The 65996-nt window shown below is 45.6% G+C and overlaps 3 protein-coding genes across 3 annotated transcripts; all 3 read right to left on the reverse strand.

Moving 5' to 3' along the window:
• Window positions 1-5700: 5700 nt before the first annotated feature.
• On the reverse strand, window positions 5701-12823 carry LOC121157601 (pepsin-3). Its single transcript, XM_040981893.1, has 9 exons — window positions 12768-12823; window positions 12205-12364; window positions 10740-10857; window positions 10150-10268; window positions 9283-9482; window positions 7571-7687; window positions 6932-7076; window positions 6729-6827; window positions 5701-5850 (listed from the first exon to the last, which is right to left on the reverse strand). The coding sequence occupies exons 1-9, from the start codon at window positions 12821-12823 to the stop codon at window positions 5701-5703; spliced, it is 1164 nt and encodes a 387-aa protein (XP_040837827.1).
• A 15958-nt stretch (window positions 12824-28781) lies between these two features.
• LOC121157602 (pepsin II-4-like) lies at window positions 28782-35734 on the reverse strand. The gene is made up of 9 exons (XM_040981894.1): window positions 35679-35734; window positions 35117-35276; window positions 33647-33764; window positions 32776-32894; window positions 31921-32120; window positions 30650-30766; window positions 29991-30135; window positions 29792-29890; window positions 28782-28931 (listed from the first exon to the last, which is right to left on the reverse strand). Exons 1-9 carry the CDS (start codon window positions 35732-35734, stop codon window positions 28782-28784), a joined length of 1164 nt encoding a protein of 387 aa, XP_040837828.1.
• A 17736-nt stretch (window positions 35735-53470) lies between these two features.
• Window positions 53471-60843, reverse strand: LOC121157574 (pepsin-3-like). The gene is made up of 10 exons (XM_040981858.1): window positions 60788-60843; window positions 60225-60384; window positions 58746-58863; window positions 58156-58274; window positions 57396-57489; window positions 56609-56612; window positions 55355-55471; window positions 54712-54856; window positions 54509-54607; window positions 53471-53620 (listed from the first exon to the last, which is right to left on the reverse strand). The coding sequence occupies exons 1-10, from the start codon at window positions 60841-60843 to the stop codon at window positions 53471-53473; spliced, it is 1062 nt and encodes a 353-aa protein (XP_040837792.1).
• Between the last annotated feature and the right edge of the window lie 5153 nt (window positions 60844-65996).

Here is a 65996-nt window from a genome sequence, read left to right on the forward strand (position 1 = left end):
CAGTCCACATTTGTGCCTAGGGAGATTGCAGCCATATCCAGACCAGAACGCAGCCCCAACTCCCAGCCCCAGCACGGACCCATGGGAATCCCAACCCAGCAAGAGTGTACTCTCACAGCTCCCCAACAGTCTATTCCCAACCCCAGATTGTGCGCATGTGAGTGGGTGCTCTGACCCAGTTGGCATAGCCCCTCACCTGTCTCAGCCTTTGATTCGATGCTGTGGCCTAGTATCCCTGCCTCATGAAGACCAGTTGGAGTAAGAGCCTAGGTCAGAATGACATGTGCTCCATGCTGATTTCTTTTCTTTTTTTGTGAGTTGAAGTTTGCTTGTCCCTGTGCAGTCCGCCCCCTTTAGTTGCAGTTTGGCCCACCACACATTTACTTTTAGATGCATCTTCAGGTGGTGCTGCCTTGACCTGCCCAGATTGCCATTCGTTCCTTTACCCATGAGTCATGGCAGGTTTCATGGTTACTCGTAGATTAGCCCATCACCACTTCAGCTTGCGAGCTAACCTGCGGGACTTGTATTTCCACAGGGTTGGGTTCACACTTGCCCCACAGAGATTACCCCCAGACCAACTTTTCTTGCTTGTTGGTTAGTGTCTTGATCCTGCCAAATGTGACCAATCCACTATTCCACCACCCAGTCAAGTACCGGCACCTAGTCCTGCCAGACAGACCCCCATCCATACCTTTGGTGTGGACTGGTGCATGGCAGTCAGTGATGTTCTATGCTAACAGCCCATCTCTGGATTCCTAATTTACATAGTGAATCAGTCTGGATGAAATAGATCTTATGGACACTCCCCTCCAAACCATCAGGTCTCAGTTCCCATGCCTGCCTGAAATTTTCATGACCCTGTTACTGTGAATCACCCAGAATTCATCTCTCACCTGCACTAAAACTGGCCATATTCATGGGTGTCCCTAAGCCTCAATTTCATATCCTGAAAACTCCAGAGCTCGCCACTTAGTGTACTGACCACCCAAAGACAAGCACTCATTCACTGCCTTCTGGCAGTTGCTTTGGCCTGAGTTCCCAGCCTTTGATCAAGCCTGGTAGGGGCATCCCCGACAGTCGCCACACTGCAGGGAGCTGCAAGTCGCCCCCAACCCCAAGGCCCGGACCTTTCCAGACTTGGCCTGCTGCAATGTTTAGCAGCAGGGTGGAGCTAGCTGTTTAATTTTAGCATTAATTCATTCTTTCTTTTTTTTTTTTTTGAACTTAGGATGAGAGAGAGGTAGAAAGTGAGAGCATCAAGTTACTGGTTCACTGATCACCATGACCACCCTGACCACCATGACCTAAATTGTTCTAGATCAAGCCAGGAGCAAAGAAGGCCATCTGCATTTCCCTAGTTGGGAACAGGAGCCTGGGTGCTTGTGTTATCTTTCACTGATTTGGCACACACATTAGATGTTATCAAATCACAAGTGCAGAATTGGGGACTTGAGTCTGTGCTCTGATGGGAGACACCAGTTTGATAGGCTATGGGTTTAGGTGCTGTGGCACAATGCAGGCTCATAAGCTCTTCTTGAAGCAGAACATGCAGTCAGGAAGTCATGTGTGTGCTTGATGTGCTTTCACAAACTGAGCATATGTATTTGTATACGTCAGATTTCCTTGATTTTCACAAAATACATGAGGCTCTTGGTGTTCTAAAGGAATAGATTTAGTTTGGTGCTAGAGATTCACAAGAAAGATCAAGTAGGCCCACTTTTCTGAGGCGTTGTAATGTTTATCAATAACTTACATGGAGACTCTGAGTCCCATACTCTGGGCTTACCCTTGCGTATCCACAGCTGTTGAGGATATTAGGAGAGTGTGTCTGTTCTGTTTGTGTGTTTTGCACATAAATAGAAATTAATTATGTGTAACACTATTACACTTTTTCAGAAACACTAATATCCTCATATTTATTCAGTTAAAACATTGACCTACTGAATAGAACAGTGAGTTGTGCTGCTTTTTTGTTTTTTATTTATTATTTTTACTACAATTTTACGATACAGTTCCATAGGCCTGTGATTTTCCCTCATCCCTGCCCCTATTGCCCTTCCTCCAAGTTCCCCTATATCATTGCTCAAGTATAGTTATTCATACACAGTCATATTTCCATTACTGTGGGCATGGAATCCAGGATCCTATTGTCAAGATATGTTCAACGATTTCACTGGGAGTCCATCTCTGATCTGAAAGTAGAGATGCATACTGCACTGTATCCTCACACTTGGATATGTTAGTCTGCCTTGCACAGTTAATATACATGTCCTTAAATGAAAAGCCACAAAAATAATGAACAGGAAAAAAATGGAAATTTACTGGGCCCATTGTGATAGTGTAGCGGTGGGGGTGCTGGTTCTAATCCCGGCAACCTCGCTTCCCATCCAGCTTTCTGTCTGTGGCCTGGGAAAGTAGTCAAGGACAGCCCAAGACTTTACGACCCTGCACCCACATGGAAAACCCATAAGAGGCTCTTGTCTTCAGATTGACTCAGCTCCAGTCGTTGCGTCCACTTGGGGAGTGAACTATCGGACGGAAGATCTTCCTTTCTCTCTCTCCTCTCTGTATATCCACCTTTCCAATATAAAATAAATAAATCTTTAAAAAAATGGAAATTTACAATGCCATGAAGTTAAATAATACTGAATGATTGGTGTATAGCTGCAGAAGAGACAAAGAAAATCAAGAACCTTGTTGAAGAAAATGATGTTACTGTCTGACCTATGAGTTAATGAAGAATTTAATGAGAAAAAACTGTTTTGAATCAATAAAAACAAAAACATTCAAACCCATGAGATGTAGTTTCCACTGATCTTTATTGGAGAGATGTGTCTTCTCTAGGCACCAGATAGATGTTTTTAAGAAGATTAATTTTTTTATTGGAAAGTCAGATATACATAGAGGAGAAGAGACACAGAGGAATATCTTCCGTCCACTGATTCACTCCCCAGGCAGCCACAACGGCTGGAGCTGTGCCAGTCTGAAGTCAGCAGCCCAGAGCCTCTTCTGAGTCTCCCATGTGGATGCAGGAACTCAAGGCTTTGTGCCATCCTCAACTGCTTTCCCAGGCAGCAAGCAGGGAGTTGGATGGGAAGCAGGACCACCGGAATTAAAACTGGTGCTTGTACGTGATCCTGGCACATGCAAGGTGAGGACTTTTGCTGCTAGGCTACCAGGCTGGGCCCGGGTTCTGCTTTTTAAATCCAGTTTACTGATTTATGACACTTGATTCATGGGGTTTCAGCCTTTTACAGTAAGGGGATCCCTGCAACTGAACTGCTGATCTCAGAACCCAAACCCTGAAGAGAAGTGCAGGTTCCATGATCTGACCATGGAGTGCAAGTGTCAAAGCTGAGTCTCCTGAGTCTCAGATGGAACAGTAGACAGCAAATCTAAGTGCACATGGAAGATATGGCAGTCTATTGGAACCTGTAGAAGACAAATGGTACCACAAGAGGACAGAGGACAGAACAAATTCATGTGTCCCAGCCATGAGTTGGCAGTGAAGATCTGGGCTGATGGAGACTCTAAGGTAGACTGTGTCAGCCAGTGGATTCTGGGGAGATTTCATCATGCTTGGAATGGTAATATTGGCAGCAATTCAGAACTGTTGGACTACCAAACCACTTGAGCAGGACCCTCAGAGCATGCCCCATGTTGGGGACCAGATCTAGAAAAAAAAAATAATGAAGAAACAATGGTCTTACCCACTTTTCTGTAGCCCTTGTCCCTTTGTGCACAAATCAACTCCATAAGTATTATCATAATAAAATAATTAAAAGGAAACAAAAATAAAAATGTACTTGCTGTGCTTTTCCACTAGCTTTTAGTGCTCTTCAAAACACTTTCTTCTGGTTGAATTTTTCACTCACTCATAGATCGTACAATAGCATCATTTTCTTCAAGGTGGTCTTTGTCTTCCCTTAGTCTTTTTCAGTAATACTTTAATCATTCAATAGCATGTTATTTAACTTCATGGTGTTGTTAATTTCTTTTTTCTTCCTGTTGTTGATTTTGTTTTTGTGGTGAATAATTGAAGGGGATGTATAGTAGCTGTGTAATGGAGACTCATATCTAGTTGCATGGCATTGTAAATTTCTATTTTTTTTCCCCTTGCTGAATTTTTTTTTAAAGATTTATTTATATTATTTTTTCATTGGAAAGGCGGATATACAGAGAGGAGAGACAGAGAGGAAGATCTTCCGTCCGATGATTCACTCCCCAAGTGAGCACAACGGCCGATACTATGCCGATCCGAAGCCAGGAGCTTCTTCCGGGTCCCCCACGCGGTTGCACGGTCCCAAAGCTTTGGTCCGTCCTCAACTGCTTTCCCGGGCCACAGGCAGGGAGCTGGAAGGGAAGCGGGGCTGCCGGGATAGAACCGGCGCCCATATGGGATCCTGGGCATGCAAGGTGAGGACCCTAACCACTGCGCCACCGCGCCAGGCCCCCGTTGCTGAATTTTTATTGTGGTTTTCATTTAAGGGGATGTGCAGTTAATGTGAAATGGAGACTATCATATGCATATGTGAGGATACAATGTAGTGTGCATCTCTACTTACAAACTAAAGCTGGACTCCCAATGATACTTGTTACTATATGACAAGAGGATGCTGGATTCTGTGCCCTTGTCCATGCCCACAGTAATGGAAATATGACTGTGTCTGAATAACTATACAATAGTAATGATATAGGGGAACAGGGTGGAGGGGGGAATTGGGAAGGGGATAAGGGAAATTCTTGGGGTCTATGGAATTGTATCATAAAATGATGAGATAATAATAAGAAGAAATAAAAGATTAAAAAAAGCAATAGCCTTTTCCTTATTAGGCCACCTTTTGAAAACCAATTGTGCAGAGACGAAAATAGAAGCTTAATTAGTTAGTTTTGTGTGGGAAACCTGGAATAAACCCCATTTCTCACCTTCTAATTTTTGATCATTCACTCAAAATTATGTTGTTTGATTTTTGTTTTGTTTTTTTCCCTCTGCCTTCATGTAGGACACCTAAGGCATAATGTAGAGGACTTAGCTAATTATTGCTGTCATGTATTTCTTAGGTGGTTTGAAACATGTGTCTTCCTAATAAGAGCTTCCTTTAGGAAGAATATATTAATTGAAATAGAATCTCAGTTATTCACAGGTCTGCAGGGTGTGCATGTGTGTGTGTGTGTGTGTGTGTGCAAAGAGAAGTGTTTTTGTGAGATATAATTCCTATGCCATACAGTTTTCATTTGGAATATGATTGTGTGGTGTTGAGCCTGCTGACAGAATTTGCAGTGTGTCTCCAATTGCTTTCCACCTAGCATCAGTTCAGTGCTTGAATGTACCTGATGATGTCTGTTTCCCACTCAGGCTTCAGTGCTCTGTCTGTCCCTCTGACTCCTTCTGCAATCATTTGTGCCCGTTTAGGAAATGTCAGTATTTTGGATGCAGTGTGAGCAGGTGTGTGTGTTTCTTCCTGTTTCCCTGGTGTTCAGACAGCAGCAGTAGCAGGAGATGTACCATTGAGGAAATGCAGACACACACATTTTCATCAGCTGTTTTTATTCTATGTCATGGGCACGATTGGGAAGAGGGCAAGGTATCTACTTCTATGCAGGTATCTACTTCTATTGCAAGGGACAACAACCAGGAAGGGTCACTCCATCTAAGGGGATGCAAATATTTCAGGAATCATTTCCAAAGCTTCAGGCTTAAGCCACGGCAGCGAAGCCAAGCTGGTTGTTGGCACGGTCAAAGACGGTGAAGTACTGGCGGATGAAGACATCACCCAGGATCCAGAGCTCACCAGTGGAGGTGTCGAGGTCCATGCCCTCAAAGCCACTCATGCAGGCACCATCCTCCTGGAGAAGAGAAGGGCATGGAGACCAGAGTGAGGGTTAGTGCACTCAATGATAACCATTACAGGTTCCTTATTCTGACTGCAAGTAGCATGCAAAGATTTTCCTTTCTCAGTGCTGTGGCACTAGCTGGTCTGGGTCAGCCTGCAACTCAGCAGCTGCACACAGTTTCTGGGCAGTATATGCTATTATTGGAAGCTAGTGCAACTGTACTTTGAGCACCATGTCTCAGGACATGTGAGGTTTTGGGAGAGAGATTTGGAATCCTCCAAAATGCAGCCCTTCTCATTAATCTCACCATGACCATTGGCACAGTAGGTGGACATGGGGTGCTTTCCTTCTCTGGACAATGGGGCTTGGCCTTGGATACAGGCTAAACGCCTTTGAGAAGATGACTAGGCCTGCACTGAGCAAGGTCAGCACGGTGAGTAACTAATTTTGTACATGGCTTTTCAGTAAGAAGCAAGGTGTTTGCCGTGGGTCATTGGACTAAAGGTATGGCCAGACTCACCATGACCCCTTAACAATACAAAAAGTGGGATGAGCTGAGCCTCTAGTGTTAGCCTAGGACTAGAAGCTGAGAAAGTGTGCACCCTGGTGAGAAGTGATGTGTGTGACACTGAGACTCAGGGTTCAGACGACTGAGTCTGAAAGGACCATGACCTCTTTTTGTGCCAGCATGTGATGCCTCACTTTTCCCTTAAGGGCAGTTCTCATTCACACATTGCTTCTGAAGAAACTCTTTTCCTCTGTAAGCTGTGCAGGAGAGGTGTGAGTTGAATGCCTGGCTAAAGCGAAGAGAAGTGTGCTTTCTATACAAGGTCGATGTGTGACCACGGTGTATATCGGCATGTCATACGATTGTCAGAGTTTTCCCTTACCTCCAGAATGTAGGCACTGGCAGGTACAGGGTACTGGACTCCATTGATGGTGAAGACAATGTTGGGCAGGGAGTACATGTATGAGCAGCTGACAACCATCTGGAAGGTGTGAATAAGAGAGTTTAGAGTGTGAGTGGTTCATTGCTTGTGCATGTTCCTCCCCATACCTGTGGCTAGAAGAGAGCCGTTGTGGTTGGACTTGCCTCTCCATCTGAGTTCTCAGAAGCTCCAATGTAGCTCTGGATGTTGGAAATGGCACTGGTGGGTCCAGCCAACAGAGAGGTGCCGGTGTCCACGATGGCCTGGCAGCCATCTGCACAAGCAATGGTCTCTCCATCCATGGTGATGCTGAGGGTGAGATGCAAGGTTGGTTCCGATGAGTCCCCGGGTTTACCCCTAAGCCGCTTATGGGGCAGAACATCTGGGATGTCAGGCTTCGACATTGGCAAAGAAGTCTTGTTCTGAGTGATTTCTAATCCTAGACTGCCAGTAGCCATCTTCCTACTGAGGCATGCTCTGATCCCTTCCAGACTGCCATTATCGTGAGAGGTATAGACAGGTAGGATTGCTATGCCACCGCTAGTAGGCTGTAATCTGACCATGCTTCTTGAGCCATTTGGAACTGGCTGTCCTGTTCTTAGTAAGGATCTCAGCTCCTGGAAATCCTTCTCTGTGCTTTTCTTCCCATGAGCTCAGTTTCTTGGGATTTTGCTGGCTTGTCTAGTTTGCAGATTTATCCTGTGCAGGCTGCTCCAGGCAGATCAGGGTAGCCGACCAAGTACAAGTGCATCAAGCAGTCATAAGGGTTCCCAGCAGGGTGTCCTGCAGCAGCATGGTCTCACCTGTCCACGGTGATCTGCCAATAGCCCTCATAGGAAACAGGCACCCAGTTCAGGCTTCCGGTGTAGTAAGAAGAATCGATGCCACCAAACATGACCACGCTGCCACTCTCGTCATCGCTGTGGGAAGTGTAGGGGCGGGGAGAGAGACAGGCATTCTTTCATTCATGCTTTGCATAACTGCTGTGTACAGCCCAGGATCCCATTGACGAGCTGCATTTGAGAGCTAGGACTGCATTGAATGTGTGACTCCCATGGGTGCCTCTCCTGTGACAGCACATCCACACAAATTGGTGCATAGGCTTTTGACTTTCCACTGCTGTCTCAGAGCAGTAAAGCCACTAGCTCAGGTTCATACAGTTGTGTAGTTGTAGCAGGGTGTGGCCTACAAATATGTGTTCCCAAGTGTATCCTTTGTATCCTAATGGTGACTGTAGTGTTGTTTGGGACCACAAGAAATGTGGAATTGGGCTGGTACGTCCCTAAGTAGTTGATGGTGGAGATGCTCTTCCTCAGCCAGAGCTTCTGTTGGCTGTGTCTGGAGATCATGTTGATTATTGTGATCAGATGGGGGTCAGAAGTCACTATCGTGATCCACTGGGACAGGGTCAAGAATCTACCATAGAGGTTTGGTATTTGGAATAGTTTGAACAGCAGGCAAATATCTGTCCCAGACTGTCTGTTGTGCCAATATCTAGTACTTTGTTCTAGGTGTGTTAATATAGTGGCTCACAGGCGATACTTAAGTTCTCTCATGAAAGCATGTTATGTTTCAGAGTCTCCTGAAGATTGACTAGGCAAGAGCCACCTTGATAAAAGCCCCCATAGAGGGGTTCTTTGTTACTGGCTTTTGCAATGTAGTTGTTCAAGATGTATGAGAGTGCTTCCAAAAATGCCGTAGAAATAATACAATTGAAGGAAATCATATTGACGCCTATTTTGGAGTCTGTGCATACAATCAATTTCTAGAATGTTCATGGAACATACATAGTATTAGACAAATTACCTGTGCATTTAAAATATCTGCATGAATGTAAGCTAACATTTAATTTTTGCATAATGTGAATGACAGATTAAGGCATTCATGAATCTTCCATCGACTGGGTGGCTCACGCTGCGGCAAGGGTCACAGAACTTAGTCTGGATGTTCCTAGTTGGTGAGGTTACTTCACTGCTTCCTTGCTCCTTCGTAGTGTTGTAGTCTGATGGAGATGAATCCAATAGAGAGGAGTAGGAAGCAGGCAGGGACTAGGTATGGGAAGCAGGCATCCCACACTGTGACCTAACCCATGAACTGAACACCTAGTCTCTAAATGTGTTTCTCCTTTCACATTCCAGAAGCATTTGAAAGGCCCGACCTGTGTTCCAATCTTGTTATTTCACTGTGTTTGTTGTTAGTGTTGAGCCTGCTTTAGGAGGGTTCACTTAAGTAGACATTTCTGATGTAAAGATGAAGCAACTGGGCCCAGGGAGCAAATGGCTAATGATGTTATATAGCAGTGCATGAAGATTGTTTGTAGGGAGGCAGAGAGAAGGAACAAGCATGAGGTTCATGGGGCAGTATTACTGCCCATTTGTGCTGTTGTGGGCTTCAAGGTGACTTTAAATTGCTCAATCTTTGCAACTCATCTGCTGCCCTTCTGGGCCTAGATAATCTTTGCTTGGCTAGGTGGCAATGGTCCATGTGGGAGAAGACCCAGGGCTAGCTGACTTACGAGCTCAGGTAGACGGAGAAGAGGTCCTGGGACACCAGGCCCTCATTCCACATGTTGTCAAAGACGGGTGTGGCATCGGAGGCAGAAATGCTGGGGTAGGCCAGACCCAGGATGCCATCAAAGGGAGCATAGTAGAGGAAGGAGCCGGGCTCAGACTCGCTCAGGCCAAAGATCTGGTTGGTATCTTCGATGCCTCCAACCTGTGTAGGAGAGGAAAGGGTGACAGAGATAATGTCCTCCATGAGCACATGTTCCTGGGAGTACTAGTGGACTCCAGCCCTGAACCCAGAACTATGAGGCTAAATTTCTTAGAGAACTCCCATTCCAGGGCAACAGAGTGTAAGACCTGGAGAGGGCCTGTCTCCTGGAATGCTTGTGGCCTTCTACTGGATAGGATCTTGGTGACTGATGTCTCAGAGGCCACAGGCTGCAACTCATTGTGAGAGGCTGACATAGAATGCCTAGTCAAGGTGCACTTGGGTTTTGGTTGGTCACCCTACTGCACGTTTGGGCCAAGGAGAGCTGCCATAGGCTCAGGAGTGTGTATGGCTCATGTGACTGGAACAGGAGGGAGGGGGGGAGGAGATACTACAAGACAATTGAGAATTGTGTCTCTTTTCTGTACTTTCTCTTTGAAATTTAGCACTTTGATTGGCTGAGCCCTCCAGGAACCATCCCTATGCATATTAGGCTCAGTTGATGAGTGTATGTGACAGCTCTGCCACATAACTCCCTGTGCCAGCCATCTTGTTGCCTGGATGGTCTCCAAGACACTACTTCTCTTTGGGGGGCCATTGAGTGTGGTCACCAAGTCCCTGGAGGCTCCATGGCTGGCAGTGTAAGGAGGCAGAGCCCCCAGGTGCTCACATTCACAGTGTCGTATCCCAGGATGCCAGTCATGCTGCCAGTGCCATAGGTGATGGAGATTGTCTCGCTAGTGGCCTCGAAGGTGGAGGAGTCATCAGGATTGAACTGGTTATGCACACCTGCAAAGGCAAGGAGTGTCATCAGGAACCTCAAATGGCAACAAGACTCATGCGTTTCTGGAATGGATTTCTTGTGTTGGTTGAGACTATGGAAGAGAAAGTTGAGCTTTGCCTAGGATGACCTGTAAGATGACCTTTGAATGCCAAGAGACCCACAGGTTCTAATCCCTTCTCCTTGGCAGTCAGTATTGTTCCACTGTTTGAGGTTGATTGCTGACTCCAGTCCTTCCAAGGGCCCCAAGCAAGCACTGAGTGTATCAGCCTTGCTATCCATATTGCTTGGGCTTCCTTCTGAGCTTAGGCTCCAGTGTGGCTGACCCCCTGGAGCCCTCAGCAGAACTTTGTATTAGACCCCATAGGGCTTCTCATCCATGAGTCCCTATGACCACTTCCAATCACCCCTCTCCACAGGAGCACCTATTTCCCCTTGCTTTCTGAAGTGAATGTGTTGGGGGAATGGTAGACACTCACTGCAGGCAGCACTGGAGCAGTAGGTGGAGGGCACCCAGAGGTTGGAGGAGCCAGTGTCAAAGATGACGGTGAAGTCCTGAGCGGGGGTTCCAATGCTGATGGTGCCAAAGTATTCGGTCTGCAGGAACCAGGATGACACAGCTCAAAGACTAGGAGTGTTCCAGGTCGAAACTCACATAGTGACCACTTCTCATCCTAGTGTTTTTCTTACGGAGAAGACCCTCCATCTCATCTCCCCATCTTAGCACACTCCTTCAAAGTCCAGCCCTGGTCTCTTCTGCTCCTTGAAGTCTTAGTTTGTTTTGTCTTCTGTTATAAGCTGCATTCATCTCACATGCTTTCTAAATTTGTTGTTCTCTCTGGAACATAAGCCTCTAGTCTTTGGTTGGCTCCATGTACTGTCACTTAATAGATCTTTAAAAATAAATGTTCAGTGATTAAATAGGCTTATGTTTCTGAGCTCTCCTAGGTGCCAGCTCTGCCTGTGCTGAACAATGTGCTGAACAGGATCCCTGCAGTTCCTGACTTGCAGTCACCTATGGATTGTGGCTCTGAGTGGCTCTGTTGTTTGTAGCACAACAGTAAGGCTCACAGAATGTGAATGCATTTTTGAGGTTCAGCAGGCCTGGACCCTGAACATTTTGTGCAATGGGTCTGGTGGATCTCAGAGGCCTAGCCCTTGAACACAGGGAAAGGGGCTTACTGCCCTCAGCCTTGCCCTATTCTCCAAGAAAACACAAGGGTTGTATTGCTGGGCTGAACATGCCATTGGTTCCCGCAAAGAAGAGGCAAAAAGCTTTTGAGAGTTAAGTCTGATCATGTGATCCCAGTGACTCAGAGACATCTATTGCAGTTAGGATCCAGTTCATTTCAGTTCATGGCCTTTCTATTATCTGCCCTCCCAGCCACGGTCCCTCGGGCTCAATAGCACAACCACCCTTCCCTCCATTTTTGTCTCACACTGCTCTACTCCTTTCTCAACTATGCTGGGCTCCTTCTGGCCACAGGTTGAGCATGAGCCCTCATCCTCTCTGGAATTCCCTCCATTCTCTTTGGAATCCCAGTTGCTCCTACATTGCTACAGGTCGCCTTGCAACTCCTCCAGGAACCACTCACTGAGACAGAGGACTCTCAGTTAATGGCCTCAAGCCTGTCATTGTTCTCACTGACTGGTAAGGCTAAATCAAGATCATCTTTCTTTCTCTTGGGAACTGTGGTTTTATTCAGTCTATCCAACATAATTCCTGACTGAATACATAAGGGAATACTCAGAATAAAAAAGCATTGAAATAATAAACAGATAAAAGCACAACACATGAGAGGGCAAATGGTGATTGTGGTTCTCTCAACCATGGGCTTCTGAGATCCAAGCTTCTATCTCTGGCTGTCAGCCACATTCCCCAACACCATGTCTCCTGCTAGCTCAGTCCTTGTGATTCCCCCTTCAAGCTGCTCAAGCACTCACATCCAGGTAGTTCTCCAGACTCTCGGTAGAACCAGAGGCAAAGACATCTTTAGGGAAGTACTTGGAGGCCCGGTTGAGAGTGTGAGTCTTCAGGTAGTCCTTCAGCAAGCCCTTCTCAATCAGGTTCTTCCTCAAGGACTTCTTTTTGACCAGGGGTACCCTGGGAGAGAATGGTGGCACATGCATGGTTAGGAGAGAAGGAATCGTTGGTCCAGACTGCAAGTTGAGATTGAAAGACAAGACAACTTGTTCATGAGTGAAAGAAGGTGTTGCAGAGATGTTGCCATCAGTAAGTCAAAATGCACAGAGGGATGTGTGGAGTCATCTAGCGATGGGGCTGACCCAAAACTCTGGTAGATCTCATAGCTTGGTCTGTAAAGCATGTCTGTAATGTGGTCACAGACATGAATTGGAGAAAAGGACCATGAAGGAAGACTCCATATGGGGAAAAGGTGGAAAGAATGGGAGGAAGGAAATAGGTGTTACATGGGGGTGGGCAAGACAGTAGAAGCTGGAAAATCCCCCTTGGAGCCACTCTTCCCTTTGGCAAAAGCCAGACTCACTTGTGCACGATGCACTCAGAGAGTGCCAGCAGACTGAGCAGCAGCAGCCACTTCATGGTTCTTGCTGACTCCCAGGTCAGTGGGGAAAGCAGGACAAGTGGAAGGTGTCTAGCAACAGGTAAGAGCCGCTACTTAAATAGCGGCCCCTTGCTGACTCTAATAACCCTTATCGGTGTGTAAAGTCCACCTGCTATCACACTTACCAGAAAATGTTCTGATAAGCTGACCTGTGCCCCGAGTCATGTTCTGAGATATTGCCTATTCAGAATCATACAGCTGGAAGTCTGTTCCAAAACAAGATACCATTGAGTGGTGGGTTTGTCTTATGGAATGAGAATGGGCTGTGTACAACTTTCCGATTTACTCAAATGTGAAAATTGATGACGAGAGCTCAGAGTGCAACACTGACATGATGCTGGAGGATTAATGGCATTCTAAGAGCCGATGTGTTACTTAAAGGGGCAGTATTGCTGAATATTCAACCAAAGTTCATGTGGGCAGTGTGTGATTTGGGGATGAAAACACACTTTCCTATGCAGATCACGTCCATTATGTGTGAGATTATGGTATCTATGTATATGTGTGTGTGTGTGTGGAAATATTTATTTATTTACTTAAAAAGAGTTATTGGTTTTTTATCGCAAAGTCAGATATACGGAGGGAGGCAAGACAGACAGAAGGATCTTCTGTCCAATGATTAAAACCACAAGTGACAGCAACGGCCGAACTGCGCTGATCTGAAGCAGGGAGCAAGATGCACTTCGGGATCTCCCACGCAGGTGCAAGGTAACAAGACTTTGTTTGGTTGTTCTCAACTATTTTATCAGGCCACAAGCATGGAGCTGGAAGGGGAAGTGGGAACTCCAGGATTAGAACCGGCAACCATATGGGGTCCTTGTGTGTTCAAGCTGAGGACTTTAGCCACTAGGCCAACAAGCTGGGCCCAACATTTACTTTCTAAGCTTGGTTCCTGGCTCATCCTTCCTTTTATGAGGCACAGATTTAGAATTTTTCTTCTCTGGAGTTTGATAGAACTCATCCCCATGCCTTTTGTGAGCCCTGTGATTTTCCCATAGTGGACTGTAAGATCCTCCTTACCTCAGAGGGCTTCTGCATCAACCACAGGAAGAAGACCCTTGGAATAATCAAAGCTGGAACCTCAGCCATGTAAGGGCAATTATGCCGATGAAGTTCCCAGAACCTCCCTACAGGTGCTGTCTGCTGGGCTTCTTGAGAGCAGATCCTCTGGTTTCTGGGAGTATAAACAGAAAGTTGTTTATATGCTTGGAGAGGGCTCCCTGGTTGGCACAATGGAGGAGATGGCCTGAAACCCTTCCAGCCCTTGCTATTGCATCTTCTCATCTTGTCATCTCTTTCCATCTTTTGAAAAGTGCTGTAAAGTGTATTTCCCTGAGTCTCATGATCCACTAAGTACATTTAGCACACTAAAGCATGGGGTGTGAGAATGCAAATGTGTAGCCTATTAGTCTTGCCTCTGGCTCTGTAGTGAGCCAAGGCTGGCGATGAGTCCTCCTTCCGGGCTGCTGTGATCTCCTTGGATAGATATGGTTTGAACTGAATTTGGTTAAATGGGCTGTTGCTTAGTTGGTGTTGATTCTGCAGAACTGGTAGGTGTGAGTGTGCAGAATTTCCCTACACCTCATGCACCAGCTGTGAGCTGTGTAGGGAGGGATGTGTAGAAAAAACCAAGACTGAGATCTCACATGCTCTGTGCTGATGTTTTCTCCACAGGTTAGGAAATGTCCCTGACTCAAGAGGACATGTGGTTGTTGAGAGAAAGCGTCAGAACATAGGCTGAAGTCAGTAGATATTTTGATTGGCCTCATGGTTATCTCTGGTGTGTCAGCCTTCCACAGGGCCATGGTTTTAACAACACTGAACCAGGGATCCAAGGGAACTGACCTGACATAGACCACTAAAGGAAGTTTGCTGCATGAACCCAGTTGGGGTAGCTGAAGGCATCTGACAAGGTAGAGTAGAATGAATTGAATGGCATGGCATTGTATTGCACAGCTGTCTGCCTATGTATTAGGGCAAAGGTATGCCAAAATATCAGGTTTGTGATGGCTCTCCATGAATGTGGAGACGTGCATGAAAGTGGAAAATGGAACATGAATGTGCATAGGCCATGCAACATGCGTCATTCAGACAGACTTTAGGTGAAGACATTGTGTTTCGTTTACCCAAAAGCTGAGGGAGCAGGCATGACATCTGGCTGGACAACAAAACCATCCTTTACTCATTGTTGTAGAGCAGCACCTGGTGGTAGTGTCCTACTGGAGGCTGCTGTTTGGAAAGTGATGATGGCTGGCATAAGATAAAAATTTATTTGAAAAATGGGGCATGCTGCCTGGGGATGAGTTTTGTGCGTCTCCTCCAGCTGTGTTAGGGGAAGACATTGAGTCTGACTTTGGGATGTTCCTCTATAGTATGTTGTAGAACAGACTTTAGTGCAATCTTCTCTTCAGGTGAATTCACCTGGATCTGTGCCCTGGGAGCCTGGGACTTTCCTGATTTCCTCAGAGGGTGCAATACATGCTATAGCCCCTGGTGGGACATGATTTAATTGTGGTGGTAATCTCATGTTCAGCCTAGACTATGGCTTAGGACACCATGTTGAGGACCCCTGTCTGTAGCCTGTGGTGGGTCCTTGATGAAATCTGCCAGTGTGATTGACTGTGCCTGTGTGTGAGGGATTTGAAATGATATTGACTCTAAAATTCCTCTTGTGTCTGAGAAGATGTGAGTAAAAGGAATGGAGACGAAGGTCCCAGTTATTGCAAACGTTTTTGTCCAGGGTCAGGTTATTCCAGGAGTTCAAAAATGCGATAGAAGCAGGGAGTTTGTTTCCCTATAGCTGGCTGTGGGACTGTTTAGAATTCACTGGACAATCTTTTGCCTCCAGGAGATGCAATGGGAGGAATAGGGAAGTCTCTTGCCTTGACCCCTTGGTGGTCGTTTGGCTAACACTAAAGGCAGCTGTTGGAATGTGAAGGATAGTTAATTCTTCGCACCTAAAAGATTTGAGACCCAGAGGAAGTTGGATGTGCTTAGGGACAGAGCTGAGGGAGCAGGACAGACTATCTCTAGCATGGTGCTGCTGTGATTAGGATGTTCGTTTGCATGTGACAAGTCCTACCATAGGCGCATGGGTTAAAGGGTCAGTCCCCAGGGTGCTGCAGTTGAGAGTGTTGAGGCTTACTGGGATGTCCTTGTAGTCCTGGGTTCACACTCAGGGGAGGACATTCTCATGTCCTTGTTGTTGTGGGCTTGAGTCTGGAGCCTGGAATCTGACTCTCTGAGTGTTTTCGTCATGTGTATATTTTCCATTTATCTCTCTTATGCTCCACTGATCTCACCAGAAAACAGTCCTGTGCACTGGCATTTGGATTTTCATATATCACACGTGAGCTAAGTAAATATCTTTTCCTCAAAAGTGGATTGAAATGTTCTTTAAGACCCAACTGCTTTCTAATAGAGCCCCTTGTTGTAGTTGAGCATGAATATTCATGCATCTGTTTAATTCACTTAGTTTGATATGGTTAGGGCCTGGAATTTACATTTTAAAAAAATTATTTTATTTTGGTAATCATTACATAGTTGATAAGGGCCCAAAAGAGTCAAGGGTTACAGGAAAGTGGGTAAGACCATTGTTTCCACATTAATATTATTTTTTTATTCTGTATCCATTATAAGGGAAGAGATAAAGGACAAAACTCTACCCAGCCTCTCACTCAACACCGGTTCCCGCCATGGAGCGTGCTGAGGGTCTTGCTCATGCAGTTTTTTTTTTTTGTTCCTTTTTGTTCCCAGTGTTTATTTATTTATTTATTTTTTATTATGTAGTACAGTTTTATAGGCACTGGGGATTCCCCCCACCCCTCCCATACCCCTCCCCCCATGGTGGATTCCTCCACCTTGTTGCATAACCATAGTTCAAGTTCAGTTGAGATTCATTGCTTGCAAACACTTGCCTAGCATAAAGTTCAGCGTCTTATTGTCCAGATAAGTTCAGTGGCCTCTTGGGGAGACCTTCTATGGTCTGAAGATAGGTCTAACAGAGTAAAGATCCGGTCAGTTAAAAGCCCCAACAAGGCCTCAGTATCAATATACAACATTATGGAATTAATTGACATAATATTGGGTAAACAATATGTTAAAAATAATGCAAGTTCCATTCTTCGAAACATCTGGGTTGAGACAGTATCAATGACAGGTTCAAAAAATAACAAACAACCATACAAAAATTACAGATTAAATCAAGGCAAACATGTGGTATCTAATCTTTTGGGATTCACTCATTTCCCTTAGCATTATAGTTTCCAGTTGTGCCCATTTAGCCACAAAGAACTGCATTTTGTTTTTTTTAATAGCTGAGTAGTATTCCATGGAGTAGATGAACCAAAGCTTTCTTATCCAATCTTCTGCTGATGGGCATTTCGGTTGCTTCCATGTTTTTGCAATTACTGATTGTGCTGCAATGAACATAGGGATGCATGTTGGTTTGTCGTAAAACAGGTGTTTTGGATATATTCCTAGGAGTGCTATTGCTGGGTCATATGGTATGCAGATTTTGAGTTGTTTGAGTGTTCTCCAGACTGATTTCCATAGAGGCTGTACCAATTTGCAGCTCCACCAGCAGTGGAGTAGGGTTCCCTTTTCCCCGCATCCTCGCCAGCAAGCGTCGTTGGTGTTCTTGTTTATGTGGGCCAATCTTGCTGGTGTTAGGTGGTACCTCATCGATGTTTTAATTTGGATTTCCCTTATTGCTAGGGAGCTGGAACATTTTTTCATATGTTTGTTTGCCATTTGGACTTGTTCCTTTGTGAAATGTTTGCCCATTTCCCGTGCCCATTTCTTGAGTGGCTTGTTTGTTTTGGTTTTTTGGTTGTTTTGAAGTTCTTTGTATATCCTGGAAATTAGCCCCCTATCGCCTATATCGTGTGCAAAGATCTTCTCCCACTCTGTGGGTTGCTTTTTTACTTTGTTGATTGTTTCCCTTGCTGTACAGAAGCTTCTTAGTTTGATGAGGTCCCATTTGTTTATTCTGTTCTCAACTGCTATTGCTTTTGGTGTCCTTCTTAGAAAGTCGGAACCTACTCCTAGGTCTTGCAGGGTATTTCCTACATTTTCCTGCAAGAGTTTGAAGGTTTCTGGATGTAGGTTTAGGTCTTTTATCCATGTAGATTGGATCTTGGTGTATGGTGATAGATGTGGGTCTATCTTTTTGTTTCTACAGGCTATCAGCCAGTTGTCCCAACAACATTTACTAAAGAGGCCTTCCCACTTGCTTGAGTTGTCATTGGTCTTTTTGTCAAGGATTAATTGGCTGTATTTGTGTGGGTTCCCTTTTGGTGCTTCTATTCTATTCCATTGATCTTCCTTTCTGTCTTTGTGCCAGTACCAGGCTGTTTTGATAACCACTGCTCTATAGTATGTCCAGAGGTCCGGGATTGTGATTCCCCCTGCTAACTTCTTATTTTTCAGGATGGTTCTAGCTATTCGTGGTTTTTTGTGTTTCCAGATGAACTTTTGAATCATTGTATCCAGTTCCGTGAAGAATGTTTTGGGCAATTTGATTGGAATTGCATTGAAAATGTCTATTGCTTGTGGTAGTATAGACATTTTAATGATATTGATTTTGCCTATCCAGGAGCACGGGATGTTATTCCATCTTTTGAGGTTTTGTTCAATTTCCTTTTTAAATAGTTTGTAGTTTTCTTCGAATAGGTCTCCTACGCTTTTGGTTAAATTTATTCCCAAATACTTCATACTTCTCTCAGCTATTTTGAATGGTATCCTGTTGGTTAGATCTTCTTCCATCTTGGTGTTATTTGCGTACACTATGGCTGTTGATTTTCGTTCGTTAATTTTGTACCCTGCCACTCTGCCAAACTCTCGTATAAGTTCTAGCAGTTTCTGTATTGAGTCCCCTGGTTTTTCTATGTATAGGATTATGTCATCTGCATATAGTGAAAGCTTGACTTCTTCGTTTCCTATACGTATGCCTTTGATTTCTTTTTCTTGTCTTATGGCCTCTGCAAGTACCTCTAGGACTATGTTGAATAGCAGTGGTGATAGCGGGCACCCTTGTCTTGTTCCAGATCTCAGTGGGAAGGGTTCTAGCTTTTCTCCATTCAGTATGATACTGGCATTGGGTTTTTCATAAATTGCTTTGATTATGTTGTGGATTTTCCCATCTATGCCTACTTTGGCTAGAGTTTTTAGCATGAAGAGGTGTTGGATTTTGTCGAAAGCTTTTTCTGCATCTATTGAAACTATTATGTGGTTCTTGTTTTGCAGTTTTTGGATATGGTTTATAACATTTATGATTTCCGAATGTTGAACCATCCCTGCATTCCAGGGCTGAATCCTACTTGATCCGGATGAATGATCTGTCTGATGATTTTTTGAATTCTATTGGCTAGGATTTTGTTGAGAATTTTAGCATCAATGTTCATCAGAGAAATAGGTCTGTAGTTTTCCTTCTCTGATGGTTCTCTGTCCGGTTTTGGGATTAAGGTGATGTTAGCTTCATAGAATGAGTTTGGGAGGGTTGCTTCCTCCTCTATTGTTTTGAAGAGCTTGTAGAGGATTGGGGTTAGTTCTGTTCGGAATGTTTTGTAGAATTCTGTAGTGAAGCCGTCTGGGCCTGGGCTTTTTTTCGTTGGGAGATCTTTGATGACTGTTTCAATCTCTACCTTGGTTATGGGTTTATTTAATTCTGCAGTTGCCTCCGGACTGAGTTTTGGTAAGTGGTGGGAGTCCAAGAACTTTTCTATTTCTTGGTGGTCCTCAAATTTGTGGGAGTACAGTTCTTTGTAGTAATTTCTAATTATTTTCTTAATGATTGCAGTGTCTGTTGTTATGTTGCCTTTTTCATCTTTAATGCTATTGATTCTCACTTTCTCTTGTTTTTTTTTGGTCAATCGGGCCAGTGGAGTGTCTATTTTGTTTATTTTCTCAAAAAACCAACTTTTTGATTTGTTGATTTTATGTATAGTTTTTTTGATTTCTATTTGGTTTATCTCCTCCCTTGTTTTGATGATTTCTTGTTTCCTATTGTGCGTGGGACTCTTCTGCTGCTGTTTTTCCAGATCCTGGAGGTGTGAGGTTAGTTCCTGTATTTGGCGTCTTTCTTGGGCCTTGACATGTGCTCCAATTGCGATGAATCTACCTCGTAGCACTGCTTTGGCGGTGTCCCACAAGTTTTGGAATGTTGTATCAGAGTTTTCATTGGTTTCCATGAATTTTTTGATCTCATCTTTAATTTCTTCTCTGACCCATTGTTCGTTTAATAGCATATTGTTCAATTTCCAAGAGTGCCTATACTTCCTGGGGAGTTTTGAGTTGTTGATTTCCAGTTTCATCCCATGGTGGTCTGAGAGGGTACATGGTATGATACTAATGTTTTGGAAGTTGTTTAGATTCGCTTTATGTCCTATCATGTGGTCGATTCTGGAGAAGGTGCCATGCACCGCTGAGAAGAATGTATAGTCTGTGGCCTTAGGATAAAAAGTTCTATATATGTCTACTAAGTCCAGTTGTTCTATTGTTTGTGTGAGCTCTGTTGTTTCTTTGTTGAGTTTTTGTTTCGTAGACCGGTCCATTGTTGTTAGAGGTGTGTTGAGATCGCCTACAAGAATTGTGCGGGTGTCTATGTCTTCCCTTAAGTCTGTAAGTAATTGCTTTACGTAAGTAGGTGCATTAAGATTCGGTGCATAAACATTAATGATGGTGATTGCTTCTTGATGGATCATTCCTTTCACCAGTATAAAATGGCCTTCCCTGTCTCTTTTGATGTTAGTTAGAATGAAATCTATCTCGTCTGAAATTAGGATAGCTACCCCAGCTTTTTTTTCTCGTCTATTGGCGTGAAATATCTTTTTCCATCCCTTCACTTTCAGTTTCTTTGCATCCTTTCTGGTTAGATGCGTTTCTTGTAGGCAACAGATGGTTGGGTCTTGTTTGATGATCCATTCTATTAATCTCTGTCGTTTGATTGGTGAATTTAGACCATTTGTGTTGAGAGTTAAAATTGAGAGGTTGCAATTTTGCCCTGCCATGTGATGGTGTTGTGTGTGTGTTGTTGCCTATGTAATTGTCTTGTTTGTGCGGCCTTTAGTTTGGAGACCTTCTTATTTGCCAACTTTGTTTGTGATTTGCCTCCTTTTTGTCCAGGACTAGCGCATTTCTAAGGAGACTTTGCAGAGCTGGTTTTGTGTAGACATATTCTTCTAGTTTTTCTTTGCTATTGAAGTATCTGATTTCGTTCTCATATACAAATGAGATCTTTGCTGGGTAGATTATTCTTTGTTGACAGTTGTTTTGTTTCAGGACTTGGAAGATCTTTGTCCATTCTCTCCTTGCTTGTAGGGTCTCTTCGGAGAAGTCAGCAGTGATTCTGATGGGTTTTCCCCTGTATGTGATCTTTTCTCTACTTCGTACTTGTCTCAGGATTCCTTCTTTGTCTTCATTGGAGTAGAACTTGAGCACCGTGTGTCTGGGTGAAGATCTCTTTGGATCATGTCTGTTGGGAGTTCTCTGTCCATCCTGTATGCGGGGTGGATTCGTGTTCCAAGTGTTTTGGAAGTTTTCCTGTATAATTTCATCAAGCACTGCTTGCATCCCAGATTCTCTTTCTACTCCCTCGGGGAGGCCGATGATCCGATGATCCGGTGCTGCTGCTGCAGGCGGGGCCGCCAAGCCCGCTCGGTGCGGCGTTCAGAGTCCTCCTGGTGGTTTCGCGCACTCACCAGGCAGGATGTGGGGGACTCCAGACCCTCGCCAGCTGCCTCTGCGCACCGAGCCGCACTGGCCCCCTCAGCGCAGGAACATCCGAGGCGCCTTTCCGGGGCCCCCTCAGCCACAAACACCACTGTGCGTAGTTCCACACAGACCGAACAGTTTCGGCCACCTGCTCCCTGTTCTCAGAGGCTGGAACCTCAGCAGGGGGCGAGAAATGCGGAGGCTGCCACGTCAACCCCCAGCTCACCAAACGTTCGGCCGCTGCAGTCTGCCTCCACCGCTGCCGAAGGCCTCCCGCTGGCGACGATCCCCCTGATCTCCCCGCCTCCGAGCTGGCCGCATCTCCCGTCAGGCCGTTTTCAAAAGTGACTCAGCAGGTCTGGAGTGGGATGTCGGTTTCTCTGCCTTTGCCCTGCTCCGTTCTCGTTGTTCTTCCGAGTTGTGTGGATCTTTTTGGCTCCACACTGTCCCAGGGAACTTCACGGACCTCTCCCTGTGGTTCCCTGCTGTTCCTCTTTGCTGCTTCTGTAGCGTTCTATCCTTCTCTCACTGGACGCTCCCTCACAGCCTTCCTCCTACGTCGGCCATCTTCTTCCGAGAAAAATCGCTCATGCAGTTTTAATGGTTTTGATAGTTTGAGGATGATGTCAGGAAATGTATGGTGGTGGGTACCTTTCCCTGCGCTCGTCTGGGCTACTCCCTATCATGGTTCTTGCACTCACAAGCAGGGTCTGTGTCCTGCCAGAGGAGCTAGCCAGTCTCCTCCATCAGAACCTCTCCCAAGGCCAGATCTCTTGTATACCGGTGGGTCCATGAGCCATCGCTACTTAGTCCACCTCCTGTGCTAGCAGGGACTATTGCCTGGCTTTCAACCCATTCCAGTTCTTACTGTTGGATGTTTCAGCCCAGCCAAGGTTCCTGCTTATCCAGACACAGCTCACTGTTTGCTCAGTAGGGGCAGAGACCTATCCTCGTCCATCCTACTTCTACCTGGGTCCTCCAGAGCACCAGATAGTGCTGGAGTCTAGCCCGGTTAGGTGTACCCACTCCCAGGTCACAATATGCCAAGGGATATGGCAGGCATATCCATATTGCTATGCATCGCCCACTCCAGCCCCCATACTCACCAGTGGGAACCTGCACTCAGCCAGGGTATTCTCTTAGCTCCCCAACCGAGCCTGTTCCCAGCCTTAAATCATGTGTATGTTAGTAATTGTTCTGACCCAGCTTGGGAGAGCCCCTCACCTGTCTTGGCCTTTGTCTTTGATGCTGTGTCTTGGCCTCCCTGGCTCAAGCAGACCAGCCAGTGAAGGAGCCTAGCTTAGCATGACCTATGTTCCATCCTGATTTCTGTTCTTGCTTGTGAGTAAGGTTTGCTTGACCCTGCCCGGTCTACCCCGTTCCAGTTGCAGTTTGGCCCACCCCACATCCTGTTTTAGGATGCACATTTGGGTGCTGCTGCCTTGACCTGCCCAGACGGTTGTTGGTTCCTTTACCTGTAAGTGAAGGCAGGTTCCATGGTCCCACCTAGCTCAGCCCATCACCACCCCAACTCGTGAGCTAAGCAGCAGGACTTGTATCTCCATAGGGTTGGGCTCACACTTCCCTCAGAGAATCTATCCCTGGATCTGGTTGTATCGTATGTTAGTTAGTGTCTTGATCCTGCCAAGTGTGACCCATTCCCCATTCCACCATCAGTCCTTTACTGGTACCAAGCCCTGCAGACAGGCCCCCTGCCATAGGTTTCATGTGGATTGGTGTGTGGCAGTCAGTCATGCTCTACACTAGCAGTGTATTTCAGGATTTCCATGTGGCTTGATGAATCAGTCTGGCCCAAATAGAACCTATGGACTCTCCTTTCCAAACACTCAGATTTCAGTCCCCATGCTTGTAAGCAAGTTCCATGGCCCCACTGCTAAGAATCACACAGAAATCATCCCTCACCTACGCTCACACTAGGCTTATCCCTGGCTATGCCAAAGGTTAGGACTTGTGTGGTGATGTTGCTGATGGGCTGAGTCCTGGGGATTGGGTCTGACCAGGCCCGGGTACTCACCACAAGTGGGTTGCCACCACTGTGGAGGGCTGCTGTCACCTGAGCCGCCAAGCTTGAACTCCCTGGAATTTACTTTTAACCAATAGGATTCACAAATCACAGAAGCCATCACTCTTGGTGTTGCAGGATACAGTAGTAATGACCTTTATGGTGCTGGTCATGTCTCTGTGCCTTGTGTCCCTACGGAGTCTGATGAAGCAAGTTGCACTGTGAGGCAGCCCCCATGGCAAGGCTTGAGGATGATTTCAGGCCACAAGTAGAGGAAATGAGAGCCTGTTTTCTAAAGTCCACCAAGAAACTCCATCCTAACAATGTGTTGTGAGTGTGACAGCAGAACTTTGTGCATTTAGAGAGGTTCCATGAGACATAAGACCTCCCTGAGCCATGTCAGCAGCCCAGGAAGTGCTAAACTGGAGAACCCACATCAGCACAGAGGCTGTGAGTTCCTGGGTGTGTAGCACTATGAGTTAAATGTGTGTGAGTTTGTCATGAACAATGGCAGCCAGTGCGGGAACCCTCTTGAGAAGTTTGCCAAGACCCAGCCTTGTGCCTCACTCACCTTTTCTCCACTTGAGGCCATTGCTAGAGCACATGATAGTGACCTCATGGTTGGGTTCTGTGAATATCTTCATTAGACAATACTTGAATTTCTTTTTTGCTACTTGTATGAAGAGTTTGATATGTTCTTTTCTTTTAAATCACTTTCAGTTTTATCACACTTGAAACAGAGAAGTGGCTCAGTGTTCACCACAGATTCACATAACAGGATAGTGGCACTGGCAGAACTGCTCCCGGGTCTCAGAAGAGCTCTGTGCCTGGGATGTTCATGTCCAATTAGGTTTCTGTCACAGGTGAGTGTCAGTGGACATTCTGTGATGGCAGGACACAGTTCATGTTGTATATACTGCAACACCAAGAGTGATTGCTTCTCCGATTTGTGAATGCTATTGGTTAAAAGTGCATTCCAGGGAGTTGAACCTCGGTGGCTCAGATGACAGGGGTTCGCAGAGAAGCCAAGTGCCTGATATTTTGTTAATCAGAGTTTGTTTGTAGACAACTGGGAAATTGTCTGATCATCAGCCAAGAATAACCAGCACTTCAGGCCAGGAACCCTTCTAATCTAACTGTGCCAGGCTGGGCCATGAAACATTGGTGAACAGTGTTTACCCAGCCATTAGCCCTGCTTGGCACTCAGTGTGGCTGTGGCTGTGGCTGTGCCTTGAGGGATGAGGAAGATAGAGTCTCTACTGTAGTTTTCATGCTGCCAAGAGCCCAGGTGTTCAGCAATGTTCCATGAATGTATCAGATTCAACAATGGAGTTAGGCTCAACAAACCGTTGTGTACTAGGCAGAGATGGAGCCCTTACGCATGACGGGTACTGTGGAGGGAGGCTGATCAGCAGTGAGACACCTGGGTCACTTAGTTTTCCACCAAGTTCTCACCAAGGATAAGGCCTTCTCCACATAAGGGCAGCATGTTCTCCACTTCTCAGCCCCACAGAGAAGCAGGCAGGTGGTTAACATTCCATTTACAGATGGTTTGTTTTCATTTAAGTAGACCCCTACCCTGAGAAGAGATCAGTTGTTTCCTGGAGAAATGGAGTTGTAAACAGATTTCCTCTAGCTGAAAAGTTTCTGAAGTCTGTGTGCTGTTTTTCATAGTACACATTTTTTTGTAAGTGTGTTTATGTATTCAGAAACATACTATAAAGATTCTTTTGAGTCAAGAAACAAAATGAGAGCAGAAATGGATCTAATGTGCACCAGTGGGAGCAACAAGCCAGCCCCATGACTTCTTCCAGGCTGCTTCTTGATCTACCCCTTCCATGGTCTTGGTGCTCATGGGGTGGTGCAGTGTCATGGCCTCCGGAGTGCCTTTGTGACATTTCTACACATATCAGTGAAGCCCTCAGTGGCCAGCTGTGTGTCCTGCCTCTAACGAGCTGCTCATGACACTCACAGTATGTGGCTGTGTCAATCAAGCATATACAGCCTCCGTCATCTCGTTCCATTTGAATTTTTGTTCCCCTAGAGCCCGTCATGGCCTGACATTCACACAACGGCCACAGTGTACCTACCTCATGCTCCAAACTGATTGTGTTGTTTAATTTTGCCATCTGTCTTGTATGGGAGATTCAGTTATATCCCATGCTTGTTGTGGCAACCATTTTCCTTTTAATCCTTCCTACCAGTGTAAAGAGAGAATTTCTAACTTGTATCATTTGTTTATTTGGGAGACAGACTATCCTCATCCATCTGCAGCTTGCACAAACCATAGAGAGATGCTATCTGCTTGCTTGGAAATCAGAAGGCCAAAAGGACTTGAGTGTATCAAACACACCTACTAAGGTGTTAGTTGCCCAAGGCCTTGTGCCATCGTTTTGTTGTTTCCCATGGGCACAATCATAAGCTGGATCAGATTTAGAGCACTCACACTTAACTGGTGCTCCCTTTCATGAACTTAGCGGTGGCCATTCATCCAATTTAGATCCCTAAACCAGATTGCTTCTCAGAGTGAAGCAGCTTGTTAAGCAGCCCGGAAAACAGCATTGGAAGAATGAAGACATATATTTGTCCCATGCTGTAGTGAAACTGACAACACAGACCTCTTACTTTTGCTGTAGTCTAGACTTCAGCTGTGTGAAGTACAGGGAAAGAGACTAGGTCCACAGAGAGATGTGGAAAATCAAGGCCTGCTTGCCTTGGTCCAGTGATTGAAATGCTACATGTTGGCCCAGATTGTTCATATTTGAATGTTTTGGGGAGCTTTTCTTCTGTGCCCTGCTTTCTCCTGGGTGTTTGATGCTCACTTTCCCTGGAACATTTTTGTTTCTTGCAGAGACAGCTGCTGACAGGCTCAGAGAGGAAGCCAGGATGCTGGGCCCGTGGGGGTACATGTGTGTGTGGGATGATAGCCCTTGCTGACTAATTGCCTTCTCTTATGTGGGCCAATTTTCTTGAAATTGACTGCTGCGCTGGACACCAAGGTGACTTGTGCCTTCGCAAGAGTCTGTTGTCTGCCATGATGAAGCGCCTTGTGCATTTTGTGTGTCTGATAGCTGAGTGTGGGTGGCATTTTCACTTGAGCATGGCCCAATTATTTGTCCGTACCCATTGCACTGCAACAGGCAGTGCTGCCTTGTGGTCTAGTGTGAAGGGGACCAGCAGTCCCCAGGCCGGCTCCCAGCTAGGACTCTAGTGTCACATGTGCAGTGTCTAGTGCCTCTGCAGATTGACACAATGTGGGAAGAGAGGTGGCACAGAGTCAGGGACTACCCTGGACCATGTGGCTACAGGACAGTGAGTGTCATGGTCCCCTTGGGCAGTTCTTTAAACTCGCAGCAGAGGTCCTGCTGGGTTTCAAAGGAAGAGAGAACTGCGGGGTTAATTTTCAGTGTTCCCATTCCCTGTGTATATAAATGCCTTTAATGTGTCTGGTTTTGCCCGTTGCAAACTTTGAGGAAAATGATGAAGTAACTCTACTTATGGCTGAAGGTTCCTGTTGGAAAGTGTGTCCTTAGATCTTGATATTAAATGCATAAGGTATGGTGGTTGGGTACTGTCTAGATTGACTTGCTCTGAAAGTCTATGTAGTCCTATGCAAGCAGGTCACTGTCATTGCTCTAGAACCCTCCTGGCAGTCTGATTGCCAAAATGCCGGTGTCCGTACCATTTTGACGTTGTTATCTCACTCACCAGCTGGCAGCAGGCTTTGTGCACAGTAGCTGGTCTATATGTTTTGCAGGTGCTCAAACAGAGCTCTGATAAGATAACTTTGCAGTGTAGAGGATTGTGCTGAAGCAGCTTTTTTCAAAATTTTTATCTGAAGTACTTTCTTCTGATTCATTATAGAAATATTTTTTTAAAATAGGGTCCCTGAACTGCCATTCAGATGTGCTAAATTTGAGCACGGGCACATGCAGAGTATCAGAGTGGCAGAGCACTCTCAGGCAGGTGCAGGAATGTGGGGATTTCATGGATCAGACCCGTCAGCAGAGCCATATCAGCTGCCATTTTGTGGATTAAAAGAAAAGGCTGTTGAGGCTGCAAGGATGAAGTGAGCTACCCATGTGCTGAGTTGTGAGCATACTTTCTTTTGCTTCAATGCGTTGCTCTTGTCCCACAGGGAAAACAACCGACACTGCATTCTATGGCTCCCGCCAAAGGTAGGTTCAGTTGATTCCCCAGATCTTATGACCAGCATGCTCAGACAATTACCAGCAACATGTTATATGCCATTTTATGTACTGAGAGATAGACTGTGAGGTTGGAGGAGCAACAGTGAGCTGCACTGGTACTAAACCTGGAGAGACCTCTCTTATGGCTCAATGCATTGAAATAATTCCACAGGAAACACTACTTATTCAAATGGCTCTGTAAATTGTTCCAACGGAAACAAGTCAGGTGGCTCTTATACCTAAGAACAAACCAGACCAACACCACTGAAAATTCTGTAATTTAGGACAATTGGTGCCTTTCAATTCTTAGGCACTGGTCGAACTGTGAGTGAGACTAAGTCTGTGTCGTTAAGGTGTGCCCCTTTCCTAGAATCACATGGGCTGGTGAAGAGTAGTGTGGATCCCTGTAGGTGCACAGCAGTGAGGCTTTAGCTGGGGCTTGGAGTTTGTGGTGGACGGTAGCACAAGAGCCTGAGACGGAAACTTGCTGTAGGGAGTGCTACAAGTGATTCTAGACAAAGAACCACATAGTGTAAGGAAAAGTAAAATTGACCTGTAGGCCTGTGTTCACTGCAGCTCAAATCAAGTATTAAGGAGAGGATTCTGCTAACCAGAATAGCATTTATCAATAGCAAAAGAAGAGACTGAGGCACTAGGAATATGACTGATGCCTCCCCAACAAAGGAACACAAGCCTTTGTCAATCTCAGGATGAACTGAGGAAGACATGGAGGAAAGGGGGCTAGAAACAAGTTTTACAGCTTGTTCTAGATCTTCTAAGCCAAGAATGTGGAGCACCTACAGGAGACATAGCATTCAGAAGAAAAACAAAATACACACATTATCATTAGCTGTTTTTATTCTGCATGATGGGTGTGTTTTGGAACACAGTCAAGCAGCTACTGCTTTTGGAAGGAGACTGTGTTTCAGGAAGAAGTGTGGGGAGAATTCTATCTAAGGGAGCGTAGTATGGAGAGCAGATGTGTCTGGAAGAGGGCTCAAAGCTGCAGACTTAAACTGCGGCAGCCAGACCAAGCTGATTGTTGGCCCGGTCGAAGACGGTGAAGTACTGGCGGATGAAGACATCACCCAGGATCCAGAGTTCGCCAGAGGAGGTGTCAAGGTTCATGCCCTCGAAGCCACTGATGCAGTCGTCATCTTCCTGCAGAGCAGAGAAGGAACAGCATGGGAGAGTGGACAGTGGATCCAGTGACAGGAGCTAGTCATAATCACCCTGGTTTCCTTGTCTGTCTGCAAGTTCTATGCCTAGAAGGGATTCCTAGCTCAGTGTCCAGGGCTTTGCCTGTTGCTGACCTGGACGTACTGGTCCTAGCTTCTCAGTGCAGTCTTGGTGTTCATGCATTGCTGGACATTATGTGGTGTCTTTGGTTGAGCTGCAATCCTGACCTTAGAACACCAGCTTCCATAAAGGATGTCTGACATCTGGATGAGTCAGGCTTTCCCTCCTTGAGTTACTAGATGTAGCTGTGCCTGTATGTAAGACGACTGAGGAGAGGCTCAGGTGTGAGTGCTTCTCAGTGGCGGTGTCAGTCACTAGGATAAATGGATTTTTCTCTTGACATTCTAGGGGATATTCCTGTAGCTCAATAGACTCAGATGTGGTCACTTTCATGGAATGGCACTAAGCACAATCTGAGAGTGGGTTGATCCCACATGTCTGGTTTTTAGATGAAGAATTGGAAACTGAGAATGGTTGCACTTTGCTGAGTATTGAAGGGCAGGTCATTGAGACTCAGGACGAAGTACAGATGTGCCTGAACACAGTCATTTTCTCAGGATGTCACCGTCTGCCTCCCTTTCCCTTTAGCGTTTTCTTCCAGATTCTCATTTGTGTGTTGTTTATAGATACGCTGTCTCATTAAATGTCCTACAGAGCAGGTGGCATCATCCTCTTGTCATTGTGCTGGAGAAATATATATTTCTTTGTGACAGGGCACAGTGAGTGATTACTTGGTGAATTGGCTCTGCCCACTCATCCCAGCCTGGTCCTGTGGCCCTTACCTTCAGGATATAGGCACTGGCAGGCAGAGGGTACTGAATTCCATTGATGGTGAAGACAACATCAGGCAGGGAGTTGATGGCTGAGCAGCTGATGGTACCCTGGCAGGCGTGAGGATAGAAGTATTAGCAGGGGCTCATTCCTCGTGCATGGGACTCCCAGCACTTGAGTCTAGAAGAGAGCATCTGGGGATGGACTTGCCTCTCCCAACAAGTTCTCAGAAGCTCCGATGTAGCTCTGGATGCTGGAAATGGCACTGGTGGGTCCAGCCAGCAGAGAGGTGCCCGTGTCAATGATGGCCTGGCAGCTGTCTGCGCAAGCAATGGTCTCTCCGTTGATGGTGACGCTGAGGATGAGATGCAAGGAATTGTTTCATGCATGTACACAAGTAATGTGTGTGATCTGCATGGATGCACCATAGGGCATTCATTCAACACTTGGGAAGTCAGAGTACAACATGGCTTGTGTAGGTTTGACCTGAGCCGATTTCTTAGTCATTTGCTCCTTATCCTACACCTTTGGTGACATTCTTTGTAGAGAGAAAGGCTGTGTGATGCTTCCCATGTTGCCTAAATGTTGAGAGGTGTGTAGAGTTGGCTTCAGCCACCTGGTGTGAAATGCTGGCAGGAGAAGCTGCATGACTAATCAGAATCAAGTGACTGTCTTGATTGTTGTATTGGACCTGGGTTCCCTCCTGTGCAGCCCTCTCTGTCCCCCACTCGCGTTCCTGGGCTCTCTCTAGTGTGTCCATGTTTCATCTTCCTTCTGTGTTGGCTATCAAGACAGTGAGTCACCTGTGACTACACCAAGAACTGAGATCAGGGCCCAGGTCAGCACATTCGGCATCAGTATGGACTCACCTGTCCAAGGTGAACTGCCAGTAGCCCTCATGAGTGACAGGCACCCAGTTCAGACTTCCTGTGTAGTAAGAAGAATCAATGCCGCCAAACATCACCAAGCTGCCCTTCTCATCATCACTGTGGGAGAGGGAGAGAAGACGTGAACTCATTCATCTGCGACATTTCTGTTATGTAAAGCCTAGGCACCTCGCTAGATAGATCACCCATCCATGCCAAGAGCTGTGTTAATGTGACATCATGGTACACGTCTTGTTTAACCATTTTCAGGTAGTGGTCAGCATTATTAGTTGCATATTTACCTATTCCAAAGAAGTGTGAGGCTCAGAAAAGAAAGCAACTTGCTCAAGATTGCCCAGATGGAAGTGTTAGCCATAAGGAGAGCAAGGACAATATGGTTCCCAAATAAGTTTTGCTGTGTTAAGATGCTCATGACAGCTGCTCTGAGGGCACAAGAGATGTGAATGTGGGCCAATGTTGGCTCCTCAGCAATCAGGGGCACAGTCAGTGGCTCTCAGCCAGGGCTGGTGATGCCAATGTCTGTAAACATTAGTCAGTTTTTCACATGTGTGGGCAATCTATGAAAGTCCACTTGTCTGTTTCCCAAATGTCCCCAAAGCCCTCCTTGGCCTATGTTGAAGCTAGGAACTTGAGGTCAGTTGTTCTCCTCTGGGGAGAAAGTTCTTGAGTTTTCTGCAGTATCCTGCTAGAATTGGCGCTATGGGGAGGCTGAGGTGCAAGTAGTGGAGTGGTGACGGCATTCAGGAGGTGGAAATGGCAAGTGTGTACCTGAAGCAGTATCTGAACTCATACCGACTGCCTCAGTGTAGTTTTTAATTCCATATGGTATGAATTCTTAATCTGTCTCCAAATCGCAGTCAGGTTTTGTATTTTGTGCTATGAATCCTGAGGTGTGTGGTATGTGATTTCCTCAGAAAGGCATGTTTTGAGGGCCAAGGTTGATGGAAGGTGTCCTCAAAAGTTCCATTGGCTACTAACATTCAAGTTGGGAATTTCAGGGACAAACATCTCAGCTGGTCCAAAACAGTGAATGCAGACCAGTGTCAAGGGAAAGGAGAAGGAGAGACTGAGAGACAGTAAGAGACAGAGATTTGGCAGCATGATTGCTCAAAGACACCCGTCTCCACACCCTGATGGTGACATTTAACATGGTATCCTTTTAAGAATGTTCCTTTCTCACTGTGCCTGAAGCAGTTGTTTTGTGGGTGTTGTGAAAGTGTTCAGTTTGATAAGGCCCTGAGTAGCCAACGTACGAGCTCAGGTAGACAGAGAAGAGGTCCTGGGACACGAGGCCCTCATTCCACATGTTGTCAAAGACGGGTGTGGCACCGGAGGCAGCGATGCTGGGGTAGCCCAGACCCAGGATGCCATCAAAGGGAGCAAACATGAAGGTGATGCCAGGCTCTGTCTTGCTCAGGCCAAAGATCTGGTTGGTGTCCTCGATGCTTCCAACCTGAGTAGGAGAGAGAGAGAGAGAGAGAGAAAGAGAGAGAGAGAGAGAGAGAGAGATGATATTGTCCATGAGCACTGTTTGAGAGCACAGTTGGAGTCTTATGCTGTAGAAATAGCCATCATGTTTCATTTACGGAAAGACTGAGCTTGCAGGGCATCAGGCTGATACGTAGGGTGCTTTTCACTGCCCACAGTACATATCAATGGCCGCTGATGCTTATGTGGCCCCCTCTGTATCTATATGAGTTTCTGCTGTAAGAGAGATGAAATTGCAATCCCAGCAAATTCTGTTCAGTGCTCTCCCTCCCTAGCAGTAGGGATTGTGGAAGTCTTGTGACTTGAGGGAGGTAGAGGAAGTAGAAGAGAATACTGTAGGCATTTTAACCTTTCAGACCTCAATCCCTTGTTGTTCCATGACATTCATCACAGAGCTGGTGCAAGGGAGCCAGCTACCACTCCTTTTGCACTCTTGGCTGAGCCCCTGATGTGTGTGCCACCTGTGTCTCATTGCTCTCCAACCACCGTGTTTTTTGCTTGTGTCATCACTAAGAACATTACTGATAATGTGAACTTCTCTTGTGAATCTTTTTGCTCTCCACAATTTCTCTAGGTTCTTAGAATGGGCAGTGTGAGTTTCGGGGTCCCCAGGTACTCACTTTCACAGTGTCATATCCCAGGATGCCAGTCATGCTGCCAGTGCCATAGGTGATGGAGAGAGTCTCACTGGTGGCCTGGTAGGTGGAGGAGTCCTTAGGGTTGAAGCGCTTGTGTAGGACTGCAAGTCAGGAAGTGGCTCATCAGTGTATGAATATAAAGAAGTGAGCTGGTAATGGCTTTCCGGTGTCCTGTCTCTTGTCCCTGTGTGAGTCACTGGGGAAGAATAACCTTTGTCCTAACCTGACTTGAGGTGACCGTTAGAACACTAGTTCACTGGATCCTGTAGTCAGAAACACCATGTCACTGGTGGACAGTCTTAGGATATCCCTTAACTTCCCCAGATGACCTGGGCAAACGCTGAGCACTGTCATGGGCCCCTCTGGCAGTAATGCTCCGTTATGGGAACAAAAAATTACCTGGGCATTTGCTGTGAAACAGAACACAGGTTAGACTCCTGTTAGTGAATGAAACTGGAAGCATTGTGATGAGCCTCAGTGATAAAATCTGTGAGATCAGCAAATCAGTGCCTGTAGTGTGTGTTTCATGAACACTGCATTATCGTTAAGGTCCCTGCACCTGGTCAATATCAAAACTTTGCCTTTAGAAAGGCATCACTTGGGGCATGTACAAACTTTGTGCCACTGGTACATCATCTGACCATATCTCTTCATCCCTGTATGGCACACAGCCAGTTTCCCAGTTTGACTCTCTAATGCCACATCCCTGAGAAGCCATGTTGTATGAATCCTGAGTGCCTCCAACAGGCTGAAGGGCAGCACTGAGAAGTGTCTGAGTGGTCAGGGTTCCCAGGTTGTCAGCTGATGCCGGGAAAGAAGGAGTGGGAGGGGTTGTAAAGGTCCAGGTACTCACAACAGGCAAGGCTGGAGCAGTAGGTGGAGGGCACCCAGAGGTTGGAGGAGCCAGTGTCAAAGATGACGGTGAATTCCTGAGGGGGTGTTCCAATGCTGATGGTGCCGAAGTACTCAGCCTGTGGGGGTCAGGACAGCACAGCTCAAGGACACGGAGTTTTACATGCAGGTCTTTCTGAAGACCATCCTCTCAGTTCACTGCTCCGTGATCCTCACCTCTCTTCTAATTTCTCCTTTCAGGGCTCCCTCATTCAAAGCCCAGCTCTTGTCCCCATTCCTCCTTGTAGTCTTGTCTGATGGCTCCCTGGTTTCCCCTGACTCTTCCCTGTTAAGTCATTTGTACCCAAGGCTCATGTGCTGTCTCCTGTTAGCCTGTTGTCTCCGTGTCAATCTCAGCCTCTTGTGTGTGAGCTTCTCAGAGAGCATAGTGCAACCTGTGGTAGCAGTAAGTGAAGCCTCAAGTGCACTTTGTTCATTTTCATATCAGGTGACACAGGTCACTTAACCTTAGGGCTTGTGGAAATATGTGTTATTCCTCAACTTTGGTGTTAATTGTAGGTTATAAGATAAAACACACTCAGTGTTTCAATTCTCAGTGGCAGCATGTTACTTCTTGCCCGTTCTACTCCACTTTCCCTGTTATGGTGAAAGACAATTGAAGATCTATTGCAGGGCAAGGAGCTTGCATTGGTTGTCCCTTCAGTTTGTCTTTCAGAACTCTGGCCAAATGTCACCTCTACAGGCCCATGAAATGGCAAAGATGATTAAGCCTCTGCCTGCATTATTGTCATCCTGTATGTGTATGCATTAAATTTTCAGTTGCTCCACTTCATGTCCAGGTCTCTGTTATGTCCTGGGAAGACAGTGGATAAGAGGTCAAGTGTTTGGGCCCTTACACTCATGTTTATTTCCCCATTTATGGCAACTTTGCATCAATTGAAAAACTTCTTTTCCTTTCTGTTCTCCTGCACTCTGTTGTTTCTTCACCATAAGCACTTGGCTTCCTGTGGCCATGGGATGAACACAAACTCTCCTGCTCTCAGGAAGTCCTTTCCTCCTCATGGAACCATACACTCTTCTGTCACAGCTCCCAGGATATGTCTGTGCCCTCCTAGATCCACTTGGTCACTGAATGACAACTTATGCTCATAGTCTTTTTCCTAGTCTGTCTTCTTCCTGAGTTTGGAGATTCTCTCATTCTCTCATGTCATCTTTCCCCCTTCTCCATCATTGTGCTTTCTTTAATATTTTACCCTGCCAAAAAATATCTGACCTATAAGCTTGCACCGAGTGTACATATTGAAGAAATGAATGATCAACAAATGAGAGTGATAGTTCAGATAGCGAGTTTCCCTGAGTATCCTTGGTGTGGTGACATCAGTCAGCTGTTTTGACTGCCATCCCAATTCCCCATTCATGCTCTAGCCCAGTCCTTGGTGCTACTGCCGTTTCTATTTGCCTATGCACTCACATCCATGTAGTTCTCCATTGTCTCAGTGGACTTGGTGGCAAAGGCATCCTTGGGGAAGTACTTGGAGGCCGGGTTGGGGCTGTGAGTCTTGAGGTAGTCCTGCAGCAAGCCCTTCTCAATCAGGTTCTTCCTCAAGGACTTCTTTTTGACCAGAGGAACCCTGGGGCAGAGCATTGAGACAGTCCCAGTCAAGGGATGATTGGTTACTGGCTGAGGATCCTGCCCAGAGCATGCTGCAAGTGCCCTAATATGCAATGAAAGTAGTTCAAGAGAAGGAAAGGAAGGAAAGTGAGAAGCTCCCACCTTTTACCCAGAATGAACAGAGTGGAGGTGACTGCAATGGTGCTGAAAGCACACCACAGCAGCTCTCAGGTTTGTGGTGTTCGCCATGCCTACCGTGTGGCCTCAGCAGGAAGGAAAAGGAACCCAGGAAGTCTAAAGATGCTGGAACACAGGAAAGAAGGAATATGTGTTCAGTAGGGCATCTGGCGCTTAGGAAATAGCAGAGGGCTGGAGAGATGTCCTTGGAGTTTTACATCCTGCTGCCCAACCCCAGACTCACTTGTGGATGACGCACTCAGAGAGTGCCAGCAGGCCGAGCAGCAGCAGCCACTTCATGGTTTTTGCTGTCTCCCAAGTCAATGGGCAAGGCAGGCTGAGTGGAAGGTGTAGAGCACCAGACTAGGGCCACTGCTTATATACATTGGGGCCAAATCCTCATTCTAATAACCCTTATCAGCATGTCAATGCCACCAGCTATCACACTCCTATATGGAACATTATGATAAGACAGTCCCGCCTGGAGTCACGTTCAGAGGATTTGCCTGCTGAGTGGCTTTTCACCAAAATGATATCACACAGTTGGAGTACATCTGGGGTGTGTTTGGGGAGGTGGGTGGGAAGAAGCTTTCCAAGCTCAGTGTTTTGACAGAAGTGGTCAGAGATGCATAGAACACAGCATTAATCCAATGTTGGAGAAGGTCAGCATACCGTGATTTGTTCCTGTTCAAGCAACCTATGTTTGTGGTGTTTTAGAAAGCAGCTGCTCACAATAGCGATGTGTGCTGTTTCTATAGAGCATGGGAGCAGTCAGAGGTTCAGTGAGCAAGACCCACCTGCCTGTGCAGATGGGTTCATTGGGTACGCCTTTATGGAATCTGTGCATTAGTGTGTAGATTTGCCTTTTGTTGGCGGATTCTGAGTCATTATTTCCTCTTCATGGCTTGGAAAATGTTTTTTTCTTTCATACAGTGGGTCATAGAAACACTATACTTGGTGCTTCAGTCCGTATATAATGAAAGTGTCTGGTACACACTACCCACATGTTTGGCCAGAGGCACTGTGTCTGTGACGACACCCAGTATACGCATGGAGCAATTCTCCGTGGAGATAACCTGGACCTAGAAAGAGTGTGTAATAGAAGGTGTAACCTGAGATGAGGGGACACGTTTGACTGTGTGATGGCCCCATGTTCAGCTATGACTGGAGCTGGAAACAACACATTGTGAGCCCCTTCCACCAATTCTGCTAGGAGTTTGGGCAGAGAGTCCCCCTCATCCCCACCATTAGCAGCATCCCTGAGTAGCATTTACTACCTTGTGAATCCTTGGTTGATAATACAGCTGTGATTGGTGACCTGAAATGATCTTGATCTGAATTCCCCAAGTGTCTTACATGATCACTGGAGACTCAAACATGGGGACCATTTAGAAGAGTCCACAGTGATGTGAAAATTGATTTACAGGGACAGTTAATTGCAGGAATGTAAGGATGAAACAGCAGCAAGGAGTCTGTTTGTTGCCAAGCCTGATCATGAAAGTGTGTAGGGTGTGCTGAATTCTAAACTGCATGCACAATTGCTCAACAGAAGAATGAACTGCAGGGAGAGAGGGAGACATCTTGTCTTCTCTTCTGGAGGGGTTCTGGATCATATTGGAGGAAGCTTTTGAGTTGAGAAAGACACTTAATATTTTCACAAGAGTAGGATTTTGAATTTCAGAGAGAGACTGACATGCTTAGGGAAACAATTAAGGAGTAGGGCAGATTTTGTCTAGGATGTCCCTGATGTGATTGGAACATTGTTGTGGATGTTAAATACTCTGCTAAATCTCATTTGTCCTACGTTGCCTGCCAATGGTACTGTTGGGAAGAGTGGATCCATCAGGAGGTGAGAGGTCCTTGTGTCAGCAGACTCTCATCCGAGGAGATCATTCTTCAGGAGAGGGCTGCTATTAGCTTGCATGTCCACGGAGTCACTGTCTGTGGAATCTGGCTCACCTTCTTGTCCTTCTGCACACACACCAATGCCCATTATGGGTTCCTCACCAGGAAACATTCTACCTAATGCTATTTGGTCTTGAAATATTAAAAACACAGCAAGGTGTTTCTTGTGGTAATGAGAATCAGACTAACACAGGCCCTGTTTGTGTTTCAGGAATATTGATGCAGTGGTATAGCCCATTCCCTTTGAGCATGGCCATGACTCATGACTCATGACTCATGACTCTAAGCTGCAGCAAGAAGAGACATGTGTGTTTGAGTTGTGTTGTGCTGATTGCAACAGCTGTCATGCTGGTTGACTGTAGGTATAGACTCTCTCTACTGGCTCTGAGAAAGTAAGAAGTTCAACTGACAGGAGCAACATAACAAGACATTGAGTGTCATCTCAGCCAAAAGCCAAGATAACTGAAGGCCACTGGCTGACAATTCACCCAGAGATGAATCCTTCCCACTCAGAATGAGTGTGGGCATAGTCTTTCTCTATTTAGTCACAGGTGGAACCATAGTCTTGGCAGGCCTAAGTCCAACAAGAGCCACTTGGATGTCTTATACTCGGTATCATTCATGACATGTTTGTGATCTGAGGAAGCAGAGGTCAAAGTCCATTGGTTGTGTCATGTGTAATCAATTTTGAGGCAAAATTGATTTCCTCTGCTTTCTTGAGCACTTTGAGATCTGTGCTCTTCTTCCCTTTAAATTCTCATGCATGCTGTTACCGTGAGCAACAGGTGGTACTCTCCAGACTGGTCCCTGGGTCTCAGGAGAGTGCTGTCCTTGCGAGGCTCTTGGCATATGTGGCTCATTTCCGTGTGTGTGTGTGTTTTAAAAAAGATTTATTTATCTTTATTTGAAAGTGAGCTATACAGAGAGGAGGAGAGACAGAGAGGAAGATATTTCATTCATTGATTCATTGCCCAAGGAGCCATAATGGCCAGAGCTGAGCCGATCTGTATCCAGGAGCCTGGAGCTTCCTCCGGCTCTCTCATGTGAGTACAATGTCCCAAGGCCTTGGGGCATCCTTGACTGCTTTCCCAGGCCACAAGCAGCTATCTAGATGGGAAGCAGGACCTCCGGGACATGAACTGTTGCCCATATGGGATCCTGATGTATGCAAAGTGAGGACTTTAGCCGCTAGTCTTGCACACCGGGCCCTTTGAGTGTTTTTGAGTGTATGTTGGCATTCCGTGATGACTGTTCCAGGGTCTCTCAGAGACGTGAACTCCATGACCTCATGTACTAGAACTCTTGGGAGACAGGGTGATCTTGCTGCTGGAGCCTTCTGATCATCAGCCAATGTGATCCAGGGCAAACACCAAAGAATCTGCCTAATCTCAGAGTGCCAGGTGGCCATGCAGGATATGTGGACAACAGTGTTTACCCAGCCATTAGTCCTGCCTGGCACTCGGTGTGGCAGTGCCTGGCCTTGCGGTGCTAGTGTTGGCTACTCCTTGCCAAGGTCCCAGGTGTTCAGGAGTGTTCCAGGAATGTATCAGATTAAGTAATGGAATGAGGTTGAAGAAAGCAAACATGTCGAGATGGAGATGGAGCACTTAATGCTTGACAGGTGCTGTGGAGTTGGACTGATTGCAGAGCTTTCCATCAGGGTCTCAGCCCAGGGCATGGACCTCAGTTACAGCAACCTTGTACTCTATCCTTCTCTGCCTCAGGCTCACTGCTCTTCCCTAGTTGTAGGCTGTTGTTACCATTCCATTGACAGGCTCATTCGTTCTGGTTCACATATGTACATAACATGCAGGAGCTTCAGAAGTTCATGGGATTATAGCTTTAGAAAAATCATTTATTGTGTAGAAGAGGTTGTGTAATCTGAGCATAGTTTTCATAGCACACATCTTCTGTGGGAGTGTCGAAGTACTCCTATACGTGATTAGTATAGACTTGTTTATAGGTACGTAAGTATTGGGGGGTTAGATGTTACAGTGGTTGATTCTGCTCTAGATGTCCCCATCTAGCATTGTCCACATCTCCTACAACGGTGATTGAATTTCAGTCCTGCTTCTCCTGTGTCTACTATCCTTCAAATTTTCACTTGTGGCCAATGATACATTGATCACTTTGGTCTTGCTACAGATGTGGGAGTCTCAGATTGATATCTGGATCACTGTATTCAACCTACCCTTGTAATCTTTGTGGGCATTTAGGTCGGGAACCAATGAAAGAAAAATATCTCTCTGTGTTTTTCAATAGCATAAATCATAATAAAGTGTTTTCAAAATGATTTATAACCCCATTATTCAGTGCTAATCACCAATCATGTTTCAAATGAATGTGTTTACCTTTTTATATACACTTATATATAGTACAGAATATACTGTCATGCCACCTGCTTATCTTTTTGTTTGTAATTTACCTTTAGTGCAGTAATTGTGTATTTTTCATGTAAATCCTTGTGAATTGACATGATCCTTGTATCTTTGCTTAGTCTTTTTTTGTGAACAGTAAGATGGAATTTTTTTTCTTCTTTTTTTTTTTATTGTTGCTTACATTGTATTATGTAGTACAGTTTTTTTTTTTTATTTAGTCTTAAGGAGTTATTTTTATTGGATGCATGCTCCATAGATTCTTTTTTTTTTATTGTTGCTTACATTATATTATGTAGTACAGTTTTATAGGCGCTGGGGATCCCCCCCACCCCTCCCATACCCCTCCCCCCATGGTGGATTCCTCCACCTTGTTGCATAACCATAGTTCAAGTTCAGTTGAGATTCATTGCTTGCAAACACATGCCTAGCATAAAGTTCAGCGTCTTATTGTCTAGATAAGTTCAGTGGCCTCTTGGGGAGACCTTCTATGGTCTGAAGATAGGTCTAACAGAGTAAAGATCCAGTCAGTTAAAAGCCCCAACAAGGCCTCAGTATCATTATACAACATTATGGAATTAATTGACATAGTATTGGGTAAACAATATGTTAAAAATAATGCAAGTTCCATTCTTCGAAACATCTGGGTTGAGACAGTATCAATGACAGGTTCAAAAAAAAAAATAACAAACAACCAAACAAAAAATTACAGGTTAAATCAAGGCAAACATGTGGTATCTAATCTTTTGGGATTCGCTCATTTCCCTTAGCATTATAGTTTCCAGTTGTGCCCATTTAGCCACAAAGAACTGCATTTTGTTTTTTTTAATAGCTGAGTAGTATTCCATGGAGTAGATGAACCAAAGCTTTCTTATCCAATCTTCTGCTGATGGGCATTTCGGTTGCTTCCATGTTTTTGCAATTACTGATTGTGCTGCAATGAACATAGGGATGCATGTTGGTTTGTCGTAAAACAGGTGTTTTGGATATATTCCTAGGAGTGCTATTGCTGGGTCATATGGTATGCAGATTTTGAGTTGTTTGAGTGTTCTCCAGACTGATTTCCATAGAGGCTGTACCAATTTGCAGCTCCACCAGCAGTGGAGTAGGGTTCCCTTTTCCCCGCATCCTCGCCAGCAGGCGTCGTTGGTGTTCTTGTTTATGTGGGCCAATCTTACTGGTGTTAGGTGGTACCTCATCGATGTTTTAATTTGGATTTCCCTTATTGCTAGGGAGCTGGAACATTTTTTCATATGTTTGTTTGCCATTTGGACTTGTTCCTTTGTGAAATGTTTGCCCATTTCCCGTGCCCATTTCTTGAGTGGCTTGTTTGTTTTGGTTTTTTGGTTGTTTTGAAGTTCTTTGTATATCCTGGAAATTAGCCCCCTATCGCCTATATCGTGTGCAAAGATCTTCTCCCACTCTGTGGGTTGCTTTTTTACTTTGTTGATTGTTTCCCTTGCTGTACAGAAGCTTCTTAGTTTGATGAGGTCCCATTTGTTTATTCTGTTCTCAACTGCTATTGCTTTTGGTGTCCTTCTTAGAAAGTTGGGACCTACTCCTAGGTCTTGCAGGGTATTTCCTACATTTTCTTGCAAGAGTTTGAAGGTTTCTGGATGTAGGTTTAGGTCTTTTATCCATGTAGATTGGATCTTGGTGTATGGTGATAGATGTGGGTCTATCTTTTTGTTTCTACAGGCTATCAGCCAGTTGTCCCAACAACATTTACTAAAGAGGCCTTCCCACTTGCTTGAGTTGTCATTGGTCTTTTTGTCAAAGATTAATTGGCTGTATCTGTGTGGGTTCCCTTTTGGTGCTTCTATTCTATTCCATTGATCTTCCTTTCTGTCTTTGTGCCAGTACCAGGCTGTTTTGATAACCACTGCTCTATAGTATGTCCAGAGGTCCGGGATTGTGATTCCCCCTGCTAACTTCTTATTTTTCAGGATGGTTCTAGCTATTCGTGGTTTTTTGTGTTTCCAGATGAACTTTTGAATCATTGTATCCAGTTCCGTGAAGAATGTTTTGGGCAATTTGATTGGAATTGCATTGAAAATGTATATTGCTTGTGGTAGTATAGACATTTTAATGATATTGATTTTGCCTATCCAGGAGCACGGGATGTTATTCCATCTTTTTTTTTTTTATTATTATTGTTGCTTACATTGTATTATGTAGTACAGCTCCATAGGCGCTGGGGATTCCCCCCACCCCTCCCATACCCCTCCCCCCATTGTGGATTCCTCCACCTTGTTGCATAACCATAGATCAAGTTCAGTTGAGATTCATTGCTTGCAAACACATGCCTAGCATAAAGTTCCGTGTCCTATTGTCCAGATAAGTTCAGTGGCCTCTTGGGGAGACCTTCTATGGTCTGAAGATAGGTCTAACAGAGTAAAGATCCGGTCAGTTAAAAGCCCCAACAAGGCCTCAGTATCATTATACAACATTATGGAATTAATTGACATAGTATTGGGTAAACAATATGTTAAAAATAATGCAAGTTCCATTCTTCGAGACATCTGGGTTGAGACAGTATCAATGACAGGTTCAAAAAATAACAAACAACCAAACAAAAATTACACGTTAAATCAAGGCAAACATGTGGTATCTAATCTTTTGGGATTCGCTCATTTCCCTTAGCATTATAGTTTCCAGTTGTGCCCATTTAGCCACAAAGAACTGCATTTTGTTTTTTTTAATAGCTGAGTAGTATTCCATGGAGTAGATGAACCAAAGCTTTCTTATCCAATCTTCTGCTGATGGGCATTTCGGTTGCTTCCATGTTTTTGCAATTACTGATTGTGCTGCAATGAACATAGGGATGCATGTTGGTTTGTCGTAAAACAGGTGTTTTGGATATATTCCTAGGAGTGCTATTGCTGGGTCATATGGTATGCAGATTTTGAGTTGTTTGAGTGTTCTCCAGACTGATTTCCATAGAGGCTGTACCAATTTGCAGCTCCACCAGCAGTGGAGTAGGGTTCCCTTTTCCCCGCATCCTCGCCAGCAGGCGTCGTTGGTGTTCTTGTTTATGTGGGCCAATCTTGCTGGTGTTAGGTGGTACCTCATCGATGTTTTAATTTGGATTTCCCTTATTGCTAGGGAGCTGGAACATTTTTTCATATGTTTGTTTGCCATTTGGACTTGTTCCTTTGTGAAATGTTTGCCCATTTCCCGTGCCCATTTCTTGAGTGGCTTGTTTGTTTTGGTTTTTTGGTTGTTTTGAAGTTCTTTGTATATCCTGGAAATTAGCCCCCTATCGCCTATATCGTGTGCAAAGATCTTCTCCCACTCTGTGGGTTGCTTTTTTACTTTGTTGATTGTTTCCCTTGCTGTACAGAAGCTTCTTAGTTTGATGAGGTCCCATTTGTTTATTCTGTTCTCAACTGCTATTGCTTTTGGTGTCCTTCTTAGAAAGTTGGGACCTACTCCTAGGTCTTGCAGGGTATTTCCTACATTTTCTTGCAAGAGTTTGAAGGTTTCTGGATGTAGGTTTAGGTCTTTTATCCATGTAGATTGGATCTTGGTGTATGGTGATAGATGTGGGTCTATCTTTTTGTTTCTACAGGCTATCAGCCAGTTGTCCCAACAACATTTACTAAAGAGGCCTTCCCACTTGCTTGAGTTGTCATTGGTCTTTTTGTCAAAGATTAATTGGTTGTATTTGTGTGGGTTCCCTTTTGGAGCTTCTATTCTATTCCATTGATCTTCCTTTCTGTCTTTGTGCCAGTACCAGGCTGTTTTGATAACCACTGCTCTATAGTATGTCCAGAGGTCCGAGATTGTGATTCCCCCTGCTAACTTCTTATTTTTCAGGATGGTTCTAGCTATTCGTGGTTTTTTGTGTTTCCAGATGAACTTTTGAATCATTGTATCCAGTTCCGTGAAGAATGTTTTGGGCAATTTGATTGGAATTGCATTGAAAATGTATATTGCTTGTGGTAGTATAGACATTTTAATGATATTGATTTTGCCTATCCAGGAGCACGGGATGTTGTTCCATCTTTTGAGGTTTTGTTCAATTTCCTTTTTAAATAGTTTGTAGTTTTCTTCGAATAGGTCTCCTACGCTTTTGGTTAGATTTATTCCCAAATACTTCATACTTCTCTCAGCTATTTTGAATGGTATCCTGTTGGTTAGATTTTCTTCCATCTTGGTGTTATTTGCGTACACTATGGCTGTTGATTTTCGTTCGTTAATTTTGTACCCCGCCACTCTGCCAAACTCTCGTATAAGTTCTAGCAGTTTCTGTATTGAGTCCCCTGGTTTTTCTATGTATAGGATTATGTCATCTGCATATAGTGAAAGCTTGACTTCTTCGTTTCCTATACGTATGCCTTTAATTTCTTTTTCTTGTCTTATGGCCTCTGCAAGTACCTCTAGGACTATGTTGAATAGCAGTGGTGATAGCGGGCACCCTTGTCTTGTTCCAGATCTCAGTGGGAAGGGTTCTAGCTTTTCTCCATTCAGTATGATACCTGCGTTGGGTTTTTCATAAATTGCTTTGATTATGTTGTGGATTTTCCCGTCTATGCCTACTTTGGCTAGAGTTTTTAGCATGAAGAGGTGTTGGATTTTGTCGAAAGCTTTTTCTGCATCTATTGAAACTATTATGTGGTTCTTGTTTTGCAGTTTTTGGATATGGTTTATAACATTTATGGATTTCCGAATGTTGAACCATCCCTGCATTCCAGGGCTGAATCCTACTTGATCCGGATGAATGATCTGTCTGATGATTTTTTGAATTCTATTGGCTAGGATTTTGTTGAGAATTTTAGCATCAATGTTCATCAGAGAGATAGGTCTGTAGTTTTCCTTCTCTGATGGTTCTCTGTGCGGTTTTGGGATTAAGGTGATGTTGGCTTCATAGAATGAGTTTGGGAGGGTTGCTTCCTCCTCTATTGTTTTGAAGAGCTTGTAGAGGATTGGGGTTAGTTCTGTTCGGAATGTTTTGTAGAATTCTGTAGTGAAGCCGTCTGGGCCTTGGCTTTTTTTCGTTGGGAGATCCTTGATGACTGTTTCAATCTCTACCTCGGTTATGGGTTTATTTAATTCTGCAGTTGCCTCCGGACTGAGTTTTGGTAAGTGGTGGGAGTCCAAGAACTTTTCTATTTCTTGGTGGTCCTCAAATTTGTGGGAGTACAGTTCTTTGTAGTAATTTCTAATTATTTTCTTAATGATTGCAGTGTCTGTTGTTATGTTGCCTTTTTCATCTTTAATGCTAATCAAAACAAGGGAGGAGATAAACCAAATAGAAATAAAAAAAACTATACATAAAATCAACAAATCAAAAAGTTGGTTTTTTGAGAAAATAAACAAAATAGACACTCCACTGGCCCGATTGACCAAAAAAAAAACAAGAGAAAGTGAGAATAAATTTTTTTTCTTCTTTAGACCATTTTTTAAAAAATAATCTCACTTAGTTGATTAGTTTACAAAGGGTGAAGGGCTACAGGAAAGTGGGTTACACCATTGTTTCCACCCTAATATCCTTTTTTCCCCCTGTGTCGGGGCCATGGGAGAAACAAAGGGAAAAGTCCCACCCATCCTTCCACCCATCCCTGGAACCTGATGTGAGGCAAGCTCTGAGTGTTGTAGCCCTGGCTTGTCTGGTCTGCCCCCATCCCAACTCTTGCTCTTCAATGGGAGTGTTTGTCCAGCAGGGGAGCCCACATACCCCTGGCGGCATTGCCTCCTCCCCTCCACGGTTCTCACGTGTGCTGTTTGGGTGCTGCAATGACATGTGTTATGGCTCACCTCACCTTGGCATCATTCCCTAATGTGCACTGGTATGTGTTGTGACCAAAACTGGCCTGACCTACACTCTGTGCTGGCACTCGGATTTGTCCATGGTTGATGTGAATGGGTTCAGCCTGGTCTGCCCCCCACTTATGCCATATGGATGATGGTGGGTATCTTCCTCTGGCCTGGTCTGGGCTGCTCCATATCGTGGTTCTAGAGCTCACCTGTAGGGACTGTTTTCTGACGGAGGAGTTTCCCATGCTCCTCCTTCAGAACCTCTTCCTAGGCCAGGTCTTGCATGTACTGGTGGTTCCATGGGTCAGCCCTCCTTGCTGGCCTTCAATGCATTCCAGTTGTTTACATGAGCTGTTTCACCCCAGCCAAGGCTTGTCCATACCCAGACACTGCTCACATATGGCTCAGTAAGGGCAGAGACCCAGCCTAGTGCATCCTACGTCTACCCAGGTTCTCCAGAGCGCCAGATGGTGCTGTCATCTAGCCCAGCCTAGTGTGCCCAGCTACAGTTCACGTTTGTGCCTAGGGAGATTGCAGCCATATCCAGACCAGAACGCAGCCCCAACTCCCAGCCCCTACACCATCCCATGGGAATCCCAACCCAGCAAGAGTGTACTCTCACAGCTCCCCAACAGTCTATTCCCAACCCCAGATTGTGCGCATGTGCGTGGATGCTCTGACCCATTTGGCTTAGCCCCTCACCTGTCGCAGACTTTGCCTTCGATGCTGTGGCCTAGTATTCCTGCCTCATGAAGATCAGTTGGGGTAGGAGCCTAGGTCGGAATGACTTGTGCTCCATCCTGATTTCTTTTCTTTTTTTGTGAGTTGAAGTTTGCTTGTCCCTACGCGGGCTGACCCTTCCAGTTGCAGTTTTGCCCACCCCACATCCTATTTTAGGATGCACCTTCGGATGGTGCTGCCTTGACCTGCCCAGATTGCCATTTGTTCCTTTACCCATGAGTCATGGCAGGTTTCATGGTTACTCGTAGATTAGCCCATCACCACCCCAGCTTGCGAGCTAACCTGCGGGACTTGTATTTCCACAGGGTTGGGTTCACACTTGCCCCACAGAGATTACCTCTGGACCAAGGTCTCTTGCATGCTGGTTAGTGTCTTGATCCTGCCAAATGTGACCAATCCACTATTCCACCACCCAGTCAAGTACCGGCACCTAGTCCTGCCAGACAGACCCCCGTCCATACCTTTGGTGCGGACTGGTGTGGCAGTCAGTGATGTTCTATGCTAACAGCCCATCTCTGGATTCCTAATTTACATAGTGAATCAGTCTGGATGAAATAGATCTTATGGACACTCCCCTCCAAACCATCAGGTCTCAGTTCGCATGCCTGCCTGAAATTTTCATGACCCTGTTACTGAGAATCACCCAGAATTCATCTCTCACCTGCACTAAAACTGGCCATATTCATGGGTGTCCCTAAGCCTCAATTTCATATCCTGAAAACCCCAAAGCTCGCCACTTAGTGCACTGGCCACCCAAAGCCAAGGACTCGTTCACTGTCTTCTGGCAGTGGCTTTGGCCTGAGTTCCCAGCCTTTGATCCAGCCTGGCAGGGGCACCCCCTACAGTCGCCACACTGCAGGGAGCTGCAAACCATCCCCAACCCCAAGGCCCACACCCCTCCCAGACTTGGCCTGCTGCAAGGTTTAGCGCAGGGTGGAGCTAGCTGTTTTATCTTGGCATTCATTTATTAATTCATTTTTTTTTGAAGTTAGGATGAGAGAGAGGTAGAAAGTGAGAGCATCAGGTTACTGGTTCACTAATCACCATGACCACCATGACCTAAATTGTTCTAGATCAAGCCAGGAGCAAAGAAGGCCATCTGCATTTCCCTAGTTGGGAACAGGAGCTTGGGTGCTTGTGTTATCTTTCACTGATTTGGCACACACATTAGATGTTATCAAATCACAAGTGCAGAATTGGGGACTTGAGTCTGTGCTCTGATGGGAGACACCAGTTTGATAGGCTATGGGTTTAGGTGCTGTGGCACACTGCAGGTTCATAAGCTCTTCTTGAAGCAGAACATGCAGTCAGGAAGTCATGTGTGTGCTTGATGTGTTTTCACAAACTGAGCATATGTATTTGTATATGTCAGATTTCCTTGATTTTCACAAAATACATGAGGCTCTTGGTGTTCCAAAGGAATAGATTTAGTTTGGTGCTAGAGATTCACAAGAAAGATCAAGTAGGCCCTCTTTTCTTAGGCGTTGTAATGTTTATCAATAACTTATATGGAGACTCTGAGTCCCATACTCTGGGCTTACCCTTGCATATCCACAGCTGTTGAGAATATTAGGAGAGTGTGTCTGTTGTGTTTGTGTGTCTTGCACATAAATAGAAATTAATTATGTGTAACACTATTACACTTTACCAGAAACACTAATATCCTCATATTTATTCAGTTAAAACATTGACCTACTGAATAGAACAGTGAGTTGTGCTGCTTTTTTGTTTTTTATTTATGATTTTTACTACAATTTTACGATACAGTTCCATAGGGCTGTGATTTTCCCTCATCCCCGCCCCTATTGCCCTCCCTCCAAGTTCCCCTATATCATTGCTAAAGTATAGTTATTCATACACAGTCATATTTCCATTACTGTGGGCATGGACAATGGCAGAGAATCCGGGATCCTATTGTCAAGATATGTTCAACGATTTCACTGGGAGTCCATCTCTGATCTGAAAGTAGAGATGCATACTGCACTGTATCCTCACACCTGGATATGTTAGTCTCCCTTGCACAGTTAATATACATGTCCTTAAATGAAAAGCCACAAAAATAATGAACAGGAAAAAAATGGAAATTTACTGGGCCCATTGTGATAGCGTAGCAGTGGGGGTGCCGGTTCTAATCCCGGCAACCTCGCTTCCCATCCAGCTTTCTACCTGTGGCCTGGGAAAGTAGTCAAGGACAGCCCAAGACTTTAGGACCCTGCACCCACATGGAAGACCCATAAGAGGCTCCAGTCTTCAGATTGACTCAGCTCCAATCGTTGCGGCCACTTGGGGAGTGAACCATTGAATGGAAGATCTTCCCTTCTCTGTCTCCTCTCTGTATATCTAGCTTTCCAATATAAAATAAATAAATCTTTAAAAAAATGGAAATTTACAATGCCATGAAGTTAAATAATATGCTACTGAATGATTGATGTAAAATGCAGAAATGACAAAGGAAAATCAAGAACCTTGTTGAAGAAAATGATGTTACTGTCTGACCTATGAGTTAATGAAGAATTTAATGAGAAAAAACTGTTTTGAATTAATAAAACAAAAACACTCAAACCCATGAGATGTAGTTTCCACTGATCTTTATTGGAGAGATGTGTCTTCTCTAGGCACCAGATAGATGTTTTTTAGAAGATTAATTTTTTTATTGGAAAGTCAGATATACATAGAGGAGAAGAGACACAGAGGAATATCTTCCGTCCACTGATTCACTCCCCAGGCAGCCACAACGGCTGGAGCTGTGCCAGTCTGAAGTCAGCAGCCCAGAGCCTCTTCTGAGTCTCCCATGTGGATGCAGGAACTCAAGGCTTTGTGCCATCCTCAACTGCTTTCCCAGGCAGCAAGCAGGGTGAGATGGGAAGCAGGACCACTGGAATTAAAACTGGCGCTCGTACGTGATCCTGGCACATGCAAGGTGAGGACTTTTGCTGCTAGGCTACCAGGCTGTTTTTTAAATCCAGTTTACTGATTTATGACACTTGATTCATGGGTTTCAGCCTTTTACAGTCAGGGTTACTATAGAGTTTCCTGTGAGTGGTCAGCTGTGAGTCTGATTGCCATGTCTTATGTGTTTTTTTTTTTGTTTTTTTTTTGTTTGTTTTTTGTTTTTTTTTTATTGTTGCTTACATTATATTATGTAGTACAGTTTTATAGGCGCTGGGGATCCCCCCCACCCCTCCCATACCCCTCCCCCCATGGTGGATTCCTCCACCTTGTTGCATAACCATAGTTCAAGTTCAGTTGAGATTCATTGCTTGCAAACACATGCCTAGCATAAAGTTCCGTGTCCTATTGTTCAGATAAGTTCAGTGGCCTCTTGGGGAGACCTTCTATGGTCTGAAGATAGGTCTAACAGAGTAGTTGATTTGTTTCACATGCACATTTTAGGATGTTTTCCTTATGTTTGATTGAAAAGACCTTGATTGTCATGTGTCGTGAGGAAGATTACTTTTGTTCAACTCTGTTGGGAATTCTGTGCCCCTCCTGGATATTGTATTCCAGTTCTTTGTCCAGATTACGGGAGTTTTCATTTGATATTTCGTTGAGTAAACCTTTAACCCCAGCTTCTCTTTCTGTGCCTTCTGAAACTCCCGTAACTTGTATATTGGGCCTTTTAATAGTCTCTTAATTCTTGGATACTTTTTTTTTTAGCTTGACCCAGCTCTGTTTTCCAGGAAGTATCTTCCAATTCTGAGATTCTTTCTTCTGCTTTATTCATCCTATCATTGAGCTTTTCCACTGTAATTTAAAAAGAAAAATATTTATTTTATTTTTCTGGGAAAGTCAGATATGCAGAGGAGGATAGAGATCTTTGTCTGCTGATTCACTCCCCAAGTGGCCAGAACGGCAGCAGCCTTGCCGATCTGAGGCTAGGAGCCTGGAGACTCTTCCTGCTCTCCCACACAGGTGCAGTATCCCAAGGCTTTGGGCCATCCTTGACTGCTGTCCCAGGCCATAGGCAGGGAGCTGCATGGGAAGCAGGGCCACTGGGACAAGAACCAGCATCCATATGCAGGACAGGAAAGCAGCAGGAAAAAGGGGTAGATGCCCATTATGGCCCTGCCTACATTTCCTCAACTGTAGTATAAAAATATATTTGTTCTGAGCTGAGCTGAGCTAGGCTTTAGCCCCCACCAACCTGAGTGGGAACTGGGGCTGCGCTATGCGGGCCAGGCTATAGCACCCACTGGCAAAAGCTGAGGCAAGCTGGCCATGCCAGACTGGGCTATGGTGCCAAATCAGCACATGTGAGAACCAGTGGGGAAGGGAGAAAACCTGGTAGGGGAAATGTGGAGGGCTCCCCTGTTGGAACACCACTTGCATTGGAGAGTGTGAGTTGGGATGGGGGCAGATGGGAGCGGAAGAGCTGCAGCATCTGTGGACCTCATGTGAGCTAGATCAGTGAAGCCAGGCTGGGTTGACTGTTTCTACAGGTGCAAGCATAAATCAGAGTGGGTAAGGGTCATTTGGATTTTGTTGCAGCATCAGCTGGTAGATGCTGGCACAGGGGGCAAATTCTGTCAATTTAAACTGCAGAACCACCTGGAGAATGATCCAGGGATTGGGATCCAGGGATTGGGCCTATTAGGGAAACAGTGGGGGCCTCCCTCTTGGTTTACCACTCCCATAGGGGAGCATGAAAAGCAGGACTGGGACAGATGTGGTTGGACAGAACGGCAACCAGCAGCATGTGTGTGGGCTGGATAGCGGGGCTGGTTGGGTTGAACTAGGCTTCATTGCCCGTTGACATGTAGGAGAGCTGAATGGGATGTGGGACAGACTGGACTGGTCTGCTGTACATACTGGCAAGCATGGGAACCAGGGCAGGGGCCGGCCTGGTGGGGGATTATTGGGAATGTCCCCGACTAGGCTGCAGCTCCCGCTGGTTTGTGTGAGGGCCAAGTGTGTGCTGGGCAGAAACAGGCTGGATTGCAATACCCTTTGGTTCTTGTAGAAGACAGGGCTGGAAACTGAACTGATCCAGCAATTGCAACTACAACATATGCATAAGCTGATTGGGGCAATGCACAGTGCTGGACCTTGTATTGGCAAGCACACACGAGAATCAGGTCTGGGATCACCTCAGATGAAGTTTCTTTGGGGATCCCTCCAACTGAACTGCTGATCTCAGAATCCAAACCCTGAAGAGAAGTGCAGGTTCCATGATCTGACCATGGAGTGCAAGTGTCAAAGCTGAGCCTCCTCAGAGTCTCAGATGGAACAGTAGACAGCAAATCCAAGTGCACATGGAGGATATGGCAGTATTGGAACCTGTAGAAGACACATGGTGCCACAAGAGGACAGAAGACAGAACAAATTGATCATCTGTCCCAGGCATGAGTTTGCAGTGAAGATCTGGGCTAATGGAGACTCTAAGGTAGACTGTGTCAGCCAGTGGATTCTGGCGAGATTTCATCATGCTTGGAATGGTAATATTGTCAGCAATTCAGAACTGTTGGACTACCAAACCACTTGAGCAGGACCCTCAGAGCATGCCCCATGTTGGGGACTTGGGATGGATGGGAGGTTGAGTGGGGCTTCTTCCTTTATTCTCCCATTACTCCAGATCAAGAAAAGAAATAATGAGGAAACAATGGTCTTACCCACTTTTCTGTAGCCCTTGTCCCTTTGTGCACTAATCGACTCCATAAGTATTATCATAATAAAACAATGAAAAGGAAACAAAAAAAAATGTACTTGCTGTGCTTTTCCACTTGCTTTCAGTGCTCTTCAAAACACTTTCTTCTGGTTGAATTCTTCACTGACTCATAGATCGTACAGTAGCATCATTTTCTTCAAGGTGGTCTTTATTTTCCCTTAGTCTTTAAATAGCATGTTATTTAACTTCATGGTGTTGTTAATTTCTTTTTTCTTCCTGTTGCTGATTTTGTTTTTGTGGCTATTCATGGAAGGGGATGTATAGTAGCTGTGTAATGGAGACTGTGATATCTAGTAACATGTTATATAACTTCATGGCATTGTAAATTTCTATTTTTCTTCCTCTTGCTGAATTTTTATTGTGGTTTTCATTGAAGGGGATGTACAGTTAATGTGAAATGGAGACTATCATATGCATATGTGAGGATACAATGTAGTGTGCATCTCTACTTACAAACTAAAACTGGACTCCCAATAATACTGGTTACTATATGACAATAGGATGCTGGATTCTCTGCCCTTGTCCATGCCCACAGAAATGGAAATATGACTGTGTCTGAATAACTATACAATAGTAATGATATAGGGGAACTTGGAGGAGGGAGGGAGGAATTGGGAAGGGGATAAGGGAAATTCCTGGTGTCTAATGAATTGTATCATAAAATGATGATGATAATAATAAGAAGAAATAAAAGATTAAAAAAAGCAATAGCCTTTTGCTTATTAGGCCACCTTTTGAAAATGAGTTGTGCAGAGACGAAAATAGAAGCTTTATTAGATAGTTTTGTATGGGAAACTGTAGAATAAACCCCCATCTCTCTTCTTCTAATTCCTGACCATTCACTCAAAATTATGTTGTTTGATTTTATTTTATTATTTATTTATTTATTTTGCTCTCCTGCCTTCATGTAGGACACCTAAAGCATAATGTAGAGGACTTAGCTAATTATTGCTGTCATGCATTTCTTAGGTGGTTTGAAACATGTGTCTTTCTAATACGAGCTTCCTTTAGGAAGAATATATTAATTGAAATAGAATCTCAGTTATTCACAGGTCTGCAGGGTGTGCATGTGTGTGTGTGTGTGTGTGTGTGTGTAAAGAGAAGAGTTTTCGTGAGATATAATTCCTATGCCATACAGTTTTCATTTGGAATATGATTGCGTGGTGTTGAGCCTGCTGACAGAATTTGCAGTGTGTCTCCAATTGCTTTCCACCTAGCATCAGCTCAGTGCTTGAATGTACCTGATGATGTCTGTTTTCCCACTCAGGCTTCAGTGCTCTGTCTGTCCCTCTGACTCCTTCTGCAATCATTTGTGCCCCTTTAGGAAATGTCAGTATTTTGGATGCAGTGTGAGCAGGTGTGTGCGTTTCTTCCTGTTTCCCTGGTGTTCAGACAGCAGCAGTAGCAGGAGATGTACCATTGAGGAAATGCAGACACACACATTTTCATCAGCTGATTTTATTCTATGTCATGGGCACGATTGGGAAGAGGGCAAGGTATCTACTTCTATTGCAAGGGACAACAACCAGGAAGGGTCACTCCATCTAAGGGGATGCAAATATTTCAGGAATCATTTCCAAAGCTTCAGGCTTAAGCCACGGCAGCGAAGCCAAGCTGGTTGTTGGCACGGTCAAAGACGGTGAAGTACTGGCGGATGAAGACATCACCCAGGATCCAGAGCTCACCAGTGGAGGTGTCGAGGTCCATGCCCTCAAAGCCACTCATGCAGGCGCCATCCTCCTGGAGAAGAGAAGGGCATGGAGATGAGAGTGAGGGTTAGTGGCACTCAATGATAACCATTACAGATTCCTTGTTCTGACTGCAAGTAGCGTGCAAAGATCTTCCTTTCTTAGTGTTTGGGGCTGTGGCCCTTTGCTGGACTGGGTCAGCCTGCAACTCAGCACCTACACACAGTTTCTGGGCAGTATATGCTATTATTGGAAGCTAGTACAACTGTACTTTGAGCACCATGTCTCAAGACATGTGAGGTTTTGGGAGAGAGATTTGGAATCCTCCAAAATGCAGCCCTTCTCATTAATCTCACCATGACCATTGGCACAGTAGGTGGACATGGGGTGCTTTCCTTCTCTGGACAATGAGGCTTTGCCTTGGCCACAGGCTAAACGCCTTTGAGAAGATGACTAGGCCTGCACTGAGCAAGGACAGCACGGTGAGTAACCAATTTTGTACATGGGTTTTCAGTAAGAAGCAAGGTGTTTGCTGTGGGTCATTGGACTAAAGGTATGGTCAGACTCACCATGACCCCTTAACAATACAAAAAGTGGGATGAGCTGAGCTTCTAGTGTTAGCCTAGGACTAGAAGCTGAGAAAGTGTGCACCCTGGTGAGAAGTGATGTGTGTGACACTGAGACTCAGGGTTCAGACGACTGAGTCTGAAAGGACCATGACCTCTTTTTGTGGCAGCATGTGATGCCTCACTTTTCCCTTAAGGGCAGTTCTCATTCACACATTGCTTCTGAAGAAACTCTTTTCCTCTGTAAGCTGTGCAGGAGAGGTGTGAGTTGAATACTTGGCTTAAGCGAAGAGAACTGTGCTTCCTATTACAAGGTCGATGTGTGACCACGGTGTATATCGGCATGTCATACGATTGTCAGAGTTTTCCCTTACCTCCAGAATGTAGGCACTGGCAGGTACAGGGTACTGGACTCCATTGATGGTGAAGACAATGTTGGGCAGGGAGTACATGTATGAGCAGCTGACAACCATCTGGAAGGTGTGAATAAGAGAGTTTAGAGTGTGAGTGGTTCATTGCTTGTGCATGTTCCTCCCCATACCTGTGGCTAGAAGAGAGCAGTTGTGGTTGGACTTGCCTCTCCATCTGAGTTCTCAGAAGCTCCAATGTAGCTCTGGATGTTGGAAATGGCACTGGTGGGTCCAGCCAACAGAGAGGTGCCGGTGTCCACGATGGCCTGGCAGCCATCTGCACAAGCAATGGTCTCTCCATCCATGGTGATGCTGAGGGTGAGATGCAAGGTTGGTTCCCATGAGTCCCCGGGTTTACCCCTAAGCCGCTTATGGGGCAGAACATCTGGGATGTCAGGCTTCGACACTGGCAAAGAACTCTTGTTCTGAGTGATTTCTAATCCTAGACTGCCAGTAGCCATCTTCCTACTGAGGCAGGCTTTCTGATCCCTTCCAGACTGCCATTATCGTGAGAGGTATAGACAGGTAGGATTGCTATGCCACCGCTAGTAGGCTGTAATCTGACCATGGTTCTTGAGCCATTTGGAACTGGCTGTCCTGTTCTTAGTAAGGATCTCAGCTCCTGGAAATCCTTCTCTGTGCTTTTCTTCCCATGAGCTCAGTTTCTTGGGATTTTGCTGGCTTGTCTAGTTTGCAGATTTATCCTGTGCAGGCTGCTCCAGGCAGATCAGGGTAGCCGACCAAGTACAAGTGCATCAAGCAAAGTCATAAGGGTTCCCAGCAGGGTGTCCTGCAGCAGCATGGTCTCACCTGTCCACGGTGATCTGCCAATAGCCCTCATAGGAAACAGGCACCCAGTTCAGACTTCCGGTGTAGTAAGAAGAATCGATGCCACCAAACATGACCACGCTGCCACTCTCGTCATCGCTGTGGGAAGTGTAGGGGCGGGGAGAGAGACAGGCATTCTTTCATTCATGTGTTGCATAACTGCTGTGTACAGCCCAGGCTCCCATTGACGAGCTGCATTTGAGAGCTAGGACTGCATTGAATGTGTGACTCCCATGGGTGCCTCTCCTGTGACAGCACATCCACACAAATCGGTGCATAGGCTTTTGACTTTCCACTGCTGTCTCAGAGCAGTAAAGCCACCAGCTCAGGTTCACACAGTTGTGTAGTTGTAGCAGGGTGTGGCCTACAAATATGTGTTCCCAGGTTTATCCTTTGTATCCTAATGGTGACTGTAGTGTTGTTTGGGACCACAAGAAATGTGGAATTGGGCTGGTATGTCCCTAAGTAGTTGATGGTGGAGATGCTCTTCCTCAGCCAGAGCTTCTGTTGGCTGTGTCTGGAGATCATGTTGATTATTGTGATCAGATGGGGCTCAGATGTCACTATCATGATCCACTGGGACAGGGTCAAGAATCTACCATAGAGGTTTGGTATTTGGAATAGTTTGAACAGCAGGCAAATATCTGTCCCAGACTGTCTGTTGTGCCAATATCTAGTACTTTGTTCTAGGTGTGTTAATATAGTGGCTCACAGGCGATACTTAAGTTCTCTCATGAAAGCATGTTATGTTTCAGAGTCTCCTGAAGATTGACTAGGCAAGAGCCACCTTGATAAAAGCCCCCATAGAGGGGTTCTTTGTTACTGGCTTTTGCAATGTAGTTGTTCAAGATGTATGAGAGTGCTTCCAAAAATGCCGTAGAAATTAATACATTTGCGAAATCAATTGACGCCTAATTTGCCAGAGGACTCACTCACACGCTCTAACGAGCATATCTACTACCCCATTAACCTCAAGTTTCTGAGCGAGCTAGTGAGCGAGATCACACCAACAATCCATATACAGTACACACACACACCACACACACACTTAGTGCGCGAGAGTCTCACCACCAGAGGTGAGGGAGGGTGGGGAGGGGGCGTGAGAGCAGTTTACACACACATCAGACACACACGAGTGACAGATTAGGATCTGTCGATGGGAATCCGGCCCACCCTACATCATCGTGGATATACTGACTCCTTACAACACGGTAAATATTCGAGCGAGTGACTTACATATCTATAGAACACACAATCAGCACTCATAGTATATACCTAACTCCCTAATTTTACCATCACCTATCGATAACGGGCGCGTGTGCGTGCCGAGTCGAGTGAGGTGGTTATATCACCACATCATCATGATACACAATCGCCGAGTGAGCGGAAGAGCGCGATCTTTTGTAGAGTTGGTAGAAACAGGGGGAAGTGGTATGGTTGAAGGAAACATCGAAAAATAAGCAACGTACAATTTGCGCGAGAGCGCACACACATTGAGTCTCGGGAATATACGTGATAGTATGTGTTATCGCACCGTTGTTATTCACACAACAATACACGAAAGGGAATTGAATTGATGTGTCTGGAAAACACACATCAACAAAATACATACTGCAAGAATAGAGTCGTCAGGTTGATGGGGGTGGGATGGGGGTTAAGGAGGGAGGGATAGGTGTTTATGGAGGTGGGTTTGTTTGATTATTGAAATGTGATTTTGAGTTTGTTGTGCTTTTGATTGAATTTTGTGTGGTGGTTGGTGGATAGTGTGTAGTTCTTAAGTGGGATGGGAATTTTATGAAATGTTGTGAGGTGGTATGATTGGGTAGGGTTTTGTAGATTTAGTTGATTAGATTAGGATAAAGGAGAGTGTTAATATTTGATTGGATTGGTGATTTGGGAATGGGGTGTTGAAAAGGATAGAAGTATGTAGTGAGAAGTTTAAGTGTTGAGGAATGTATAATTTAAATATGAATAATGTGGGATTAGTAAGGGTGGCTCGAGGGCTAAATGCTGGGAGGCCAACCAAGGATGCCATCTAAGGGAGCATAGTAGAGGAAGGAGCCGGGCTCAGACTCGCTCAGGCCAAAGATCTGGTTGGTATCTTCAATGCCTCCAACCTGTGTAAGGAGGAAAGGGTGACAGAGATAATGTCCTCCATGAGCACATGCTCCTGGGAGTACTAGTGGACACCAGCCCTGAACCCAGAACTATGATGCTAAATTTCTTAGAGAACTCCCATTCCAGGGCAACAGAGTGTAAGACCTGGAGAGGGCCTGTCTCCTGGAATGCTTGTGACCTTCTACTGGATAGGATCTTGGTGACTGATGTCTCAGAGGCCACAGGTTGCAACTCGTTGTGAGAGGCTGACATAGAATGCCCAGTCAAGGTGCACTTAGATTTTGGTTGGTCACCCTGCTGCATGTTCGGGCCAAGGAGAGCTACCATAGGCTCAGGAGTGTGTATGGCTCATGTGACTGGAACAGGAGGGAGGGGGGGAGGAGATACTACAAGACAATTAAGGAATTGTGTCCCATTTCTCTACATTCCCTTTGAAATTTAGCACTTTGATTGGCTGAGCCCTCCAGGAACCATCCCTATGCATATTAGGCTCAGTTGATGAGTGTATGTGACAGCTCTGCCACATCACTCCCTGTGCCAGGCATCTGGTTGCCTGGATGGTCTCCAAGACAATACTTCTCTCTGGGGGCCATTGAGTGTGGTCACCAAGTCCCTGGAGGCTCCATGGCTGGCAGTGTAAGGAGGCAGAGCCCCCAGGTGCTCACATTCACAGTGTCGTATCCCAGGATGCCAGTCATGCTGCCAGTGCCATAGGTGATGGAGATTGTCTCGCTAGTGGCCTCGAAGGTGGAGGAGTCATCTGGGTTGAACTGGTTATGCACGCCTGCAAAGGCAAGGAGTGTCATCAGGAACCTCAAATGGCAACAAGACTCGTGCGTTTCTGGAATGGATTTCTTGTGTTGGTTGAGACTATGGAAGAGAAAGTTGAGCTTTGCCTAAGATGACCTGTAAGATGACCTTTGAATGCCAAGAGTCCCCAGGTTCTAACCCCTTCTCCTTGGCAGTCAGTATTGTGCCACTGTTTAAGGTTCATTGCTGAACTCCAGTCCTTCCAAGGGCCCCAAGCAAGCACTGAGTGTATCAGCCTTGCTATCCATATTGCTTGGGCTTCCTTCTGAGCTTAGGCTCCAGTGTGGCTGACCCCCTGGAGCCCTCAGCAGAACTTTGTATTAGACCCAATAGGGCTCCTCATCCATGAGTCCCTATGACCACTTCCAATCACCCCTCTCCACAGGAGCACCTATTTCCCCTTGCTTTCTGAAGTGAATGTGTTGGGGGAATGGTAGACACTCACTGCAGGCAGCACTGGAGCAGTAGGTGGAGGGCACCCAGAGGTTGGAGGAGCCAGTGTCAAAGATGACGGTGAAGTCCTGAGCGGGGGTTCCAATGCTGATGGTGCCAAAGTATTCGGTCTGCAGGAACCAGGATGACACAGCTCAAAGACTGGGAGTGTTCCATGTCGAAACTCACATAGTGACCACTTCTCATCCTAGTCTTTTTCTTATGGGGAAGACCCTCCATCTCATCTCCACATCTTAGCACACTCCTTCAAAGTCCAGCCCTGGTCTCTTCTGCTCCTTGAAGTCTTAGTTTGTTTTGTCTTCTGTTATAAGCTGCATTCATCTCACATGCTTTCTAAATTTGTTGTACTCTCTGGAACATAAGCCTCTAGTCTTTGGTTGGCTCCATGTACTGTCACTTAATAGATCTTTAAAAATATAGGTTCATAAAAAAATAAATGTTCAGTGATTAAATAGGCTTATGTTTCTGAGCTCTCCTAGGTGCCAGCTCTGCCTGTGCTGAACAATGTGCTGAACAGGATCCCTGCAGTTCCTGACTTGCAGTCACCTATGGATTGTGGCTCTGAGTGGCTCTGTTCTTTGTAACAGAACAGTAAGGCTCACAGAATGTGAATGCGTTTTTGAAGTTCAGCAGGCCTGGACCCTGAACATTTGTGCAATGGGTCTGGTGGATCTCAGAGGCCTAGCCCTTGAGCACAGGGAAAGGGGCTTAGTGCCCTCAGCCTTGCCCTATTCTCCAAGATTCACAAGGGTTGTATTGCTGGGCTGATCATGCCACTGGTCCCCATAAATAAGAGGCAAAAAGCTTTTGAGAGTTAAGTCTGATCATGTGAGCCCAGTGACTCAGAGACATCTATTGCAGTTAGGATCCAGTTCATTTCAGTTCATGGCCTTTCTATTATCTGCCCTCCCAGCCACGGTCCCTCGGGCTCAATAGCACAACCACCCTTCCCTCCATTTTTGTCTCACACTGCTCTACTCCTTTCTCAACTATGCTGGGCTCCTTCTGGCCACAGGTTGAGCATGAGCCCTCATCCTCTGGAATTCCCTCCATTCTCTTTGGAATCCCAGTTGCTCCTACATTGCTACAGGTCGCCTTGCAACTCCTCCAGGAACCACTCACTGAGACAGTGGACTCTCAGTTAATGGCCTCAAGCCTGTCATTGTTCTCACTGGCTGGTAAGGCTAAATCAAGATCATCTTTCTTTCTCTTGGGAACTGTGGTTTTATTCAGTCTATCCAACATAATGCCTGACTGAATACATAAGGGAATACTTAGAATAAAAAAGCATTGAAATAAGAAACAGATAAAAGCACAACACATGAGAGGGCAAATGGTGATTGTGGTTCCCTCAGCTATGGGCTTCTGAGATCCAAGCTGTGATCTCTGGCTGTCAGCCACATTCCCCAACACCATGTCTCCTGCTAGCTCAGTCCTTGTGATTCCCCCTTCAAGCTGCTCAAGCACTCACATCCAGGTAGTTCTCCAGACTCTCGGTAGAACCAGAGGCAAAGACATCTTTAGGGAAGTACTTGGAGGCCCGGTTGAGAGTGTGAGTCTTCAGGTAGTCCTTCAGCAAGCCCTTCTCAATCAGATTCTTCCTCAAGGACTTCTTTTTGACCAGGGGTACCCTGGGAGAGAATGGTGGCACATGCATGGTTAGGAGAGATGGAATAGTTGGTAAAGGCTCCAGGTTGAGATTGAAAGAAAAGACAACTTGTTCATGAGTGAAAGAAGGTGTTGCAGAGATGTTCCCATCAGTAAGTCAAAATGCACAGAGGGATGTGTGGAGTCATCTAGCGATGGGGCTGACCCAAAACTCTGGTAGATCTCATAGCTTGGTCTGTAAACCATGTCTGTAATGTGGTCAGAGACGTGAATTGGAAAAAGGGACTGTGAAGGAAGACTCCATATGGGGAAAAGGTGGAAAGAATTGGAGGAAGGAAATAGGTGTTACATGGAGCTGGACACGAGAGTAGAAGCTGGAAAATCCCCCTTGGAGCCACTCTTCCCTTTGGCAAAAGCCAGACTCACTTGTGCACGATGCACTCAGAGAGTGCCAGCAGACTGAGCAGCAGCAGCCACTTCATGGTTCTTGCTGACTCCCAGGTCAGTGGGGAAAGCAGGACAAGTGGAAGGTGTCTAGCAACAGGTAAGAGCCGCTGTTTAAATAGCGGCCCCTTGCTGACTCTAATAACCCTTATCGGTGTGTAAAGTCCACCTGCTATCACACTTACCAGAAAATGTTCTGATAAGCTGACCTGTGCCCCGAGTCATGTTCTGAGATATTGCCTATTCAGAATCGTACAGCTGGAAGTCTGTTCCAAAACAAGATACCATTGAGTGTTGGGTTTGTCTTATGGAATGAGAATGGGCTGTGTACAACTTTCCGATTTACTCAAATGTGAAAATTGATGACGAGAGCACAGAGTGCAACACTGACATGATGCTGGAGGATTAATGGCATTCTAAGAACAGATGTGCTACTTAAAGGGGCAGCGTTGCTGAATATTCAACCAAAGTTCTTGTGGGCAGTGTGTGATTTGGGGATGAAAACACACTTTCCTATGCAGATCACTTCCATTATGTGTGAGATTATGGTATCTATGTATATGTGTGTATGTGGAAATATTTATTTATTTACTTAAAGATTTATTGATTTTTATTGCAAAGTCAGATATACAGAGGGAGGCAAGACAGACAGAAGGATCTTCTGTCCAATGATTAACAGCCCAAGTGACAGCAATATCCGAACTGTGCCGATCTGAAGCAGGGAGCAAGATGCTCTTCCTGGTCCCCCATGCAGGTGCAGGGTCCCAAGGTTTTGTTTGGTTGTTCTCAACTATTTTATCAGGCCACAAGGATGGAGCTGGATGGGGAAGCGGGAACTCCAGGATTAGAACCGGTGACCATATGGGGTCCTTGTGTGTTCAAGCTGAGGACTTTAGCCACTAGGCCAACAAGCTGGGCCCAACATTTACTTTCTAAGCTTGGTTCCTGGCTCATCCTTCCTTTTATGAGGCACAGATTTAGAATTTTTTTCTCTGGAGTTTGATAGAACTCATCCCCATGCCTTTTGTGAGCCCTGTGATTTTCCCATAGTGGACTGTAAGATCCTCCTTACCTCAGAGGGCTTCTGCAGCAACCACAGGAAGAAGACCCTTGGAAAAATCAAAGCTGGAACCTCAGCCATGTAAGGGCAATCATGCCGATGAAGTTCCCAGAACCTCCCTACAGGTGCTGTCTGCTGGGCTTCTTGAGAGCAGACCCTCTGGTTTCTGGGAGTATAAACAGGAAGTTGTTTATATGCTTGGAGAGGGCTCCCTGGTTGGCACAATGGAGGAGATGGCCTGAAACCCTTCCAGCCCTTGCCATTGCATCTTCTCATCTTGCCATCTCTTTCCATCTTTTGAAAAGTGCTGTAAAGTGTATTTCCCTGAGTCTCATGATCCACTAAGTAGATTTAGCACACTAAAGCATGGGGTGTGAGAATGCAAATGTGTAGCCTATTAGTCTTGCCTATGGCTCTATATTGAGCCAAGGCTGGGGATGAGTCCTGCTTCCGGGCTGCTGTGATCTCCTTGGGTAGATATGTTTGAACTGAATTTGGCTAAATGGGCTGTTGCTTAGTTGGTGTTGATTCTACAGAATTGGTAGTTGGGAGTGTGCAGAATTTCCCTACACCTCATGCACCAGCTGTGAGCTGTGTAGGGAGGGATGTGTAGAAAAAACCAAGAATGATTTCTTACATGCTCTGTGCTGATGTTTTCTCCACAGGTTAGGAAATGTCCCTGACTCAAGAGGCCATGTGGTTGGGGAGAGAAAGTGTCAGAACATAGGCTGAAGTCAGTAGATATTGTGATTGGCCTCATGGTTATCTCTGGTGTGTCAGCCTTCCACAGGGCCATGGTTTAAACAACACTGAACCAGGGATCCAAGGGAACTGACCCGATATAGACCACTAAAGGAAGTTTGCTGCATGAACCCAGTTGGGGTAGCTGAAGGCATCTGACGAGGTAGACTAGAATGAATTGAATGGCATGGCATTGTATTGCACAGCTGTCTGCTTATGTATTAGGGCAAAGGTATGCCAAAATATCAGGTTTGTGATGGCTCTCCATGAAGGTGGAGACGTGCATGAAAGTAGAAGATGGAACATGAATGTGCATATGCTATGCAACATGCGTCATTCAGACAGACTTCAGGTGAAGACATTGTGTTTCGTTTACCCTCAAGCAGAGGGAGCAGGCATGACATCTGGCTGGACAACAAAACCATCCTTTACTCATTGTTGTAGAGCAGCACCTGGTGGTAGTGTCCTACTGGAGGCTGCTGTTTGGAAAGTGATGATGGCTGGCATAAATTTATTTGAAAAATGGGGCATGCTGCCTGGGGATGAGTTTTGTGCGTCTCCTCCAGCTGTGTTAGGGAAAGACATTGAGTCTGACTTTGGGATGTTCCTCTATAGTATGCTGTAGAACAGACTTTAGTACAATCTTCTCTTCAGGTGAATTCACCTGGATATGTGCCCTGGGATCGTAGGACTTCCCTGGAGTCCTCAGAGGGTGCAATACATGCTATAGCCCCTGGTGGGACATCATTTAATTGTGGTGGTAATCTCATGTTCAGCCTAGACTATGGCTTAGGACACCATGTTGAGGACCCCTGTCTGTAGCCTGTGGTGGGTCCTTGATGAAATCTGCCAGTGTGATCGACTGTGCCTGTGTGTGAGGGATTTGAAATGATCTTGACTCTAAAATTCCTCTTGTGTCTGAGATGTCAGTAAAAGGAATGGAGACGAAGGTCCCAGTTACTGCAAATGGTTTTGTCCAGGGTCAGGTTATTCCAGGAGTTCAAAAATGCGAGAGAAGCAGGGAGTTTGTTTCCCTATAGCTGGCTGTGGGACTGTTTAGAATTCACTGGACAATCTTTTGCCTCCAGGAGATGCAATGGGAGGAATAGGGAAGTCTCTTGCCTTGACCCCTTGGTGGTCGTTTGGCTAACAGTGAAGGCAGCTGTTGGAATGTGAAGGATAGTTAATTCTTTGCACCTGAAAGATTTGAGACCCAGAGGAAGTTGGATGTGCTTAGGGACAGAGTTGAGGGAGCAGGGCAGACTATCTCTAGCATGGTGCTGCTGTGATTAGGATGTTAGTTTGCATGTGACAAGTCCTACCATAGGCGCATGGGTTAAAGGGTCAGTCCCCAGGGTGCTGCAGTTGAGAGTGTTGAGGCTTACTGGGATGTCCTTGTAGTCCTGGGTTCACACTCAGGGGAGGACATTCTCATGTCCTTGTTGTTGTGGGCTTGAGTCTGGAGCCTGGAATCTGACTCTCTGAGTGTTTTCGTCATGTGTATATTTTCCATTTATCTCTCTTATGCTCCACTGATCTCACCAGAAAACAGTCCTGTGCACTGGCATTTGGATTTTCATATATCACACGTGAGGTAAGTAAATATCTTTTCCTCAAAAGTGGATTGAAATGTTCTTTAAGACCCAACTGCTTTCTAATAGAGCCCCTTGTTGTAGTTGAGCATGAATATTCATGCATCTGTTTAAATCACTTAGTTTGATATGGATAGGGCCTGGAATTTACATTTTAAAAAATTATTTTATTTTGGTAATCATTATATAGTTGATAAGGGCCCAAAAGGGTCAAGGGCTACAGGAAAGTGGGTAAGACCATTGTTTCCACATTAATATTATTTTTTTATTCTGTATCCATTATAAGGGAAGAGATAAAGGGCAAAACTCTACCCAGCCTCTCACTCAACACCGGTTCCCGCCATGGAGCGTGCTGAGGGTCTTGCTCATGCAGTTTTAATGGTTTTGATGGTTTGAGGATGATGTCAGGAAATGTATGGTGGTGGGTACCTTTCCCTGCGCTGGTCTGGGCTACTCCCTATCATGGTTCTTGCACTCACAAGCAGGGTCTGTGTCCTGCCAGAGGAGCTACCCAGGCTCCTCCATCAGAACCTCTCCCAAGGCCAGATCTCTTGTATACCGGTGGGTCCATGAGCCATCGCTACTTAGTCCACCTCCTGTGCTAGCAGGGACTATTGCCTGGCTTTCAACCCATTCCAGTTCTTGCTGTTGCCTGTTTCATCCCAGCCAAGGTTCCTGCTTATCTAGACACAGCTCACTGTTTGCTCAGTAGGGGCAGAGACCTATCCTAGTCCATCCTACTTCTACCTGGGTCCTCCAGAGCACCAGATAGTGCTGGAGTCTAGCCGGTTATGTGTACCCACTCCTAGTTCACATTTGTGCCAAGGGATATGGCTGGCATATCCATATTGCTATGCATCCCCCACTCCAGCCCCCATACTCACCAGTCAGAACCTGAACCCAGCCAGGATATTCTCTTAGCTCCCCAACCGAGCCTGTTCCCAGCCTTAAATCATGTGTATGTTAGTAATTGTTCTGACCCAGCTTGGGAGAGCCCCTCACTTGTCTTGGCCTTTGCCTTTGATGCTGTGTCTTGGCCTCCCTGACTCAAGTAGACCAGCCAGTGAAGGAGCCTAGCTTAGCATGACCTATGTTCCATCCTGATTTCTGTTCTTGCTTGTGAGTTAAGGTTTGCTTGACCCTGCCTGGTCCACCCCGTTCCAGTTGCAGTTTGGCCCACCCCACATCCTGTTTTAGGATGCACATTTGGGTGCTGCTGCCTTGACCTGCCCAGACGGTTGTTGGTTCCTTTACCTGTAAGTGAAGGCAGGTTCCATGGTCCCACCTAGCTCAGCCCATCACCACCCCAACTCGTGAGCTAAGCAGCAGGACTTGTATCTCCATAGGGTTGGGCTCATACTTCCCTCAGAGAATCTACCCCTGGATCTGGTTCTTTTGTATGTTAGTTAGTGTCTTGATCCTGCCAAGTGTGACCCATTCCCCATTCCACCATCAGTCCTTTACTGGTACCTAGCCCTGCAGACAGGCCCCCTGCCATAGGTTTCATGTGGATTGGTGTGTGGCAGTCAGTGATGCTCTACACTAGCAGTGTATTTCAGGATTCCCATGTGGCTTGATGAATCAGTGTGGCCCAAATAGAACCTATGGACTCTCCCTTCCAAACACTCAGATTCCAGTCCCCATGCTTGTAAGCAAGTTCCATGGCCCCACCGCTAGGAATCACACAGAAATCATCCCTCACCTACACTCACACTAGGCTTATCCCTGGCTGTGCCAAAGGTTAGGACTTGTGTGGCGATGGTGCTGATGGGCTGAGTCCTGGGGATTTGGTACAACC

The sequence above is a fragment of the Ochotona curzoniae genome, unplaced genomic scaffold (assembly GCF_017591425.1).
Source record: "Ochotona curzoniae isolate NIBS_2020 unplaced genomic scaffold, NIBS_Ocur_1.0 contig_3527, whole genome shotgun sequence".
Classification (NCBI taxonomy): Eukaryota; Metazoa; Chordata; class Mammalia; order Lagomorpha; family Ochotonidae; genus Ochotona; species Ochotona curzoniae.

Excerpts from the sequence above, each read along its gene's own strand:
- LOC121157574 (XM_040981858.1), bottom strand. The coding sequence starts at position 60,843 with ATGAAGTGGCTGCTGCTGCTCAGTCTGCTGGCACTCTCTGAGTGCATC. Across the intron at positions 60,385-60,787 it reads TCTGAGTGCATCGTGCACAA|GGTACCCCTGGTCAAAAAGA; the intron begins GTGAGTCTGGCT and ends ATTCTCTCCCAG. Across the intron at positions 54,857-55,354 it reads TGGCAGATCACCGTGGACAG|CATCACCATGGATGGAGAGA; the intron begins GTGAGACCATGC and ends TCTCACCCTCAG.
- LOC121157601 (XM_040981893.1), bottom strand. The coding sequence starts at position 12,823 with ATGAAGTGGCTGCTGCTGCTCAGTCTGCTGGCACTCTCTGAGTGCATC. Across the intron at positions 10,269-10,739 it reads CTGCTCCAGTGCTGCCTGCA|GTGTGCATAACCAGTTCAAT; the intron begins GTGAGTGTCTAC and ends TTGCCTTTGCAG. Across the intron at positions 9,483-10,149 it reads TGGGATACGACACTGTGAAT|GTTGGAGGCATCGAAGATAC; the intron begins GTGAGCACCTGG and ends TCTCCTACACAG.
- LOC121157602 (XM_040981894.1), bottom strand. The coding sequence starts at position 35,734 with ATGAAGTGGCTGCTGCTGCTCGGCCTGCTGGCACTCTCTGAGTGCGTC. Across the intron at positions 35,277-35,678 it reads TCTGAGTGCGTCATCCACAA|GGTTCCTCTGGTCAAAAAGA; the intron begins GTGAGTCTGGGG and ends GCTCTGCCCCAG. Across the intron at positions 28,932-29,791 it reads CCAGTGCCTATATCCTGAAG|GAAGATGACGACTGCATCAG; the intron begins GTAAGGGCCACA and ends TCTGCTCTGCAG.